Source organism: Triticum dicoccoides, chromosome 4A, assembly GCF_002162155.2.
Source record: "Triticum dicoccoides isolate Atlit2015 ecotype Zavitan chromosome 4A, WEW_v2.0, whole genome shotgun sequence".
Taxonomy (NCBI): Eukaryota; Viridiplantae; Streptophyta; class Magnoliopsida; order Poales; family Poaceae; genus Triticum; species Triticum dicoccoides.
In genome coordinates this window covers 744,714,587-744,786,675 of record NC_041386.1, presented here as the reverse complement: position 1 = coordinate 744,786,675, position 72,089 = coordinate 744,714,587, and the positions used below count along the sequence as shown (strand labels likewise).

The window sequence follows — 72,089 nt, the reverse complement described above, 5'->3', positions numbered from 1 at the left end:
TTGCAAGCAGTTGTAAAATCCTCTAGGCCAATGGTGTAAGATGTATCATAAATATCAAATATGACACTAGGAGAATTACGCATACAGTTATATTTAAACCTCCGCACAAAGGAATCAGTCAATTGATAGTACCGAGGACACTTATCTTGTAAGAAGTCCTCCAGCTCAGCATTACGCACATACGCGTCAAATTCCTCCTTGAAGCCTACTTCGACCATAAATCATGGGATGGCTGATAACCCACAAGTGTAGGGGATCGCAACAGCTCTCGAGGGTAGAGTATTCAACCCAAATTTATTGATTCAACACAAGGGGAGCCAAAGAATATTCTCAAGTATTAGCAACTGAGTTGTCAATTCAGCCACACCTGGATAACTTAATATCTGCAGCAAAGTATTTAGTAGCAAAGTAGTATGATAGTAGTGGTAACGGTAACAAAAGTAATAGAAGCAAAAGTAATGTTTTTGGTATTTTGTAGTGATTGCAACAATAGCAACGGGAAAGTAAATAAGTGAAAACCAGTATATGGAAAGCTAGTAGGCATTGGATCGGTGATGGATAATTATGCCGGATGCGGTTCATCATGTAATAGTCATAACATAGGGTGACACAGAACTAGCTCCAATTCATCAATGTAATGTAGGCATGTATTCCGAATATAGTCATACGTGCTCATGGAAAAGAACTTCCATGACATCTTTTGTCCTACCCTCCCATGGCAGCGGGGTCCTAATGGAAACTAAGGGATATTAAGGCCTCCTTTTAATAGAGAACCGGAACAAAGCATTAGCACATAGTGAATACATGAACTCCTCAAACTATGGTCATCTCCGAGAAGTATCCCGATTATTGTCACTTCGGGGTTGTCGGATCATAACACGTAATAGGTGAATATGGACTTGCAAGATAGGATCAAGAACACACATATATTCATGAAAACATAATAGGTTCAGATCTGAAATTATGGCACTCGGGCCCTAGTGACAAGCATTAAGCATAGCAAAGTCATAGCTACATCAATCTCAGAACATAATGGATACTAGGGATCAAACCCTAACAAAACTAACTCCATTACATGATAGATCTCATCCAACCTATCACCGTCCAGCAAGCCTACGACGGCATCACTCATTCACGGTGGTGAGCATCATGAAATTGGTGATGGAGGATGGTTGATGATGACGACGGCGACGAATCCCCCTCTCCGGAGCCTCGAACGGACTCCAGATGAGCCCTCCCGAGAGGTTTTAGGGCTTGGCGGCGGCCCCATATCGTAAAATGCGATGATTTCTTCTCTCTGATTTTTTTCTCTCCGAAAGCCAATATATAGAGTTGGAGTTGGCGTCGGAAGGTCTCCAGGGGGCCCAAGAGGTAGGGGGCGCGCCCAGGAGGGGGGACGCGCCCCCCACCCTCGTGGACAGGGTGTGGGCCCCCTGGTCTTCATCTTTGGCGAGGATTTTTTATTATTTTTTCTAAGATGTTCCGTGGAGTTTCATGTCATTCCGAGAACTTTTGTTTTCTGCACATAAAACAACATCATGGCAATTCTGCTGAAAACAGCGTCAGTCCGGGTTAGTTCCATTCAAATCATGCAAGTTAGAGTCCAAAACAAGGGCAAAAGTGTTTGGAAAGGTAGATACGACGGAGACGTATCAACTCCCCCAAGCTTAAACCCTTGCTTGTTCTCAAGCAATTCAGTTGACAAACTGAAAGAGAAAAAGAAAAACTTTTACGAACTCTGTTTGCTCTTGTTGTTGTAAATATGTCAAGCCAGCATTCAGGTTTTCAGCAAAGATTATAACTAACCACATTTGCAATAATTCTCAGGTCTCATGTTTACTCATATCAATGGCATAATCAACTAGCGTGTCATAATAATTAATCTCAGATGACAACACTTTCTCAAAACAATCATAATATGATATAACAAGATGGTATCTCGCTAGCCCTTTCTGAGACCGCAAAACATAAATGCAGAGCACCTTTGAAGATCAAGGACTGAGTAGACATTGTAATTCATGGTAAAAGAGATCCAGTCATAGTCATACCCAATATAAGTTAATAGTAATGCATGCAAATGACAGCTGCGCTCTCCAACTAGTGCTTTTTAATAAGAGGGTGATGACTCAACATAAAAGTAAATAGGTAGGCCCTTCGCAGAGGGAAGCAGGGATTTGTAGAGGTGCCATAGCTCGGTTTTGAAATAGAGATAGATAATATTTTGAGCGTCATACTTTCATTGTCAACGTAACAACTAAGGAGATGGCGATATCTTCCATGCCACACACATTATAGGCGGTTCCCAAACTGAATGGTAAAGTTTATACTCCCCCTCCACCAACAAGCATCAATCCACGGCTTGCTCAAAACAACGAGTGCCTCCAACATACATCAGGTCCCAGGGGGAGTTTTATTTGCAATTATTTTGATTTAGTTTGCATAAAGCATGGGACTGGGCATCCCGGTGACCAGCCATTTTCTCGTGAATGAGGAGCCGAGTCCACTCCTCTTGAGAGTAACCCGCCTAACATGGAAAATAAGGACAGCCATAGTTGATACATGAGCTATTCGAGCATACAAAACAGAATGTTTATTTGAAGGTTTAGAGTTTGGCACATACAAATTTACTTGGAACGGCAGGTAGATACCGCATATAGGAAGGTATAGTGGACTCATCTGGAATAACTTTGGGGTTTAAGGGATTGGATGCACAAGCAGTATTCCCGCTTAATACAAGTGAAGGCTAGCAAAAGACTGGGAAGCGACCAACTAGAGAGCGACAACAGTCATGAACATGCACTAAAATTAATAAACATTGGATGCAAGCATGAGTAGGATATAATCCACCATGAAGGCTATGCTGATTTTGTTTCAACTACATGTGTGAACATGTGCCAAGTTAAGTCACTTAAATCATTCAAAGGAGGATACCACCTCATCATAGCACATCACAACCATTTTAATAGCATGTTGGCACGCAAGGTAAACCATTATAACTCATAGCTAATCAAGCATGGCATAAGCAACTATGATCTCTAATTGTCATTGCAAACATGTTTATTCATAATAAGCTAAATCAAGAACGATGAACTCATCATATTTAGAAAAACAAGAGAGGTCGAGTTCATACCAGCTTTTCTTATCTCAATCAATTCATCATATATCATCATAATTGCCTTTCACTTGCACGACCTAACGATGTGGATAATAATAAGAGTGCACATGCATTGGACTAAGATGGAATCTGCGAGCATTCAATAAACAGGAGAAGACAAGGCAATACGGGCTCTTGGTTAAATAAAAAATGATGCATATAAGAGCCACTTCAACAATTTAATCATGGTCTTCTCCTCTCGACCCTCAAAGAAAAGAAAGGAAATAAAACTATTTACACGGGAAAGCTCCCAACAAGCAAAAGGAGAACATGAACTATTTTTGGGTTTTCTTTTTAATTATTACTACTACAGCAGGAAAAGTAAACTAACTAGAAGCTATACTAATTTCTTTGTTGTATTCTTAAAGTTTATCAAACACACAAGAAGAAAGCATTAAAAAGAAAATAAACTAGCATGCATATTACAGTGAAAGAGTATGAGCACCGACTTCTAGCAATGAGTGTGTGTGAACGTAAATGTAATGTCGGTGGGAAATACGTACTCCCCCAAGCTTAGGCTTTTGGCCTAAGTTGGTTCATTACCAGGGATAGCATGGCGGATATCCGTAGGTGTAGCTGGGGTCGTACCGTGATGCAGCGGCTATCGCCTCCTGAGCTGCAGCGTGGCGTCGAGCCGCCTCCGCTCTCCTCTCGTACTCATCTGCCTCCTCTCTAGTAATAACATATCTTCCTTTTGTCTGAGAATCAAAGAAGGCAGGAGCAGGAAGAGTAATACGGACAACATGCCGTTTGTTAAAGATTAGTCGATACTGGAGAGGTGATCCAGTCCTCTCAACAAACTGGTGGGAAACCGTAGAATCAAAATCTAAATAAGTAGGGGGTAACTCCATATCATCCTCACAAATGTCTATCTCGAGAAAATTAGCTAAGCGGGTTGCATAAATTCGTCCAAAGAAATCTCCGTTATATCTATTAAGATGCAACCTACGAGCTACAATGGCTCCCATATGATAAGATTGGTCTCCCAACAAAGCGCTCCTAAGAATGCTGAGATCAGGGACACACATGTGACAAGCTTCATCTTTAGCATTTATGCACCTACCGATGAAGAGAGCAGAATAATGTATAGCAGGAAAGTGAATGCTCCCTATAGTGGCTTGCGTTATATCTCTAGATTCCCCCACAGTTATACTAGCAAGAAAGTCTCTAAATTGAGATTTACGGGGATCAACAGTACTACCCCATTGTGGGAGTTTGCAAGCAAAAGTAAAATCCTCTAAGTCCATGGTATAAGATTTGTCATACAGATCAAACATGACAGAAGGAGAATTACGTGAAGATGAAAATTCAAACCTCCTCACAAATGAACTAGTAAGATCATGATACTGTGGGAATTTGTCTGCCTCGAAGTCCAAAAGACCGGTGTTACGCAAATATGCATTAAATTCTTCTTTGATTCCCGCTCGATCCATAAAATTTTCCGAACACCATTCATAGGGCCTCACGGGAGCGTCCCTTGGGGGCTCCTCATCGGCATCGCGCATTGCAAGCCTAGGGCCTTGCTTCCTTGAAGAACCACCTTGGAACATCTTCCTAAACATATTGTTTTCTCTGAAAAATTTCAGAAATTTTTAGTAACTTCAAACAAAAGTGAACCAACTTCAATAAAATTGATAGCAACTACTCCTAGAAGTGCCTAGAGCCTATATCAAGCATTAGAACTACTTGGAACCATATAAATTTGACATGCAAGCTCAAGAACATGGTCACCTATGCAGCACAAATTTGCAATGAATAAAGCACTAGAACAAAAACTAATTGGACCAATGGAGGAGTCACATACCAAGGAACAATCTCCCCAAGCAGTTTTGTGAGAGGTGCTTTGAGAAAGGAGATTGAAAATCACAGCAACGGGGGCTGGAACTCGTGTTTGAGCTGGTTATTCGTGTTTGTGGGAGGAAGAAGAAGAGGATGGGTGCAGGAATAAGTGGAGGAGGGCCACCATGGGCCCACGAGGCAGGGGGCGCGCCCAGGGGGTAGGGCGCGCCCTCCACCCACGTGGCCAGGTGGCAGCTCCCCCCGCGGTAATTTTTGCACCATAAATCCTCAAATATACCCGAAAAAATCATATTAAATTGGCATGGCATTCTGAGAACTTTTATTTTCTGGATATTTTTATATTGCATAGATAAATCAGGAAACAGACAGGAAAATACTATTTTTACTTTATTTCAACTAAATAACACAAAGTATAAAAAGGGTACAAAAGGTTGTGCTTCTAGTTTCATCCGTCTCATGCTCATCAAAAGGAATCCACTAACAAGGTTGATCAAGTCTTGTTAACAAACTCATTCCGAATAACATGGAACCGTAGAAATTTCGAATAACACTAAGTTACCTCAACGGGGATATGCACATCCCCTATAATAAGAATAGCATATTTCTTCTTAACAGTAGGAAGAGGAAATTCAAAACCTCCAAAAATAATTGATGGAACTTTTCCAATATAATTGATACTATAAACTTGAGGTTGTTTCCTCGGAAAGTGTACCGTATGCTCATTACCATTAACATGGAAAGTGACATTGCCTTTGTTGCAATAAATAACAGCCCCTGCAGTATTCAGAAAAGGTCTTCCAAGAATAATAGACATACTATCGTCCTCGGGAATATCAAGAATAACAAAGTCCGTTAAAATAGTAACGTTTGCAACCACAACAGGCACATCCTCACAAATACCGACCAGTATAGCAGTTGATTTATCAGCCATTTGCAAAGATATTTCAGTAGGTGTCAACTTATTCAAATCAAGTCTATGATATAAAGAGAGTGGCATAACACTAACACCGGCTCCAAGATCACATAAAGCAGTTTTAACATAATTTCTTTCAATGGAGCATGGTATAGTGGGTACTCCTGGATCTCCAAGTTTCTTTGGTACTCCACCCTTAAAAGTATAATTAGCAAGCATGGTGGAAATTTCAGCTTCAGGTATCATTCTCTTATTGATAATGATATCCTTCATATACTTAGCATAAGGGTTTGTTTTGAGCACATTAGTTAATCGCATACGCAAGAAGATAGGTCTAATCATTTCAGCAAAGCGCTCAAAATCCTCATCATCCTTTTTCTTGGATGGCTTGGGAGGAAAAGGCATGGGTTTTTGGACCCATGGTTCTCTTTCTTTACCATGTTTCCTAGCAACAATGTCTCTCTTATCATAACGTTGATTCTTTGATTGTGGGTTATCAAGATCAACAGCAGGTTCAGCTTCTACATCATTATCATTACTAGGTTGAGCATCATCGTGAACATCATCATTAACATTTTCACTAGGTTCATGTTCATTCCCAGATTGTGTTTCAGCATCAGAAATAGATATATCATTTGGATTCTCAGGTGGTTCAGCAATAGGTTCACTAGACGTTTGCAAAGTTCTATCATTTTTCTTTTTCTTCCTTTTAGAAGAACTAGGCACATCAGTATTATTTCTCTGAGAATCTTGCTCAATTCTCTTAGGGTGGCCTTCAGGATGCAAAGGTTCCTGAGTCATTCTACCAGTTCTAGTAGCCACTCTAATAGCATAATCATTTTTCTTACTATTCATTTCAGCGAGCAATTCTTTTTGAGCCTTAAGTACTTGTTCTACTTGAGTGGTAATCATAGAAGCATGTTTGCTAACAAGTTTAAGTTCACATCTAACATCAGCCACATAATCACCCAAGTGTTTAATCATATAAGCATTTTGTTTTAATTGTCTACCAAAATAAGCATTGAAGTCTTCTTGCTTAAACATAAATTTATCAAACTCATCCAAGCACTGACTAGCAATTTTAGTAGGAGGGACTTCAGTTTTATCATATCTATAGAGGGAATTTACCTTTACTACCTGTGTCGGGTCATCGGGATCAGGAGGTTCTTCAATAGGTAATGGATCAAGATCATATGTTTCTTCAACAGGAGGTAAATTAGGACCATGTATTTCTTCAATAGGAGGTAAATTATTAACATCTTCAGCTTTAATACCTTTTTCTTTCATGGATTTCCTTGCCTCTTGCATATCTTCAGGACTGAGAAATAGAACACCTCTCTTCTTTGGAGTTGGTTTAGGAATAGGCTCAGTAATTGGCTCAGGAGCTGGCTCAGGAGGTGACCAATTATTTTCATTTGTCAACATATTATTCAATAGAATTTCAGCTTCATCCGGCGTTCTTTCCCTGAAAAGAGAACCAGCACAACTATCCAGGTAATCTCTGGAAGCATCGGTTAGTCCATTATAAAAGATATCAAGTATTTCATTTTTCTTAAGAGGATGATCAGGCAAAGCATTAAGTAACTTGAGAAGCCTACCCCCAAGCTTGTGGGAGACTCTCTTCTTTAATTTGCAGAAAGTTGTATATTTCCTTTAAAGCAGCTTGTTTCTTATGAGCAAGGAAATATCTAGCAGAGAAGTAATAAATCATATCCTGGGGACTACGCACACAACCAGGATCAAGAGAATTAAACCATATCTTAGCATCACCCATTAATGAGAAAGGGAATATTTTATGGATATAAAAGTAGCGAGATCTCTCATCATTAGTGAACAGGGTGGGTATATCATTTAATTTAGTAAGATGTTCCACAACAGTTTCAGATTCATAACCATGAAAAGGATCAGATTCAACCAAAGTAATTATATCAGGATCAACAGAGAATTCATAATCCTTATCGGGAACACAAATAGGTGAAGTAGCAAAAGCAGGGTCAGGTTTCATTCTGTCTCTAAGAGATCCTTTACTCCATTTAACTAACAGCCTCTTAAGTTCATATCTATCCTGGCAGGCAAAAATAGCTGCAGAGGATTCCATATCAAAAAGATAACCCTCAGGAATAGCAGGCATATCTTCATCATCACTTTCATCAACATAATCAGTTTCAATAGTTTCTCTCTCTCTAGACCTAGAAATTTGTTCATCAAGAAATTCACCAAGGGGCATAGTAGTATCAAGCATAGAAGTAGTTTCATCATAAGTATCATGCATAGCAGAAGTGGCATCATCAATAACATGCGACATATCAGAGCGAATAGCAGAAGCAGGCTTAGGTGTCGCAAGCTTACCCATAACAGAAGGTGAATCAAGTGCGGAGCTAGATGGCAGTTCCTTACCTCCCCTCGTGGTTGAGGGATAAATTTTTGTCTTAGCGTCTTTCAAGTTCTTCATAGTGTCCAGCAAATATAAATCCCAAGTAACTCAAAGAATAGAGCTATGCTCCCCGGCAACGGCGCCAGAAATCGTTCTTGATAACACACAAGTGTAGGGGATCGCAACAGCTTTCGAGGGTAGAGTATTCAACCCAAATTTATTGATTCGACACAAGGGGAGCCAAAGAATATTCTCAAGTATTAGCAACTGAGTTGTCAATTCAGCCACACCTGGATAACTTAATATCTGCAGCAAAGTATTTAGTAGCAAAGTAGTATGATAGTAGTGGTAACGGTAACAAAAGTAATGGAAGCAAAAGTAATATTTTTGGTATTTTGTAGTGATTGTAACAATAGCAACGGGAAAGTAAATAAGTGAAAACCAGTATATGGAAAGCTCGTAGGCATTGGATCGGTGATGGATAATTATGCCGGATGCGGTTCATCATGTAATAGTCATAACATAGGGTGACACAGAACTAGCTCCAATTCATCAATGTAATGTAGGCATGTATTCCGAATATAGTCATACTTTCTTATGGAAAAGAACTTGCATGACATCTTTTGTCCTACCCTCCCGTGGCAGCGGGGTCCTAATGGAAAATAAGGGATATTAAGGCCTCCTTTTAATAGAGAACAGGAACAAAGCATTAGCACATAGTGAATACATGAACTCCTCAAACTATGGTCATCACCGAGAAGTATCCCGATTATTGTCACTTCGGGGTTGTCGGATCATAACACATAATAGGTGACTATAGACTTGCAAGATAGGATCAAGAACACACATATATTCATGAAAACATAATAGGTTCAGATCTGGAATCATGGCACTCGGGCCATAGTGACAAGCATTAAGCATAGCAAAGTCATAGCAACATCAATCTCAGAACATAATGGATACTAGGGATCAAACCCTAACAAAACTAACTCGATTACATGATAGATCTCTTCCAACCCATCACCGTCCAGCAAGCCTACAATGGAATTACTCACGCACGGCGGTGAGCATCATGAAATTGTTGATGGAGGATGGTTGATGATGACGACGATGACGAATCCCCCTCTCCGGAGCCCCGAACGGACTTCAGATCAGCCCTCCCGAGAGGTTTTAGGGCTTGGCGGCGGCTCCGTATCGTAAAACACGATGATTTCTTCTATCTGATTTTTTCTCTCTGAAAGCCAATATATAGAGTTGGAGTTGTCGTCGGAAGGTCTCCAGGGGGCCCACGAGGTAGGGGGGCGCACCCAGGAGGGGGGCGCCCCCCCCCACCTCGTGGATAGGGTGTGGGCCCCCTGGTCTTCATCTTTGGCGAGGATTTTTAATTATTTTTTCTAAGATGTTCCGTGGAGTTTCAGGTCATTCCGAGAACTTTTGTTTTCTTTACATAAAACAACTAATGGCAATTCTGCTGAAAACAGCGTTAGTCCGGGTTGGTTCCATTCAAATCATGCAAGTTAGAGTCCAAAACAAGGGCAAAAGTGTTTGGAAAAGTAGATACGACGGAGACGTATCAATCGACACTCACAAGCTCGTACATCCGCGTCCCTCGGTAATTCAACATCTTGCTCACGTATAGCAATTCTGGGTCCTTTCTTTACTGAGAAACCACCTTGGTACATTCTCCTAGACATAATTCTTTTTCTGAAAAATTTCTGGAATTTTAGTAACTTCAAAATAAAAGTGAACAAAACTAAACAAGATTGATAGCAACTACTCCTACAAAGTGCCTAGAGCCTATATCATGCATTAGAATTACTTGGGACCTCATAAATTTAACATGCAAGCTCAAGAACATGGTCACCTATGCAGCAAAATTTTTCAATGAATAAAGCACTAGAACCAAAACTAATTGGACCAATGGAGGAGTCACATACCAAGCAACAATCTCCCAAAGCAGTTTTGTAAATGGAGCTTTGAGCAAGGAGATCTAAAATTGCAGCAAAATGAGCTAGAACTCGTGCTTGAGCTGGATGGGGATTTTTTGGGTAGAAGATGAAGTGTGTGGGTGCTGGCATAAGTGGAGGGGGGCCACCAGGGGCCCACGAGACATGGGGGCGCGCGCATGGGGGTGGGCGCGCCCTCCACTCTCGTGGCCTGGTGCTTGCCCCTCCTGCAGTGTTTTCAGTGCCTAAAATCCTCAAATATTCCATAAAACATCATACTAAATTTGCAGGGCATTTGGAGCACTTCCATTTTCGGGATATTTTTTAATGCACGGATAATTCAGAAAACAGATAGATAATACTATTTTTGCTTTATTAATTCTAAATAACATAAAGTAAAAAGTGGGTACAGAAGGTTGTGCCTTCTAGTTTCATCCATTTCGTGATCATCAAAATGAATCCACTAACAAGGTTGATCAACTCTTGTTAACAAACTCATTCCGAATAACACGGAACCGGAGAAATTTCGAATAACACTAAGTTACCTCAACGGGGTTATGAAAATCCCCAACTATAAGAGTATCATATTTTTTCTTGACAGTAGGAAGAGGAAATTCAAAACCTCCAATAATAATAGTTAGAAATTTTCCAATAGAATTGATGCTATGAACTTGAGATTGTTTCCTCGGAAAGTGTACCGTATGCTCATTACCATTAACATGAAAAGTGACACTGCCTTTGTTGCAATCAATAACCGCCCTGCGGTATTTAGAAAAGGTCTACCAAGGATAATCGACATACTATCGTCCTCGGGAATATCAAGAATAACAAAGTCCGTTAAGATAGTGACATTTGCAACCACAACAGGCACATCCTCACAAATACCGACAGGTATAGCAGTTGATTTATCGGCCATTTGCAAAGATATTTCAGTAGGTGTCAACTTATTTAATTCAAGTCTACGATATAAAGAGAGAGGCATAACACTAACACCGGCTCCAAGATCACATAAAGCAGTTCTAACATAATTTCTTTTAATGGAGCATGGTATAGTTGGTACACCCGGATCTCCAAGTTTCTTTGGTATTCCACCCTTAAAAGTGTAATTAGCAAGCATGGTGGAAATTTCAGCTTTAGGTATCTTTCTTTTATTTGTAATGATATCCTTCATATACTTAGCATAAGGATTTACTTTAAGCATATCAGTTGAGCGCATATGTAAGTAGATAGGTCTAGTCATTTCAGCAAAGCGCTCAAAATCCTCATCATCCTTTGTCTTGGATGGTTTAGGAGGAAATGGCATGGGTTTCTGAACCCATGGTTCTATTTCTCTACCGTGCTTCCTAGCAACAAAATCTCTCTTATCATAACGTTGATTCTTTGATTGTGGGTTATCAAGATCAATAGTAGGTTCAATCTCTACTTCGTTGTTTTTACTAGGTTGAGCATCAACATGAACATTATCATTAACATTATCACTAGGTTCATGTTCATCACCTGATTGTGTTTCAGCATCAGAAATAGAAATATCATTGGGATTCTCAGGTGTGTCTATAGTAGGTTCACTAGAAGCATGCAAAGTCCTATCGTTTTTCTTTTTCTTCTTTTTGGAAGAACTAGGTGCCTCTAAATTATTTCTCCGAGAATCTTGCTCGATTCTCTTAGGGTGGCCTTCAGGATACAAAGGTTCCTGAGTCATTCTACCAGTTCTAGTAGCCACTCTAATAGCAAAGTCATTTTTATTATTTAATTCATCAAGCAAATCATTTTGAGCTTTGAGTACTTGGTCAACTTGAGTAGCAACCATAGAAGTATATTTGCTAATGAGTTTGAGTTCACCTTTAACTCTAGCCATATTATCGCTCACACGTCCTATCTCGAAAGCATTATTCTTTAACTCTCTACCAACATAAGCATTAAAACTTTCTTGTCTAGCCATAAAGTCATCAAATTCATCTAAGCATGGGCTATGAAATTTAGTAGAGGGGATTTCAACTTTATCACATATATAGAGAGAATTTACCTTTACTACCTGTGTCGGGTTATCAAGACAATGTGGTTCTTCAACAGGCGGTATATTAAGACCATGTATTTCTTCAATAGGTGGTAAATTCTTAACATCTTCAGCTTTAATACCTTTTTCTTTCATTGATTTCTTTGCCTCTTGCATATCTTCAAGACTGAGGAATAAAACACATCTCTTCTTTGTAGTGGGTTTAAGAATAGGCTCAGGAGTTGGCTCAATTGATTCAGGAATTGCCTCGGGAATTGGCTCAGGAAGAGTCCAATTATTTTCATTAGTTAACATATTATTCAATAGTAATTCAGCTTCGTCGACTGTTCTTTCCCTGAAAACACAACCAGCACAACTATCCAAGTAATCCTTGGAAGCATCGGTTAGTCCATTATAAAATATATCAAGTATTTCATTTTTCTTAAGAGGATGATCAGGCAAAGCATTAAGTAATCAGAGAAGCCTCCCCCAAGCTTGTGGGAGACTCTCTTCTTTGATTTGCACAAAATTATATATTTCCCGCAAGGCAGCTTGTTTCTTATGAGCAGGGAAATATTTAGCAGAGAAGTAATAAATCATATCCTGGGGACTACGCACACAACCAGGAGCAAGAGAATTATACCAAGTCTTAGCATCACCCTTTAATGAGAACGGAAATACCTTAAGGATATAAAAATAGCGAGACTTCTCATCATTAGTAAACAGGGTAGCTATATCATTCAACTTGGTAAGATGTGCCACAACAGTTTCAGATTCAAGGCCATAAAAAGGATGAGATTCAACCAAAGTAATAATTTCAGGATCAACAGAGAATTCATAATCCTTATCAGTAACACAGATAGGTGAAGTAGCAAAAGCAGGGTCAGGTTTCATTCTAGCATTAAGAGACTGCTGCTTCCATTTAGCTAATAATTTCTTAAGATCATATCTATCATTGCAAGCAAAGATAGCTCTAGCAACTTCTTCATTCATAACATAACCCTCAGGAACAACAGGCAATTCATAATCATTGGGGGAATTTTCATCATCACTATCATCTATAATAGCATCTTCAATAATTTCATTCCCTCTAACTCTAGCAAGTTGTTCATCAAGAAATTCACCTAATGGCAAAGTAGTATCACGCACAGAAGTAGTTTCATCATAAGTATCATGCAAAGCAGAAGTGGCATCATCAATAACATGCGACATATCAGAATTCATAGCAGTAGCAGGTTTATGTGTCACAAGCTTACTCAAAACAGAAGGAGAATCTAGTGCAGAGCTAGATGGCAGTTCCTTACCTCCCCTCGTAGTTGAGGGATAGATCGTGGTTTTCGCGTCTTTCAAGTTCTTCATAGTGATCAACAGATATAAATCCCAACTGACTCAGAGAATAGAGCTATGCTCCCCGGCAACGGCGCCAGAAATTAGTCTTGATAACCCACAAGTGTAGGGGATCGCAATGGCTTTCGAGGGTAAAGTATTCAACCCAAATTTATTGATTCGACACAAGGGGAGCCAAAGAATATTCTTGAGTATTAGCAGTTGAGTTGTCAATTCAACCACACCTGGATAACTTCGTATCTGCAGCAAAGTATTTAGTAGCAAAAGTGGTATGATAATAAAGGTAACGATAGCAAAAGTAATGTTTTTGGGTTTTGTAGTAGTTGTAACAGTAGCAATGGAAAAGTAAATAAGCGAAGAACAATATGTGAAAAGCTCGTAGGCAATGGATCAGTGATGGATAATTATGCCGGATGCGATTCATCATGTAATAACTATAACATAGGGTGACACAGAACTAGCTCCAGTTCATCAATGTAATGTAGGCATGTATTCCGTAAATAGTCATACGTGCCTATGGAAAAGAACTTGCATGACATCTTTTGTCCTACCCTCCCGTGGCAGCGGGGTTCTGGCGGAAACTAAGGTATATTAAGGCCTCCCTTTAATAGAGAACTGGAACAAAGCATTAGCACATAGTGAATACATGAACTCCTGAAACTACGGTCATCACCGAGAAGTATCCCGATTATTGTCACTTCGGGGTTGTCGGATCATAACACATAATAGGTGACTATAGACTTGCAAGATAGGATCAAGAACACACATATATTCATGAAAACATAATAGGTTCAGATCTAAAATCATGGCACTCGGGCCCTAGTGACAAGCATTAAGCATAGCAAAGTCATAGCAACATCAATCTTAGAACATAGTGGATACTAGGGATCAAACCCTAACAAATCTAACTTGATTACATGGTAAATCTCATCCAACCCATCACCGTCCAGCAAGCCTACTATGGAATTACTCATGCACGGCGGTGAGCATCATGAAATTGGTGATGGAGGATGATTGATGATGACGACGACGACGAATCCCCCTCTCCGGAGCCCCGAACGGATTCCAGATCAGCCCTCCCGAGAGAGATTGGGGCTTGGCGACGGCTCCGTGTCGTAAAACACGATGAAACTTTCTCTCTGATTATTTTCTCCCCGAACGTGAATATATGGAGTTGGAGTTGAGGTCGGTGGAGGTCCAGGGGGCCCACGACACAGGGGGCGTGCCCAGGGGGAGGGGGCGCGCCCCCACCCTCGTGGACAGGGTGGGGGCCCCTGGTCTTGATTCTTTCCCCAGTATTTTTTATATTTTCCGAAAAGTGCCTCCGTGGATTTTCAGGACATTCCGAGAACTTTTCTTTTCTACACATAAAACAACATCATGGCAGTTCTGCTGAAAACAACGTCAGTCAGGGTTAGTTTCATTCAAATCATGCAAGTTAGAGTCCAAAACAAGGGCAAAAGTGTTTGGAAAAGTAGATACGTTGGAGACGTATCACCGGTCGTGCCAGTGTTGGAGTGGAGACGCACGGTAGTTGACAGGCCTACTGAGCGCCGCAGCAAGGCCAGCAAGCCCCTGGCTGCGAGACATCCTTGGCGCTCGCCCCTCATGCCGTTGCGGATACAATGATGGGGTTTCACGCGCCACCGACACAGGCTCGGGTTATGCTGCGGCGTCGTCGCCATTTTATTTCTCGCACCTCCTCCCGGTGAAGCTTACGTCTGACAACTACTTGTCGTGGTGGGCTCAGGTGCTACCTCTTCTCCGGAGTCGCTACTTGGAGGGATATGTTGATGGCTCTCATTCGGCTCATCATGTGTGGGTGGCTCAGGGCCAGGCGATCCTCTCTGCCATCCAGTCGTCGCTCACCCCGAGCGTGTCGTCGCTAGTCATCTTCGCTGCGACGTCCCGGGAGGCTTGGTCCGCGCTTCACAACAGTTTTGCCTCTCAATCTCAAGCGCGTGCTCACTCTATACGCACTGAGTTGGGGGAGACGAAGCTTGACGGGATAACCATCACGGAGTACTTCAACAAGATGTCCGGCCTCGCTGACACTTTGGCCTCGATCGGATCAGCCGCTTGGAGATGAGGACTTCACCACCCATGTGCTCAATGGCCTCGATGATGACTATGATAATCTCATTGAGAATGTCCATGGTCGCGAGGCACCTCTTCTGCCATGAGAACTTTATGCGCGCCTTCTTGGTAGCGAACAGCGCATCAAAGCAAGTCGTGCGTCCCCGAGTTTTGCCTCCGCTAATGCCGCGACCCGCGGCAAACCACAGAAGTCGTCGCTGCCTCCCAAGCCGGTGGCTTCATCTCAGCAGACTTCGCGAAGCACTACGCCATCCATCAATGGCGGGTCTCGGCCAGTGGCTTGCTGCCCTTGCTGCGGTGCTCAGCAGGCCTGCCAACTGTGTGGCATTGAGCGTCACATAGCCTCCCGCTGTCATCGTCGCTACAAGCAAGACTTCCTTGGCCTAGGCAACAACGGCAAAGGGAATGAAAAGCAGGTGGCTGCTGCAGTGACAAGTCATGAGCACGGACGCACTCCATCCTACTCTATTGATCCTACATGGTACATGGACACGGGAGCTACGAACCACCTCACCAGCGAGATGGGCAAGCTCTCCACTCAGGAGCCATATCGCGGTCATGATCAGGTGCGCACCGCCAATGGAGCAGGTATGCACATCTCCCATGTTGGTCAGGCCTCACTTCTTGCACACAACTTTTGCAAATTGCATCTTTCTAATGTGCTTCGAGTTCCCACTGTGTTCCTCAACTTACTCGTGATAATAATGTCCTTGCTGAGTTTCACCCTTTTCGTTTCTTTATCAAGGATCGGGACACGAGGGCCATTCTGCTTAGTGGCCGTCTACGCCATGGTTTATATGCACTTGATGCGCCACCCACATCTCCTATGCAGTCTTCTCCTCAGATGTTCAGCGGTGTTCGTGTGTCACCTACATATTAGCATGTGTGCCTTGGTCACCCTGCTGCTCCGATAGTTCGTCATGTGCTACATCGTCATGAACTACCAGTTGTGTCCAATAAAACTGCTGAAATAATTTGTGATGCCTGTCAGCGGGGCAAGAGTCACCAACTTCCGTTTTCAGAGTCTAGTCGTGTTGTGAAACATCCTCTTGAGCTTGTGTTTTCTGATGCATAGGGTCATGCCCAAACGTCCATTAGTGGCCATAATTATTATGTCAGTTTCAAAAATGTTTATAGCCGGTTTACTTGGCTTTATCTTCTTAAGCGAAAATCTGATGTGTTCGATGTCTTTATTCAGTTTCAAGCACATGTTGAGCATCTCCTTAAGCAGAAAATTATCCCTGTTCAATCCGACTTGGGGGGGAGGGGGTGAATATCACAACCTCAACACATTTTTTAACAAGCTTGGGATTTCACACCGTGTGTCTTGTCCTCATAAACATCAGCAGAATGGAACCGCTGAACGTAAGCATCGTCATCTTGTAGAAACTGGCCTTACTTTGCTAGCTCATGCCTCCGTGCCGTTTCGGTTTTGGAGTGATGCTTTCTACACCGCGTATTTTTAATAAACATGCTACCCTCACGACTTATGAATATGAAAAGTCCTCTTGAACTCTTTCTCAATGAAATCCCAGATTACACTTTTCTAAAAGTGTTTGGGTGTGCATGTTGGCCCCATTTGCGTCCATACAACAAACATAAGTTAGAGTTTCGGTCTAAAAAGTTTGTCTTTCTTGGGTATAGTTCCCTTCACAACAGGTACAAATGCCTACACGTTCCCACCAATCGCTTCTACATCTCTCGTGACATTGTTTTTGATGAGAATGTGTTCCCTTTTCATGCACTTCTGACCAACTCTGAAACTCCTATTGTTGGGGAACGTAGTAATTTCAAAAAGTTTCCTACGCACACGCAAGATCATGGTGATGCATAGCAACGAGAAGGGAGAGTATTGTCCATGTAGCCTCGTAGACCGAAAGGGAAGTGTTAGCACAACGAGGTTGATGTAGTCGTACGTCTTCACGGCCCGACCGATCAAGCACCGAAACTATGGCACCTCCGAGTTCCTGCTCACGTTCAGCTCGATGACGTTCCCCGGACTCCGATCCAGCAAAGTGTCGGGGAAGAGTTCCATCAGCACGACGGCGTGGTGACGATCTTGATGTTCTACAATCGCATGGCTTCACCTAAGCACCGCTACAATATTATCGAGGAGAACTATGGTGGAGGGGGGCACCGCACACGGCTAAGAGATCTCAAGGATCAATTGTTGTGTCTATGGGGTGCCCCCCTCCTCCGTATATAAAGGAGTGGAGGAGGGGGCCGGCCAAGGGGGGTGGCGCGCCCAAGGGGGGGAGTCCAACTCCCACCGGGAGTAGGACTCCCCCTTTTCCTATTAAGAGTAGGAGAGCGAAGGAAGAGGAAGGAGGGAGGAAGGAAAGGGGGGGCGGCCCCCCTCCCAATTCGGATTGGGCTTGGGGGGGCGCGCCCCCTCCCTTGCTCCTTTCCCCTCCTTTCCACTAAGGCCCATATACCTCCCGGGGGGTTCCGATAACCTCCCGGTGATCCGGTATTGTCCCAATCTCACCCGGAACCTTTCCGGTGTCCAAATATAGTCGTTCAATATATCGATCTTTATGTCTCGACCATTTCGAGACTCCTCGTCAAGTCCGTGATCACATCCGGGACTCCGAACAACCTTTGGTACATCAAAACTCATAAACTCATAATAAAACTGTCAACGAAACCTTAAGCGTGTGGACCCTACGGGTTCGAGAACTATGTAGACATGACCGAGACACATTTCCGGTCAATAACCAATAGCGAAACCTGGATGCTCATATTGGCTCCCACATATTCTATGAAGATCTTTATCGATCAGACCGCATAACAACATACGTTGTTCCCTTTGTCATCGGTATGTTACTTGCCCGAGATTCGATCGTCGGTATCTCAATACCTAGTTCAACCTCGTTACCAACAAGTCTCTTTAATCGTTACGTAATGCATCATCTGGTAACTAACTCATTAGCTACATTGCTTGCAAGGCTTATAGTGATGTGCATTACCGAGAGGGCCCAGAGATACCTCTCCGACAATCGGAGTGACAAATCCTAATCTCGAAATACGTCAACTCAACAAGTACCTTCGGAGACACCTGTAGAGCACCTTTATAATCACCCATTTATGTTGTGACGTTTGGTAGCACACAAAGTGTTCCTCTGGTAAGCAGGAGTTACATAATCTCATAGTCATAGGAACATGTATAAGTCATGAAGAAAGCAATAGCAACATACTAAATGATCAACTTCTAAGCTAATGGAATGGCTCAAGTCAATCACATCATTCTCCTAATGATGTGATCCGGTTAATCAAATGACAACTCATATCTATGGTTAGGAAACTTAACCATCTTTGATTTACGAGCTAGTCAAGTAGAGGCATACTAGTGACACTATGTTTTGTCTATGTATTCACACATGTATTATGTTTCCAGTTAATACAATTCTAGCATGAATAATAAACATTTATCATGATATAAGGAAATAAATAATAACTTTATTATTGCCTCTAGGGCATATTTCCTTCAGTCTCCCACTTGCACTAGAGTCAATAATCTAGTTCACATCACCATGTGATTTAATACCAATAGTTCACATCACCATGTGATTAACACCCATAGTTCACATCGTCATGTGACCAACACCCAAAGGGTTTACTAGAGTCAATAATCTATTTCACATCGCTATGTGATTAACACCCAAAGAGTACTAAGGTGTGATCATGTTTTGCTTGTGAGAGAACTTTAGTCAACGGGTCTGCCACATTCAGATCCAGATGTATTTTGCAAATTCCTATGTCAACAATGCTCTGTACGGAGCTACTCTAGCTAATTGCTCCCACTTTCAATATGTATCCAGATTGAGACTTAGAGTCATCTGGATCAGTGTCAAAACTTACATCGACATAACCCTTTACGACGAACCTCTTATCACCTCCATAATCAAGAAACATATCCTTATTCCACTAAGGATAATTTTGACCAATGTCCAGTGATCTACTCCTAGATCACTATTGTACTCCCTTGCCAAACCAGGGCAGAGTATACAATAGGTCTGGTCCATAGCATGGCATACTTTTATAGAACCGATGACTGAGGCATAGGGAATGACTTTCATTCTCTTTCTATTTTCTGTCGTGGTCGGAATTTGAGTCTTACTCAATTTCACACCTTTGCAACACAGGAAAGAACTCTTTCTTTGACTATTCCATTTTGAACTACTTCAAAATCTTGTCAAGGTATGTACTCATTGAAAATCTTATCAAGCGTCTTGATCTATCTCAATAGATCTTGATGCTCAATATGTAAGTAGCTTTACTGAGGTCTTTCTTTTAAAGAACTCCTTTCAAACACTTCTTTATGCTTTCCAGCAAAAATTCTACATCATTTCTGATCAACAATATGTCACACACATATACTTATCATAAAGGCTATAGTGCTCCCACTCACTTTATTGTAAATACAGGCTTCACTGCAAGTCCGTATAAAACTATATGCTTTGATCAACTTATCAAAGCGTATATTCCAACTCCGAGATGCCTGCACCAGTCCATAGATGGATCGCTGGAGCTTGCACATTTTGTTAGCACCTTTAGGATTGACAAAACCTTCTAGTTGCATCATATACAACTCTTCTTTAAGAAAACCATTAAGGAATGCAGTTTTGACATCCATTTGCCAGATTTCATAAAATGTGGCAATTGCTAACATGATTCGGACAGACTTAAGCATCGCTATAGTTGGGAAAATCTCATTGTAGTCAACAACTTGAACTTATCGAAAACCTTTTTGCGACAAATCGGGCTTTGTAGATAGTAACAATACTATCAACGTCCGTCTTCCTCTTGAAGATCCATTTATTTTCTTTAGCTTTGCCGATCATCGGGCAAGTCCACCAAAGTCCACACTTTGTTCTCATACATGGATCCTTTCTCAGATTTCATGGCCTTCAAGCCATTTCGTGGAATCTGGGCTCATCATCGCTTCCTCATAGTTCCTAAGTTCATCATGGTCTAGTAACATGACTTCCAGAACAGGATTACCGTACCACTCTGGTGCGGACCGTACTCTCGAAGACCTACGAGGTTCTGTAGTAACTTGATCTGAAGTTTCATGATCATCATCATTAGCTTCCTCACTAATTGGTGTAGGAATCATTGGAATTGATTTCAGTGATGAACTATTTTCCAATTCAGGAGAAGGTACTATTACCTTATCAAGTTCTACTTTTCTCCCACTCACTTCTTTCGAGAGAAAACTCCTTCTCTAGAAAGGATCCATCTTAGCAACAAATATCTTGCTTTCGGATCTGTGATAGAAGGTGTACCCAATAGTTTCTTTTAGGTATTCTATGAAGACGCACTTCTCGGATTTGGGTTCGAGCTTATCAGGTTGAAACTTTTTCACATAAGCATCGCAGTCCCAAACTTTAAGAAACGACAACTTTGGTTTCTTGCCAAACCACAGTTCATAAGGCGTCGTCTCAAATGGATTTTGATGGTGCCCTATTTTAAAGTGAATGCAACTGTCTCTAATGCATAACCCCAAAATGATAGTGGTAAGTCGGTAAGATACACCATAGATCGCACCATATCCAATAAAGTGCGGTTATGACGTTCGGACACACCATTACGCTGTGGTGTTCCATGTGGCGTGAGCTGTGAAACTATTCCACATTGTTTTATATGAAGGCCAAACTCGTAACTCAAATATTCTCCTCCACGATCAGATTGTAGAAACTTTATTTTCTTGTTACGATGATTCTCCACTTCACCCTAAAATTCTTTGAACTTTTTCAAAGGTTTCAGACTTGTGTTTCATTAAGTAGATATACCCATATCTGCTCAAATCATCTGTGAAGGTCAGAAAATAACGATACTTGCCACGAGCATCAACACTCATTGGATCGCATACATCGGTATGTATTATTTCCAATAAGTCAGTTGCTCGTTTCATTGTTCCGGAGAACGGAGTTTTAGTCATCTTGCCCATAAGGCACAGTTCGCAAGCATCAAATGATTCATAATCAAGTGATTCCAAAAGTCCATTTATAGAGTTTCTTCATGCGCTTTACACCGATATGACCCAAACGGCAATGCCACAAATATGTTGCACTATCATTATCAACTTTGCATCTTTTGGCATCAATATTATGAATATGTGTATCACTACGATCGAGATCCAACAAACTATTTTCATTGGGTGTATGACCATTGAAGGTTTTATTCATGTAAACAGAACAACAATTATTCTCTGACCTTAAATGAATAATCGTTTTGCAATAAACATGATCAAATCATATTCATGCTCAACGCAAACGCCAAATAACATTTATTTAGGTTTAACACTAATCCCGAAAGTATAGGGAGTGTGCGATGATGATCATATCAATCTTGGAATCACTTCCAACACACATCGTCACTACACCCTCAACTAGTCTCTGTTTATTCTGTAACTCCTGTTTTGAGTTACTAATTTTTAGCAACCAAACAAGTATCAAATACTCAGGGGCTACTATAAACACTAGTAAGGTACACATCAATAACATGTATATCAAATATACCCTTGTTCACTTTGCCATCCTTCTTATCCACCAAATATTCAGGGCATTTCCGCTTCCAGTGACCATTTCCTTTGCAGTGTAAGCACTTAGTTTCAGGCTTTGGTCCAGCTTTGGGCTTCTTCGCGGGAGTGACAACTTGCTTGTCATTCTACTTGAAGTTCCCTTTCTTTCCCTTTGCCCTTTTCTCGAAACTAGTGGTCTTGTCAATCATCAACACTTGATGCTCTTTCTTGATTTCTACTTTCTTCCATTTCAATATCACGAAGAGCTCGGGAATCGTTTTCGTCATCCCTTGCATACTATAGTTCATCACGAAGTTCCAGTAACTTGGTGATGGTGACTAGAGAACTCTGTCAATCACTGTCTTATCTAGAAGATTAACTCCCACTTGATTCAAGCGATTGTAGTACCCAGACAATCTGAGCACATGCTCACTAGTTGAGCAATTCTCCTCCATCTTTTAGCTATAGAACTTGTTGGAGACTTCATATCTCTCAACTCGGGTATTTGCTTGAAATATTAACTTCAACTCCTGGAACATCTCATATGGTCCACGACGTGCAAAAACGTCTTTGAAGTCCCGATTCTAAGCCGTTAAGCATGGTGCACTAAACTATCAAGTAGTCATCATATTGAGCTAGCCAAACGTTCATAATGTATGCATCTATTCCTGCAATAGGTCTGTCACCTAGCGGTGCATCAAGGATATAATTCTTCTGTGTAGCAATGAGGATAATCCTCAGATCACGGATCCAATCCGCATCATTGCTACTAACATCTTTCAACATAGTTTTCTCTAGGAACATATCAAAATTAACATATGAAAACAACAACGCGAGCTATTGATCTACAACATAATTTGCAAAATACTACCAGGACTAAGTTCATGATAAATTTAAGTTCAATTAATCGTATTACTTAAGAACTCCCACTTAGATAGACATCCCTCTAGTCATCTAAGTGATCACGTGATCCAAATCAACTAAACCATAACCGATCATCACGTGAGATGGAGCAGTTTTCAATGGTGAACATCACTATGTTGATCATATCTACTATATGATTCACGCTCGACCTTTCGGTCTCCAGTGTTCCGAGGCCATATCTGCATATGCTAGGCTCATCAAGTTTAACCCGAGTATTCCACGTGTGCAAAACTGACTTGCACCCGTTGTAGATGGACGTAGAGCTTATCACACCCGATCATCACGTGGTGTCTGGGCACGACGAACTTTGGCAACGGTGCATACTCAGGGAGAACACTTTTATCTTGAACTTTAGTGAGAGATCATCTTATAATGCTACCATCAATCAAAACAAAATAAGATGTATGAAAGATAAACATCATATGCAATCAAAAAAATGTGACATGATATGGCCATCATCATCTTGTGCCTTTGATCTCCATCTCCAAAGCATCGTCATGATCTCCATCGTCACCGGCATGACAACATGATCTCCATCATCTTGATCTATATCAATGTGTCGTCACATGGTTGTCTCGCCAACTATTGCTCTTGCAAATATTGCTATCACATAGTGATAAAGTAAAGCAATTATTTGGCGCTTACATCTTATGCAATAAAGAGACAACCATAAGGCTTCTGCCAGTTGCCGATAACTTCAACAAAACATGATCATCTCATACAACAACTTATATCTCATCACGTCTTGACCATATCACATCACAACATGCCCTGCAAAAACAAGTTAGGCATCCTCTACTTTGTTGTTGCAAGTTTTATGTGGCTGCTACGGGCTGAGCAAGAACCGTTCTTACCTATTCATCAAAACCACAACGATAGTTCGTCAAGTTAGTGTTGTCTTAACCTTCTCAAGGACCGGGCGTAGCCACACTCGGTTCAACTAAAGTTGGAGAAACTGACAGCCGCCAGCCACCTGTGTGCAAAGCACGTCGGTAGAACCAGTCTCGCGTAAGCGTACACGTAATGTCGGTCCGAGCCGCTTCATCCAACAATACCGCCGAACCAAAGTATGACATGCTGGTAAGCAGTATGACTTGTATCTCCCACAACTCAGTTGTGTTCTACTCGTGCATATAGCATCAACGCATAAAACCTAGGCTCGGATGCCACTGTTGGGGAACGTAGTAATTTCAAAAATTTCCTACGCACACGCAAGATCATGGTGATGCATAGCAACGAGAAGGGAGAGTATTGTCCACGTACCCTCATAGACCGAAAGAGGAAGCGTTAGCACAACGCAGTTGATGTAGTCGTACGTCTTCACGGCCCGACCGATCAAGCACCAAAACTACGGCACCTCCGAGTTCTTGCTCATGTTCAGCTCGATGACGTTACCCGGACTCCGATCCAGCAAAGTGTCGGGGAAGAGTTCCGTCAGCACGACGGCGTGGTGACGATCTTGATGTTCTATCGTCGCAGGGCTTCGCCTAAGCACCGCTACAATATTATCGAGGAAAACTATGGTGGAGGGGGGCACCGCACACGGCTAAGAATCTCAAGGATCAATTGTTGTGTCTATGGGGTGCCCCCTCCTCCGTATATAAAGGAGTGGAGGAGGGGGCCGCCCAAGGGGGGTGGCGCGCCCAAGGGGGGGAGTCCAACTCCCACCGGGAGTAGGACTCCCCCTTTTCCTATTAGGAGTAGGAGAGGGAAGGAAGAGGAAGGAGGGAGGAAGGAAAGGGGGGGGTCGGCCCCCTTCCCAATTCGGATTGGGCTTGGGGGGGGCCCTCCCTTGCTCCTTCCCCTCCTTTCCACTAAGGCCCAATAAGGCCCATATACCTCCCGGGGGGTTCCGATAACCTACCGGTGATCCGATATTGTCCCAATCTCACCCGGAACCTTGCCGGTGTCCAAATATAGTCGTCCAATATATCGATCTTTATGTCTTGACCAATTCGAGACTCCTCATCAAGTCCGTGATCACATACGGGACTCCGAACAACCTTAGGTACATCAAAAGTTATAAACTCATAATAAAATTGTCAACAAAACCTTAAGCGTGCGGACCCTACGGGTTCGAGAACTATGTAGACATTACTGAGACACAATTCCGGTCAATAACCAATAGCGGAACCTGGATGCTCATATTGGCTCCCACATTTTCTATGAAGATCTTTATCGGTCAGACCGCATAACAACATACGTGGTTCCCTTTGTCATCGGTATGTTACTTGCCCGATATTCGATCCTCGGTATCTCAATACCTAGTTCAATCTCGTTACCAACAAGTCTCTTTACTCGTTACGTAATGCATCATCTCGTAACTAACTCATTAGCTACATTGTTTGCAAGGCTTATAGTGATGTGCATTACCGAGAGGGCCCAGAGATACCTCTCCGACAATCGGAGTGACAAAACCTAATCTCGAAATATGTCAACTCAACAAGTACCTTCGGAGACACCTGTAGAGCACCTTTATAATCACCCAGTTACGTTGTGACGTTTGGTAGCACACAAAGTGTTCATTTGTAAGCGGGAGTTACATAATCTCATAGTCATAGGAACATGTATAAGTCATGAAGAAAGCAATAGCAACATACTAAACGATCAAGTGCTAAGCTAACGGAATGGTTCAAGTAAATCACATCATTCTCCTAATGATGTGATCCCGTTAATAAAATGACAACTCATGTCTATGGTTAGGAAACTTAACCATCTTTGATTTATGAGCTAGTCAAGTAGAGGCATACTAGTGACACTATGTTTTGTCTATGTATTCACACATGTATTATGTTTCCGGTTAATACAATTCTAGCATGAATAATAAACATTTATCATGATATAAGGAAATAAATAATAACTTTATTATTGCATCTAGGGCATATTTCCTTCACCTATGCCACCTGTCCACTCTACCATACCTTCGCCTGACCAATTTGTGGATGTTGCAAATGCTCCTGTGTTGCTTACTAATCATGCTGCAGGTATTGGATGTGGTGCTCGACTCGAACTACTTGATGAACATGTGTCGGATGATGCTCCGGCTCGGGACGTGGCTCTGGAGTGGGACAAGGATCCACTGCATGGGGCATGCATAACGGGCGAAGCCTCCCCGCGGTCGTCGCCCTCACCCGCCTCGGTGGAAGTCACCTCGCGGGCGACGCCCTCGCCCGCCTCGGTGGAAGCCGCACCGCGGGCGTCGCTCTCGCTTGGACTGGTGGCTGGGCCGTCTGCTGTCTCGTCCGGCCCAGCAGCTGCCTCGCCTGCACCGGATGGGCCGGCCTCACTAGGCCCGACGCCATCGGTCTCCCTAGCGTCAGACAGCCTCACCTCTAATGCCGCCACCTGTGCTGAACTTAGCCTCCTCAGCACAGCCGGCTGCTGATGTTCTCCGTCCTCGCACACGCAGCCATAACGGTGTTTTCCAGCCAAAGCAACGCACTGACGGTACTGTCGCATGACTCGCTGCTTGCATGGCTCACACTGCTGCGGATCCCACTGCTGAGCCTCGTCATTTTCAGGCTGCACTAGCCATTCCTCATTGGCGTGCAGCGATGGAACAGGAGTTTCGGGCTCTGCTTCAAAATGACACTTGGTGCCTTGTTCCCCCACAGTCTGGTGTTAACATTATTGATTCTAAGTGGGTTTTTAAAGTCAAGAGACATGCTGATGGTTCTATTGAGCGCTACAAGGCACGACTTGTTGCCAAGGGTTTCAAACAGAGGTATGGTCTTGATTATGAAGACACGTTCAGTTCGGCTATCATGCCCACCACCATTCGCTTGCTGTTGTCTTTGGCTGTTACTCGAGGATGGTTCCTTCGCCAGCTTGATGTGCAGATTGCTTTCTTGCATGGAGTCTTGGAGGAGGAGGTTTATATGCGTCAGCCGCCAGGGTTTGTGGATCCGGCACGTCCTCACCATCTATGTCGTCTTGTTAAGGCGGCTCTATGGTCTCAAGCAGGCTCCCCGTGCATGGCATGCACGCCTCGGCTCTGTTCTCCGGGCACTTGGGTTTATTCCCTCCACTGCTGACACGTCCCTGTTTCTTCTTCAGCGTCCTGAGGTTACGATGTATTTGTTGGTTTATGTTGATGATATCATCCTCATCAGTTCCTCAGATGCTGCTGCAGATTGTCTTCTGGCTGCCTTGAGTGGTGATTTTGCTGTCAAGGATCTCGGTGCTCTGCACTTCTTCCTTGGTCTGGAGGTTTCACGGTCTTCTGCTGGGTTAACTCTTACTCAAAAGAAGTACTCTCTAGACTTGTTGCGTCGTGCTGGAATGCTGAAGTGTAAACCTGCCAGCACTCCGATGTCGGCCACTGATCGGTTGTCTGCTCTTGATGGAGATCCTCTTTCATCTGATGATGCTACTGCGTATCGCAGTTTTGTTGGTGGTCTCCAGTATCTTACTATCACCAGACCAGACGTCTCTTATGCAGTCAACCGTGTCTGTCAGTTTTTCCATGCACCCAGGACATCTCATTGGTCAGCCGTGAAGCGTATCCTTCGTTATGTCTGCCTCACTTCTTCTCATGGTTTGCTTCTACAGCCTGCGCCATCTTGTGAGATATTAGCTTTTTCCGATGCGGACTGGGCTGGTAGTCCTGATGATCGGCGATCCACGGGGGGATATGCAGTGTTTCTTGGTTCTAACTTGATTGCCTGGAATGCTCGCAAGCAGGCTATGGTGTCTCGCAGCAGTACGGAAGCTGAGTACAAAGCAGTTGCTGATGCGATGGCAGAGATCATTTAGGTTCAGTCTTTGTTAAGAGAGTTGATAGTCTCTTTAGCTCATCCTCCAGTGCTTTGGCGTGATAACATTGGTGCTACATATCTGTCCTAATCCGGTGTTTCATGCTCGAACGAAACATATTAAGGTTGACTATCACTTCGTTCGAGAGCGTGTTGCACAGAAGCTACTTAGCATCAAGTTCATCTCGTCAAAGGATCAACTTGCTGATATCTTCACGAAGCCTCTTCCACAATCACAGTTTGTAGGCTGTAGGCACAATCTTAACTTAGTTTGTACTTCAGGCCACAGTTAAGATTGAGGGAGGGTGTTAGACTGTATATGTATACATAGACTTGTTTATACGTAGACTTGTGTATACACCTTTTATTTGTACCCTTTGGTACTTATATATAATGAGATAGCCGCACCCCATTAGGGTGTCTAAGCAGTTGCCCAATATCCACGTTTTACAGTCGGCAGCGGCAGCGGGCGACAAAAACCGATCTAAGCATAGATTGGAAAACCAAAAAGAAACCTCCGAGTAAGGTCTCGGGAAAAAGACTCTCTAGGGCAGCCGGTCAACACGACCGGCAGATGAAGCCTAGGTACGTACGGCACGGTCCCCGGCGGCGGTCATAGAGGCTGACCGCCCCTCGGGGCGGTGCGTGGGTGCGGAAGCGACGGCGGCTAGGGTTTATGATCGATTAGGCTAATACCATGTTAGAAGAGAGAGAGGGGGGATTGTTGCGGAATATGATGGATGTATTATTGAGTCTCGAGGGCGAGTATATATTGAGTAAAAGACTTGGAGGGCAAGAAACTCTTTGAAGATAAGGTAGGAGACGGATTACAAATTCTAGACTACCAAATACAAATACATGTATCCCAAATATATCTCTAACACTCTTCATACAGTAGGTCCGAAAGAGATCCTGCACGGACAGCTCTTCGAACTGAGCGTTGCACAGGAGGCTTATGAAGGCGCGCTAGAAATGAGCTGCGCCAGTCCTCTGGCCGGTGTTCACTAGACTTGCAATCTTTTCAGTGTTTCATCTGGTAAACTCTTCTCTTCAACCTAAGTCGCAGCATAATGAATAATCAGGGTTATGGCTCCACACAAAGATCACAAATAACACACAATCATTCCGACAGAAAGGCCCTACAAAATTGAGTGGCTATTTGTTCAAGATGCTTCTGAAATCTACTCAACATACGTAACCAGACCGTGCGAAATGGTTCATTAATTCATAGTACCTTGGGAACGTTAGGGAATCTCCTCCTCGCTAATACTCTTCTCCGTAGCTTTCTTCACTTTACCCTGTAGTGTCTGTGGGGACTCCAGTTTAGGACAAGTGCAGCAGGGAGCAAACAACGGCGATAGCTTTAGCTTGGGGGGTTCCCTTTCCATTCTGTAACCACTGCAGAATCCACGCGAAGAACGCTCTTTCCGTCAGTAGCATGGTCCCTAAGCAGAATTGGCACAGAAGCAGTGCTGAGGTTGCACTAGTGTCTATCAAAGTCTCCTCCTTGGTTCCCGAGCTTCAGTACCGGACCGTTGAGCTCGTCGCGCACCCAGGCGTGGAGGGCCCACGCCGAATCAAGAAGGCCCCATGCACGGCGGGCACCTTGGAGAACGAGACCGCTGATGGCCGCGCGGTTGGAGGACCCTAGTAGGAGCCTCCTGAGGTTGGTGGCGACGTCGGCCCTGTCCTTGGACCCAACTGGCGCTTCGGGGACGGCCCAGGCGCGCGTCCTCGCATGAGAGCAGGTCAATGACATCGGTGGCACAGGCGAGAGGGGTCGTGCAGCAGTCGAAGAAGGCGGCGAGGGCCACTGGCGCAGATGCCGTGGCGACGGTGGCCTAGTCGCTGGTGAGCGCGCCGGTGTCGAGTTACCCAGCGGCGAGGGCGTGGGCCTTTTTTTTTTTTTGCGAGGAGGACGAGTGCGGGAGAGAAGCAGCAGCAGGGGTCGATGAGGATGGTGCACCTTCTACTTCTTGTCAAATTTTCCCAGAAACATACTTCTACTACAAGATAGTCTAGGCTGTTCTGTTAAGTGTGTTGTTACTAAGCTCTGCGTACTCTAAATTCAACAACCAACCTATCCTCATGAAATCTGCCCAGAAAGTTGGTTCTGCCCAAAGTCTAATTTATAAAGTTTTGTCCGATTGCCAAGGCTACTTGGGATGGGACCTGATAGTGAATTATTTCTAAGAGACAAGTCATCTAAGTTGACCAAATAGCCTAATTCTCGGGGAATGTGGCCGGAAAGTTTGTTATTGTCAAGGTACAAGTTAGCGAGTTGTGTGAGATTGCCTAGGTCTTCTGGGATGGAATCTGTCAATGTGTTGTAGCTAAGATACAAGTAGTCTAAGTTGACTAAATAACCTAGTTCTCGTGGAATGTGTCGAGAAAGTTGGTTATTCTCAAGGTGCAAATATGTGAGTTTGGTCAAATTTCCTATGCTATTTAGGATGGAACCTGTTAGTGTGTGGTTGCTAAGATCCAACCGCTCTAACTTCTCAAGGTAACCTAGTTCTCGAGGAATGTGTCCAGAAACTGGGTTGCTGTTAAATGGACATTTTTTCATGCAGGATGATCAATTTTTAAATACACCATGAACATGTTTCAAATCAATGCTGACCTTTTTTAATATACAGTCGAACTTTTATATATACTCAAGCATTTTATAATACTCCATGAATATTTATAAAATACGTGATTAATATTTATGAATTACTTGATGATACTTTTTTAAGCATGCGATGACATTATTTAAAGATGCGTTCAGAAATTTTCAGGTACACATTGATATTTTAAATATATGAAGAACATTTTACCAACAATGTTATATATTTTGAAAATCATGGAGAACTGTTTTAAATTACACATACATTTTTTATATTCACGGAAATTTTTGGCCATACTAGAACATTGTTTTAAAGTACAAGAATATATTTCTTTTTTGGTATGAACATTTTTATATACGCGAATACTTTTTGAAATACATGAATATTTTATTTGAAAAAAGTGATATTTGTGCAATTTACTCAAAATAAATATATAAACTAGACAAAAATGTAAGAAAAGGAGAAGATTAGGCGTTGTGGGCCTAGTGCAGTGCCACACACTGTAAGCGATTGTCCCCCATCAGAACTCCCATGGCGACTTCCCACCGCCGCTGCTGCCGTACTCATAGGCAACGAGGCCGCCATTGGCTGCTGCGCAGACCCGCTCGCCTGCGCCCACAGTTGCCGCGCTCTCCTACGAGATCGCTCGTTGTGCCTTGCCACAGCCACCAAGTACGAGGCCCATGTCGCCCCGACCTCAGGAGGCTCCTAACTGGGTCCTCCATTCTTGCCACCGGAGGCGGAGGAGGCGCCTCCGCACCGGCCACGCTCGCCAGGATGCTTGCCGTGCAGGGGCATTTTTCGTGCGGCGGCGCGAGCCCACCACGCAAATCTGTATTATTATTTTCAACCTTTCAAGATGATAAATTCTCCGGCTGATTTTTTGTAGCGTGCACCAGGAGTGCCCAGGATCCAAAACGCTGGGTTTCTACAAGATAATATTTGTTTGAAGACACTCATAAGCTGCATGCAGCATACATGGCGCAAATTATAGTGACGATCCGACAAATATCTCTTTGTCTAAGTATGTTAATCCCGTGTCAATGCACGGGCATTCGGCTAGTAGTTTTTAAGTACATGAACATTTCTTTCATTGTGAACATTTTTTTCTAAATTTCAAATAGCATGATTTTTTCTTATAAAAAGTACTTGAACATTTTATCTGCTTATTTATAATAAAATATAAAACTTTTTGATAAATACATATTTTTTAATACATGATGTTTCAAAATCTATGATGAACGTATTAATACAAGTTGGACATTTTACAAATACACTGTTATTATTTTTAGAATACATGATGGATTTTTAAAATACATGAAGTTTATTTTTAAAATACAAGATGAACGTTTTTTAATTACTATTAGATATTTTCAAAATTCATGTTAAACATTTAATTTTACAAGATGAATATTTATTTATTACAGCTGAAGATTTGTGAATACATGATGAACATTTTTATAAAACACAATGAGTTGTTTTTCATGCAAGATGAAAAATTTATAAATATGACGTGAACATTTTTTAATACACAGTCAATCTGTTACATATACCAGATAACCTTTTAAAAATACACCTTTTGAATATTTTAAAAATACATGATTAACATATGAATTACAGGATTAACACATGAATTACATGATTAACCTTTTTAAGCACATGATGGCATTTTTAAAGACAAGTTATCTTTTTGAATGAATGTTGAAACTTTAATATTATAAAATGAATAATTATTTACTAAACATGTGCATTTGTCAATATATGATGAAAATTTTGATAAATACACAATATTTCACGCAAAATGAGCAATATTTCATGCACGAGGAACAGTTTTTAAACACACCATGAACATTTTTTAAATAAATGCTGAACATTTTTTAAATACACATTTAACCTTTAATATATACACATGAGCATTTTATAACACACATTGAATATTTGTAAAACACATGATTAAATATATATGAATTACTTGATGAACCTTTTTGAGCACAGGATAACATTTTTTTAATAGACACATTAACTTTTTTTACCACATACATTTAAAAAATGTGATAAACATTTTTACAAAAAAATTTATATTTTTTGAAAATTAAGGGGAACTGTTTTTGAATAACACATAATTTTTTATATTCGCGAACAGTTTTGGGGCATACTAGAACATTGTTTTTAAAATAGAAGAATATATTATTTTGGTTTGATACCCTTTTTGTGATACATTTTTTTTTCAGATAGACATGAACAGTTTTATATACGTGAATACTTTTTGAAATACATGGATATTTTATTTTTAAAACACCTTATTTTTAAAACATCTTATTTGTATATAGAACAAAGATGTTCTCCCTCTATTCCATAATGTAAGACATTTTTTACAAGTAAAGAGCGTAAATTTGGCTTTAAAATTTGTCTACAAAGGAGTGATTCTATCTTTACAATGCACTTTAAAAAAATTTCAAGGGTACGCAAATTGCGTACCTTAGCTTTATAAAAGGAGTGAAATAAGACATCAACAACGTCTACCACTCGTTGCGAACAACGAAGGCGACCAACTCCACACCCAGCTCGTACAAGAACAACCAAACACAACAACACCGCTACGACACAAAAAAAGCCTACCCAACACCGAGCCCCTCGCTGCGTCTCGGCCGACACTGAAGACCTCCGAAGAACAGCAACTCCAGCTTCCTTGGAATAGACAGCGACGACCCTACATGGCGCCGGAGGAGAGAGATCCGGGCAGCGGTGAACATCGGAGAAGCGCATCATGGGACCTCGAGTCTCCCAGCACAATGCTCCCAACAGAGTAACAACCTCAAAGACGTTGCCATCGAGCCGATCCTAAGAATCAAGGCTTTCGCCCCGGAGACAGTTGCCGATACGAGGTCGCGAGGAAGATGGCTTTGCACTCGGCGAAGCCTCCAGGAAGGTGAACGACACCCGCAGGTGCCATCAACGCCGGTCCGGCCACAACTGAACAGGATTTTCATCCGTAGCGCTGCACATCCCCACGTCTCCAAGATCCCGGCCAGTCCCGAACAGATGCCTCTCACCGCCGTCAGTGCAGAAACTTGCCATCGAAGCCCCCCTCACTGCCGAGGGAGCACACCTAAAGCTATCACCTTCAACCTCGACTAGGAGCCGCAGCAACCACCGAGCGGTGCAAAGCCGGTTCTGTTGGGTTTCGTAGTAATTTCAAAAAATTTCCTACGCGCACACAGGATCATGTGATGCATAGCAACGAGAGGAGAGTGTTGTCTACGTACCCAACGCAGACCGACTGCGGAAGCAATGACACGACGTAGAGGAAGTAGTCGTACGTCTTCACGATCCAACCGATCAAGCACCGAAACTACGGCACCTCCGAGTTCGAGCACACGTTCAGCTCGATGACGATCCCCGGACTCCGATCCAGCAAAGTGTCGGGGAAGAGTTTCGTCAGCACGACGGCGTGGTGACGATCTTGATGAACTACAGCAGCAGGGCTTCGCCTAAACTCCGCTACAGTATTATCGAGGAATATGGTGGCAGGGGGCACCGCACACGGCTAAGGAATCGATCACGTGGATCAACTTGTGTCAACTTGTGTGTTTAGATGTGCCCCTGCCTCCGTATATAAAGGAGGAGAGGAGGGGAGGCTGGCCGGCCAAAGAGGGAGGCGCAGGAGAGTCCTACTCCCTCTGGGAGTAGGATTCCTCCCCCCAATCCTAGTCCAACTAGGATTCCTCGGAGGGGAAGGGAGAGAGGGGGGCCGGCCACCTTCTCCTAGTCCTAATAGGACTAGGGGAGGGGAAAGAGGCGCAGCCACCTTGGGCTGCCCCGTTCTCCTTTCCACTAAGGCCCATGATGGCCCATATGGCTCCCGGGGGGTTCCGGTAACCTCCCGGTAACCCGGTAAAATCCCGATTTCACCCGGAACACTTCCGATGTCCAAACATAGGCTTCCAATATATCAATCTTTACGTCTCGACCATTTCGAGACTCCTCGTCATGTCCGTGATCACATCCGGGACTCCGAACAACCTTCGGTACATCAAAATGCATAAACTCATAATATAACTGTCATCGTAACCTTAAGCGTGCGGACCCTACGGGTTCGAGAACAATGTAGACATGACCGAGACATGTCTCTGGTCAATAACCAATAGCGGGACCTGGATGCCCATATTGGCTCCTACATATTCTACGAAGATCTTTATCGGTCAGACCGCATAACAACATACGTTGTTCCCTTTGTCATCGGTATGTTACTTGCCCGAGATTCGATCGTCGGTATCCAATACCTAGTTCAATCTCGTTAACGGCAAGTCTCTTTACTCGTTCCGTAATACATCATCTCACAACTAACATATTAGTTGTAATGCTTGCAAGGCTTATGTGATGTGTATTACCGAGAGGGCCCAGAAATACCTCTCCGACAATCGGAGTGACAAATCCTAATCTCGAAATACGCCAACCCAACATCGACCATTGGAGACACCTGTAGTACTCCTTTATAATCACCCATTTACGTTGTGACGTTTGGTAGTACCCAAAGTGTTCCTCCGGTAAACGGGAGTTGCATAATCTCATAGTCGTAGGAACATGTATAAGTCATGAAGAAAGCAATAGCAACATACTAAACGATCAGGTGCTAAGCTAATGGAATGGGTCATGTCAATCAGATCATTCTACTAATGATGTGACCTCGTTAATCAAATAACAACTCATTGTTCATGGTTAGGAAACATAACCATCTTTGATTAACGAGCTAGTCAAGTAGAGGCATACTAGTGACACTCTGTTTGTCTATGTATTCACACATGTATTATGTTTCCGGAAAATATAATTCTAGCATGAATAATAAACATTTATCATGATTATAAGGAAATAAATAATAACTTTATTATTGCCTCTAGGGCATATTTCCTTCAGTCTCCCACTTGCACTAGAGTCAATAATCTAGATTACACTGTAATGAATCTAACACCCATGGAGCTTTGGTGCTGATCATGTTTTGCTCGTGGAAGAGGCTTAGTCAACGGGTCTGCAATATTCAGATCCGTATGTATCTTGCAAATCTCTATGTCTCCCACCTGGACTAGATCCTGGATGGAGTTGAAGCGTCTCTTGATGTGTTTGGTCCTTTTGTGAAATCTGGATTCCTTTGCCAAGGCAATTGCACCAGTATTGTCACAAAAGATTTTCATTGGACCCGATGCACTAGGTATGACACCTAGATCGGATATGAACTCCTTCATCCAGACTCCTTCATTTGCTGCTTCCGAAGCAGCTATGTATTCCGCTTCACATGTAGATCCCGCTACGACGCTTTGTTTAGAACTGCACCAACTGACAGCTCCACCGTTTAATGTAAACACGTATCCGGTTTGCGATTTAGAATCGTCCGGATCAGTGTTAAAGCTTGCATCAACGTAACCTTTTACGATGAGCTCTTTGTCACTTCCATATACGAGAAACATATCCTTAGTCCTTTTCAGGTATTTCAGGATGTTCTTGACCGCTGTCCAGTGATCCATTCCTGGATTACTTTGGTACCTCCCTGCTAAACTTATAGCAAGGCACACATCAGGTCTGGTACACAGCATTGCATACATGATAGAGCCTATGGCTGATGCATAGGGAACATCTTTCATATTCTCTCTATCTTCTGCAGTGGTCGGGCATTGAGTCTTACTCAATTTCACACCTTGTAACACAGGCAAGAACCCTTTCTTTGCTTGATCCATTTTGAATTTCTTCAAAATTTTGTCAAGGTATGTGCTTTGTGAAAGTCCAATTAAGCGTCTTGATCTGTCTCTATAGATCTTAATGCCTAATATGTAAGCAGCTTAACCGAGGTCTTTCATTGAAAAACTTTTATTCAAGTATCCCTTTATGCTATCTAGAAATTCTATATCATTTCCAATCAGTAATATGTCATCCACATATAATATCAGAAATGCTACAGAGCTCCCACTCACTTTCTTGTAAATACAGGCTTCTCCAAAAGTCTGTATAAAACCAAATGCTTTGATCACACTATCAAAACGTTTATTCCAACTCCGAGAGGCTTGCACCAGTCCATAAATGGATCGCTGGAGCTTGCACACTTTGTTAGCTCCCTTTGGATCGACAAAACCTTCTGGTTGCATCATATACAACTCTTCTTCCAGGAATCCATTCAGGAATGCAGTTTTGACATCCATTTGCCAAATTTCATAATCATAAAATGCGGCAATTGCTAACATGATTCGGACGGACTTAAGCATCGCTACGGGTGAGAAGGTCTCATCGTAGTCAATTCCTTGAACTTGCCGAAAACCTTTTGCGACAAGTCGAGCTTTGTAGACAGTAACATTACCATCAGCGTCAGTCTTCTTCTTAAAGATCCATTTATTCTCAATCGCTTGCCGATCATCGGGCAAGTCAACCAAATTCCATACTTTGTTCTCATACATGGATCCCATCTCAGATTTCATGGCTTCTAGCCACTTTGCGGAATCTGGGCTCACCATCGCTTCTTCATAGTTCGTAGGTTCATCATGATCTAGTAGCATGACCTCCAGAACAGGATTACCGTACCACTCTGGTGCGGATCTTACTCTGGTTGATCTACGAAGTTCAGTAGTATCTTGATCTGAAGTTTCATGATCATTATCATTGGCTTCCTCACTAACTGGTGTAGGTGTCACTGAAACAGTTTTCTGTGATGAACTACTTTCCAGTAAGGGAGCAGGTACAGTTACCTCGTCAAGTTCTACTTTCCTCCCACTCACTTCTTTCGAGAGAAACTCCTTCTCTAGAAATGATCCATTCTTAGCAACAAATGTTTTGCCTTCGGATCTGTGATAGAAGGTGTACCCAACAGTTTCCTTTGGGTATCCTATGAATACACATTTCTCCGATTTGGGTTCGAGCTTATCAGGTTGAAGCTTTTTCACATAAGCATCGCAGCCCCAAACTTTAAGAAACGACAACTTTGGTTTCTTGCCAAACCATAGTTCATAAGGCGTCGTCTCAACGGATTTTGATGGTGCCCTATTTAACGTGAATGCGGCCGTCTCTAAAGCATATCCCCAAAATGATAGCGGTAAATCTGTAAGAGACATCATAGATCGCACCATATCTATTAAAGTACGATTACGACGTTCGGACACACCATTACGCTGTGGTGTTCCGGGGGGCGTGAGTTGCGAAACTATTCCACAGTTTTTCAAATGTACACCAAACTCGTAACTCAAATATTCTCCTCCACGATCAGATCGTAGAAACTTTATTTTCTTGTTACGATGATTTTCAACTTCACTCTGAAATTCTTTGAACTTTTCAAATGTTTCAGACTTATGCTTCATTAAGTAGATATATCCATATCTGCTCAAATCATCTGTGAAGGTGAGAAAATAACGATATCCGCCACGAGCCTCAATATTCATCGGACCACATACATCGGTATGTATGATTTCCAACAAATCTGTTGCTCTCTCCATAGTACCGGAGAACGGTGTTTTTGTCATCTTGCCCATGAGGCACGGTTCGCAAGTACCAAGTGATTCATAATCAAGTGGTTCCAAAAGTCCATTAGTATGGAGTTTCTTCATGCGTTTTACACCGATATGACCTAAACGACAGTGCCACAAATAAGTTGCACTTTCATTATCAACTCTGTATCTTTTGGTTTCAACATTATGAATATGTGTATTACTACTATCGAGATTTAGTAAGAATAGACCACTCTTCAAGGGTGCATGACCATAAAAGATATTACTCATATAAATAGAACAACCATTATTCTCTGATTTAAATGAATAACCGTCTCGCATTAAACAAGATCCAGATATAATGTTCATGCTCAACGCTGGCACCAAATAACAATTATTTAGGTCTAATATTAATCCCGAAGGTAGATGTAGAGGTAGCGTGCCGACCGCGATCACATCGACTTTGGAACCGTTTCCCACGCGCATCGTTACCTCGTCCTTTGCCAGTGCCCGCTTATTCTGTAGTCCCTGTTTCGAGTTGCAAATATTAGCAACAGAACCAGTATCAAATACCCAGGTGCTACTGCGAGCATTGGTAAGGTACACATCAATAACATGTATATCACATATACCTTTGTTCACCTTGCCAACCTTCTTATCCGCCAAATACTTGGGGCAGTTCCGCTTCCAGTGACCAGTCTGCTTGCAGTAGAAGCACTCAGTTTCAGGCTTAGGTCTAGACTTGGGTTTCTTCTCTTGAGCAGCAACTTGCTTGCCGTTCTTTTTGAAGTTCCCCTTTTTCTTCCCTTTGCCCTTTTTCTTGAAACTAGTGGTCTTGTTAACCATCAACACTTGATGCTCCTTCTTGATTTCTACCTCCGCAGCTTTTAGCATTGCGAAGAGCTCGGGAATAGTCTTGTTCATCCCTTGCATATTATAGTTCATCACGAAGCTCTTGTAGCTTGGTGGCAGTGATTGGAGAATTCTGTCAATGACGCAATCATCTGGAAAATTAACTCCCAATTGAATCAAGTGATTATTATACCCAGACATTTTGAGTATATGCTCACTGACAGAACTGTTCTCTTCCATCTTGCAGCTATAGAACTTATTGGAGACTTCATATCTCTCAATCCGGGCATTTGCTTGAAATATTAACTTCAACTCCTGGAACATCTCATATGCTCCATGACGTTCAAAACGTCGTTGAAGTCCCGATTCTAAGCCGTAAAGCATGGCACACTGAACTATCGAGTAGTCATCAGCTTTGCTCTGCCAGACGTTCATAACATCTGGCGTTGCTCCAGCAGCAGGCCTTGCACCCAGCGGTGCTTCCAGGACGTAATTCTTCTGTGCAGCAATGAGGATAATCCTCAAGTTACGGACCCAGTCCGTGTAATTGCTACCATCATCTTTCAACTTTGCTTTCTCAAGGAACGCATTAAAATTTAACGGAACAACAGCACGAGCCATCTATCTACAATCAACATAAACAAGCAAGATACTATCAGGGACTAAGTTCATGATAAATTTTAAGTTCAATTAATCATATTATTAAAGAACTCCCACTTAGATAGACATCCCTCTAATCCTCTAAGTGATCACGCGATCCAAATCAACTAAACCATGTCCGATCATCACGTGAGATGGAGTAGTTTCATCGGTGAACATCATTATGTTGATCATATCTACTATATGATTCACGCTCGACCTTTCGGTCTCCGTGTTCCGAGGCCATATCTGCATATGCTAGGCTCGTCAAGTTTAACCTGAGTATTCTGCGTGCGCAACTGTTTTGCACCCGTTGTATTTGAACGTAGAGCCTATCACACCCGATCATCACGTGGTGTCTCAGCACGAAGAACTTTTGCAACGGTGCATACTCAGGGAGAACACTTCTTGATAATTTAGTGAGAGATCATCTTATAATGCTACCGTCAATCAAAGCAAGATAAGATGCATAAAAAGATAAACATCACATGCAATCAATATAAGTGATATGATATGGCCATCATCATCTTGTGCTTGTGATCTCCATCTCCGAAGCACCGTCATGATCACCATCGTCACCGGCGCGACACCTTGATCTCCATCGTAGCATCGTTGTCGTCTCGCCAATCTTATGCTTCCACGACTATCACTACCGTTTAGTAATAAAGTAAAGCATTACATCGCGATTGCATTGCATAGAATAAAGCGACAACCATATGGCTCCTGCCAGTTGCCGATAACTTGGTTACAAAACATGATCATCTCATACAATAAAATTCAGCATCATGCCTTGACCATATCACATCACAACATGCCCTGCAAAAACAAGTTAGACGTCCTCTACTTTGTTGTTGCATGTTTTACGTGGCTGCTACGGGCTTAAGTAAGAACCAATCTCACCTACGCATCAAAACCACAACGATAGTTTGTCAAATAGACTCCGTTTTAACCTTCGCAAGGACCGGGCGTAGCCATACTTGGTTCAACTAAAGTTGGAGAGGCAGTCGCCCGCAAGCCATCTCTGTGCAAAGCACGTCGAGGGAACCGGTCTCGCGTAAGCGTACGCGTAAGGTTGGTCCGGGTCGTCTCGTCCAACAATACCGCTGAACCAAAATATGACATGCTGGTAGGCAGTATGACTTGTATCGTCCACAACTCACTTGTGTTCTACTCGTGCATATAATATCAACATCATTAACCTAGGCTCGGATGCCACTGTTGGGTTTCGTAGTAATTTCAAAATTTTTCCTACGCGCACACAGGATCATGTGATGCATAGCAACGAGAGGAGAGTGTTGTCTACGTACCCAACGCAGACCGACTGCGGAAGCAATGACACGACGTAGAGGAAGTAGTCGTACGTCTTCACGATCCAACCGATCAAGCACCGAAACTACGGCACCTCCGAGTTCGAGCACACGTTCAGCTCGATGACGATCCCCGGACTCCGATCCAGCAAATTGTCGGGGAAGAGTTTCGTCAGCACGACGGCGTGGTGACGATCTTGATGAACTACAGCAGCAGGGCTTCGCCTAAACTCCGCTACAGTATTATCAAGGAATATGGTGGCAGGGGGCACCGCACACGGCTAAGGAATCGATCACGTGGATCAACTTGTGTCAACTTGTGTGTTTAGAGGTGCCCCTGCCTCCGTATATAAAGGAGGAGAGGAGGGGAGGCTGGCCGGCCAAAGAGGGAGGCGCAGGAGAGTCCTACTCCCTCTGGGAGTAGGATTCCTCCCCCCAATCCTAGTCCAACTAGGATTCCTCGGAGGGGAAGGGAGAGAGGGGGGCCGGCCACCTTCTCCTAGTCCTAATAGGACTAGGGGAGGGGAAAGAGGCGCAGCCACCTTTGGCTGCCCCTTTCTCCTTTCCACTAAGGCCCATGATGGCCCATATGGCTCCCGGGGGGTTCCGGTAACCTCCCGGTAACCCGGTAAAATCCCGATTTCACCCGGAACACTTCCGATGTCCAAACATAGGCTTCCAATATATCAATCTTTACGTCTCGACCATTTCGAGACTCCTCGTCATGTCCGTGATCACATCCGGGACTCCGAACAACCTTCGGTACATCAAAATGCATAAACTCATAATATAACTGTCATCGTAACCTTAAGCGTGCGGACCCTACGGGTTCGAGAACAATGTAGACATGACCGAGACATGTCTCTGGTCAATAACCAATAGCGGGACCTGGATGCCCATATTGGCTCCTACATATTCTACGAAGATCTTTATCGGTCAGACCGCATAACAACATATGTTGTTCCCTTTGTCATCGGTATGTTACTTGCCCGAGATTCGATCGTCGGTATCCAATACCTAGTTCAATCTCGTTAACGGCAAGTCTCTTTACTCGTTCCGTAATACATCATCTCACAACTAACATATTAGTTGTAATGCTTGCAAGGCTTATGTGATGTGTATTACCGAGAGGGCCCAGAGATACCTCTTCGACAATCGGAGTGACAAATCCTAATCTCGAAATACGCCAACCCAACATCGACCATTGGAGACACCTGTAGTACTCCTTTATAATCACCCATTTACGTTGTGACGTTTGGTAGTACCCAAAGTGTTCCTCCGGTAAACGGGAGTTGCATAATCTCATAGTCGTAGGAACATGTATAAGTCATGAAGAAAGCAATAGCAACATACTAAACGATCAGGTGCTAAGCTAATGGAATGGGTCATGTCAATCAGATCATTCTACTAATGATGTGACCTCGTTAATCAAATAACAACTCATTGTTCATGGTTAGGAAACATAACCATCTTTGATTAACGAGCTAGTCAAGTAGAGGCATACTAGTGACACTCTGTTTGTCTATGTATTCACACATGTATTATGTTTCCGGAAAATACAATTCTAGCATGAATAATAAACATTTATCATGATTATAAGGAAATAAATAATAACTTTATTATTGCCTCTAGGGCATATTTCCTTCAGGTTCCCCCACGATGGCCTTCACCCGCGCCAGGGGACTGCCACCAGAATTGATCCGACCCGCACCTCCGACCACACTCCGGCACCCACACCGTCGAGGCATCGCTGCATGCCTCACACAACAGCAACCGAAACGCCTGCTGCCCGCCAAGACCCTTCCTGGCCGGGCCTCGCAGCGCCGCCGCTGCCATGGCTTCCCTCACACCGCTGCCACCGGTAGTACCGGTGCACCACCTACACCGTCCATCCTGCTACGCTCCACGACACTCCCTGCCGTGAGCACCCCAAGGACGCTGGCCAACGCCAAAGACGCACCAGATCCGAGCCGAGATCCCCTGATCAGCGCTCCGGCCGTTGCCAGACAGCACCACCGACCCGGGCGCCACCAGCAGCCAGCACCACCATTGTGCCCAGCGGCCAAGGAGCCCCGGCGACGCCACGCCTGAAGGAAGCAGCGACCGAATCCCGACCAGCCAGATTCGGAACCTGGACGAGTCGAAAAGGACGGAGCCGAGGCCCCCGGCTGCCGCTGCCACAGGCAGCACCACCATACGGGGCCGCGCCACCATCACAGCCATCATGCTGAGCCGCCGCCGGGACTTCGCTGCACCACGCCGCCAAACACATCCGACCGAGATCGCCACGCAATGACTAGGAGGAGGGGGTCGCGTCGAGGAGAGACCCCGCCGCCACCGGCGCTGCCAGGGCTTTGCCCGGCAGCGGCCCTCGGCGGCGGCGAGGAGGAGGGAAGGGACGGGGGCGGGCGGCGGCGGATTTCTAGGGTTCCCCCCGAGTCGCCTCTAGGAGGGACGCGGGGTCGGGAGGAGAGGTCCAAAGTAATGCACTTTAAATTAAAATATAACATTTCTCTCGCCAGGACCAATAACATTCTATGCATGGTCTTCTTAATTTGTACATGCACTTAGCTTATTGGGGGTTGGGTAATTAAAGGGGAGAGATGATGGCGGGCATCTTTTCAATGCATTTTTTACTCTACTCCATAATTTGTCCTAAAATTTCTATATATATACTCCCTCCATTTCTAAATATTTGTCTTTTTAAATATTTCAAATGGACTACCATATACGGATGTATATAGACATATTTTATAGTGTAGATTCACTCATTTTGCACCGTATATAGTCACTTGTTGAAATCTTTAAATATTTAGGAACAGAGGAAGTAGTTTGTAGAAACGTCTTAGTCTATATCTATACCAATATAAAAAGATTCAAAGGGGCAGATCCAACTGATCTCGGCCATCAAACTAAGTCAATCCAACAACCTAGACTGCTGCAATGGCGAGCATTCAACGTGTTTAACGTGCAATCAATATCATATCAAATATTGCACTAATCACATAATTAACACACAAATAATAGCATACCTAATATCTACGTGCAATTGATATATTGCCTAAATATTAACGTGCATTGCAGGTGCGCATTTACTAGTAGTAGTAGAAGAAGAAAGATTAGGCGCTGCTGGGCCTAGCGCTGTACCGTCGGAACTCCCATGGCGACTTCCCCCGCCGCCGCCGCCGCCGTCGCACTCAGCCGCGGCCAGGCCGCCCTCGGCTGCTGCGCGGCCCTGCTCTCCAGCTAAGGACGAGACCCACGTGGCCGCCGACCTCAGGAGGCTCCTAACCGGGTCCTCCAATCTTGCTGCCGGAGCTGGAGGAGGCGCGTCCGCGCCGGCCGCGCTCACCAAATTGGAGTCTGTTGTGGATAAAGTGAAGGAAGCTATGGGGAGCCTAAAGTGAATTATGCGATGAGGGATGAGACTGCCTAAAGTTCCCAAGGTATGAATTAATGGACCATTTTTCACGGTTTTTTTTTTGTTACTGAAGCATCTTGAACAAATAGCGGGTCAATTCTCTGTATAAATGCTTATCCTTACTCTTGCTAGATATTATTCAAAGCTCTAGAAAAAGCAAATGCGATCGACAGGATAAGTTTTGATTTAATTGAGCTTTGCTCTCTGCGGTATGATCTGACTTATTGCAGAGACACCCAGTAAGATCTAACCATCTAAGCTCTCTTTGTTTTTGGTGATTCCAACTATTTGCCCTATGCTGAATTTCCAAAGCAATTAATGTGTATGCAGATCAATTGATTGCTCATGGCTGCATATTGACACGCTATGCATGCAGTGGTAGTAAGTAGTAACTACTCTGTTTCTTGGCAGCAGATCATATTGACACTTTGCATCATTCTTTCGCTCTGTCGGCCGAGGCGAGGTACCCTGTTCTCTCCCCCCTCTTCTGGTTTGTTCTTCAGATTAGCATCCATTAATGTGATAAATGACTGTGTAGGATCTACTCTCCTGAGCTCTCTGAAACTTTACATTTTGGATTGTATGCACAGCCAAAATTTCAAAAACTGTTACTGGTAGTATTGAACTTATATGCATTCGAGAATTCCTATGATAAAATAAATGACTTTGTTGCCAATGTCCAAACACAAAACATGGTGTGGTTTGCTACAGTATGGTCGCAAAGAAGAAATCTTCGAGCATTGATATAGAAAACAGGGGTTTCTTCTTTGCTTCACTAAGACAATCAAACACCTACAAAATTGGAGTTCCTGGTAAAAAAGGTTAACACAAACTCTACATAGGGGGATAATGCTGCATGCATTTGAAGGCAATCTACCTTCCTAAAACTCCAGCACTTTGGGCAAGAGACCTGCATACACTAACTGAACCATGTGACTGCTATTTAGTTAAATATAAGGTACAGAAATCTCAATCAAACATGTACTGTGGGATATATACATACCACAACCGAACACGAGGTAAGTTCAAAAAGATCAATAATGGAAGTAACATTACAATAGAAGTACAAATTACGAGAATCAGTGACGGATTCAACGGTGCCACATACATATGCATTACAAGAATCAATAATGGATGCAGTCTGTTTATTTAGCCCTTGAGAAGGCGATGCAGACTTGATGAAACAATCCCACTTAATTATACAATACGTACCAGATGATTTGTTGGTCAATCAAAAGATAATGTGACATATTCCAGTCTCTTCACTCGGTGATTATCTTTGGCCACTTGTTGGCATACTTTTCATCTAAGTACTTGGGGGTGTCCTTCAAATCTTGTACCAAGAACTTGGTTATTTCATCTGCTTGATTGCCAACACTGAGATGCACCTCTTGGAGGCTTTTGAGAGTCTCAATGCCGTAAATCCCTTCAAAGGCTTCAAACCGCATATCAATCCTCTCCAGTGCTGGCATTACCTCTTTTCCTGTAACTGCAAAGCTCAGCCTTGGCACCATAGTTGCAAAGAAGCGAAGAAGCTTTAGACTCTTGAATCCTCCAGGTGGAATAATGATCTCCCTGTCGGTAAGCTGTTTATTTTCCTCAAGAATGTCCACTATGTCCCTATCATCCTTGGCTGCACTGAGTGTAAAGGTGAGCGTAAACAATTTGGGCAGGTCCTGGATGAGCTTGAAAGTATCAGTCCGAAGAACCGTTACAGAGAGGGTAAGGTTATAGAGGTTATTGAGTTCTTTGATCCACTGTGGGGGCCTTTCCATCTTGCCAGACAACTCTAGGCCGATGATGTATCTTGGAGGAGCAGACATGGTGTCCAAGGAGTTAATAAAGTCAGAGCTCTCAGCATTGATTACAAGAGTCTGCAGACCGCAGCTGCAGAGGTACTCGATGGCGGAGCGTAACTGTGTGAAGGTCTGACTGCCATCTCGTTTATTGAGTTTGTAGATGGCAAGCTTCCTTAGGCCTGTCAGCTGATGAAGGCTTGCTACAGCTGATGAGTCCTCATCGATCTCAATCCCTGACAAGATACGAAGTGCTTTCATCGGCTCCTTATTTTCCAAATCAGGTAACTTCAATGCCTTCCGTGGGTTTTTACTCCCTCCAAGCATGCTACGGAGCCGTTTGAGGTGGCCAAAAGCTTTGGGCATCACCTGAACATTGGTCTCCCTTATGTCAAGAGTTTCCAAATACTGGAGCTTCTCAATCTTTGAGGGAATCTCAGAAACCTCTGTTCGTCGGAGGCTCAAATACTTCAGCACAAGCATTTTGCATATGCCATTTAGATGTTTATCTGTCAAACCCTTCCAACCCTCAAGATCTAGCACTTGTATTATTCCATTATTAAATGAATGGAAAGGGAGTCGTCGGGTCTGGCTTCCGAACACTGTCAGTGACCGCACTTGAGACAAGTTCATGCCCTTTGTTGAACTCTCATGCTTGGAACCACTGCTTTGCATGGAGAGTCGACGAACTTTGTTGCTAGGAGTTGGCATTAGCCAATGGCCACCAACAACAGTAATAAAATTCTCCTCGCTTGACTTGGACACAATATATTCCAAAATCATGTCATGAACTTTAAAGGACTTGACCTTCCCATTGCTGCTGTGGTCCACAGGACGTATAATCTTCCTTCTTACAAGATGATTGAAGTATGTTTCGGCGACTTCCTCGGCACTCAGCCCTTGCTTCTCAGTGACGAAACATTCAGATATCCATCGCCTGGTCAGACGCTTCCTACTAATTTTCGAGCCCTTGGGGAATATGCTCAAGTACAATGAGCAGGTCTTGAGATCTGCTGGCAAATCATTGTAGCAATAATCAAGTATCCTTGTGACCCCCTCCAATGTAAGGGGAGCCACCTGCTCCAGAAATAATGACTTGCAAACTTTACTCCAGTGATCATTGTTTTTTGTTGGGTTGCAGGTCACAAGACCAGCCATGGTGACTATGGCCAAAGGCAGCCCCCCACAATATTTCCATATCTCCTCATGGCCCCCTGGGTTCTCCTTTCCTTTGCTACTTTCTGGATCAGAAACATGATCATTAAGCAGACCTTTGGCATCGGCATCACTAGGAACATCAGCTGAATGTTCATGATCAGTTCCATCTCCTTTGGATGACTCAGTACCAACAGCTTGAGATCTTGTATCCTTTCTTTCGCTTTCTTTGCTGCTTTGTGCATCAGAAACATGACCATTAAGCAGATCTCTGCCACCGGCATTACCATCTTCTTCGGAGGACTCAGTACCAACAGCTTGAGATCTTGTATCCTTTCTTTCGCTTTCTTCGTTGCTTTGGGATTCAGAAGCACTCTGATGAAATAGACTTTTGGATTCGGCTTCACTTAGAACATTAACTGTATGCAGATAATCAGTACCATCTCTTCCTGAGCACGCCGCACCAACAGCTTGAAATCTTGTAGTTACTATTACTCTACCATCTGTTGCATTAACATTTGGCAACCAGTTTCTAATGGTCTCCCATGTTTCTACAGACCATATATCATCAATCAAAAGGAGATACCTGCGAAAAAACGAAACAAAATACAAGTGAGAAGAAACGTGCTAGCTAATTTAAGTTCATACAGGTGAGAACTTTTTTGTTACACCAATGTCGTGACCACCTAGATCTGTGTCCCATTTGATGTTTATTTCTGCTTTATTGATACAATACACAGTTCTTCACATATTTACTTTGTCAAAACCGAAGATGATAATTTATCTAGATATTTTAATCTGTGCTGTACCTCGTTGCTGTAACAGTCTAGACATCCATGTATTAAAATGCTAAAGATAGGGAAAAACATGCCAAGCCTTTTTGGTGAGGTCAATTATTACATAAGAGAACAGGATAAAAGAGTGTGGCGGTGGGCCATTACATTGTGGCTCAGGCTTTAAGATGTTCCCCCCTTATGCCGTGCTTTTGCTTAACTCCTCTTGCTGTAACCAATTGCGTGTTTTTGTGACATTAATGAAAATATTCAGGTGGGCTAAACGGATACTGGACCTTTTCTAAAACAAAAATCCTCTCAAGCCCAAGAGTAATGCTATATGTATTCAAATTTCAACACAAACTAACAAGTTTGACCTGTATATACGCAGTGGTACTAAATTTGCTATTGGTAACAAGTTGAAGTTCAGTTATGAAAGTCGCACAAATATTCCTCCTGCAACCTTAACTCTTAATCTTTTGCGTTTAGTTAGCAAGGCTACACGTTACATAACTTTGTATTTTTTTTAAACTCCCATTTTTCAGTTACCATTGTACATACTTAAGAATGAAAATTGTCGTGCTAAACAACATGCTTTTATCAGAGTTTTACTACAAGTCTTGGTTCTATTATATTTTGTAAATTTCTACCTACATTTACATTTTGTATCAGTTATAGGTTTTTCATGTCTTTAGGTGTGTGGATGGTTATATAGGAATCGAGGACAGGGTAGATTGAGTAGTCTGAGCTTTATCCAAGTGTTTTAAGATTCATTGAAATTTGGGAAAGGTCATATATACTTGATGCATATATAGACAGTCTGCAATGGTTACTACCAGTAATTTAGAAAAAGCAAAGCAATGTTTGGAGGTACCTCCTTCCAAGCAGACGCCTTTTCAGTTCTTCAATAAGTTGGTCACGGTTCATTGTTTCTATCTTACTCTGTATGCTGCCATCATTGCTTTGAGGCCTGTGACCAAAGAGCAGTGGCACAACTTGCTTCACTGAGTTTTTAATGTCTGCCACTAGGTTTTTCTTCTCCAGCCTCCCTGTGTTGCTACCCTCCTGCTCCTCCTCCTTTGGCTTGATCTCACTGTCTGTTGGCTTGATTTGCCCAAGAATATCTCTGAGGACTTCATCTTCGTCGAAGTTCTGAGACACTGTGACTGACGCCCGACAGACAAATTCATTCCTGAAATCTCGGTAAAATGCCATGGCAATGGTGGTCTTTCCCACGCTGCCGAATCCGACCAAGGATGCTACAGCTTGATGAGAGCCTTTATCATGTTTGGCTTTGGTTAGCCAATCCCCGAGATTCTTCATGTCCACCTTAACTCCGACGGGATTCTCCGTGCGGATGAGTTGACGGCTCGCCATTAAATGCTCAGCAATGCCATGCGTAACAGCATGGGGGGCTCCAACTGCAGAGCTTGGGCTTGGGTTGTCCACTCCATATCTGCTGCGCCGCTCAGCAATGTGTTGTGCCCGGACCTTGAGCTCAGCAATCTTGGAAGCAATGTGGCGACGAGGCCGTATCGTGCACAGCTCATAGACTATCGTCACGATGAAGGAGCATTTTGCATCGTTGAGAGAGTCCTGTGGGAGGCGTTGAGCTAAGTCACCGACGCAGTCTTCCATGTCGTATGCCATGTCACGGATCTGCTTCATCCAGCTCCTGAGCCGGCGATCGTGGTTGTCCAGGGCAGAACCAAGGTCGCCAAGAAAGGCCTGCATGGTGGCGAGCTCATCATTGATGTATTGGATGTCGCCGCGGACGCCACGGATCAGAGAGTACTCTTGGGCAAGGAGGCTGCCCAACTTGCCTAGGAGAGACTTCATGGTGGCTTCCGAAGCACCCACTACAAACTCCATCTTCTCCTTCTGTGTGCTCTTCACTATACAATCTGTCCCCTCCTGTTGTTGCAAGTGCAGAGACAGTTGACCTCCACTGCCTGCTCTTGTTAAACAGAAAAAAAGAGCACCATGAATACTGGCTAGAAAATAATTGAATAAAAAAGGCTCCACATGTGTAATTAGATACTGGAGCAATTAGTTCTTCTGAACATTATTTTTTTTTTCAATTCGAATCAAAGAACCTATACGAACAAAAGTTTTACCTATACTCCACCCAATATCACGGCTTACAGAGTTGGTTAACCACAATATATTTAAACATTAAATAAAGGATGCTAGCCAGCTTTTCTCCACGGAACTCCCTCGATTTCATGCGTTCGTGGCCGTCTGATCCTGCTCGTTTTGACTCTGGGCCGTCTGATCTTCATGTCCTGGTAAAATTAGTTTTCACCCGTTCGTCGTTTTTCCTAGCATATGACTGGTGGGCTTGTCTCTCGCACCAATTGGCTGTGTGAGACGTTTGTCAGGTGCGAGAGGTTTTCGACCAATCCTCATCTCGCGCGTGATGTGATTCCAGGAAAGCCCATGGGTCATGGAACCCTAGACTTCTTTCCTCAATCCCACAGCCGCCTCCTTCTCCCGTGCTTCACGCCTCCATCCCACTCCGCCTCCACCATCCATCCTCCTCCTCGCGCCATGAGGCTCCTCTTCCGCAGCATCATGCGTATCGCTGCCGTATCGCTGCCGTATCATGCGTGTTGCCGTATCGGTGACGTGCAGGACGGCGATACACAGATTTTTCACGTATCGGTGCTTCGTAGCTAGCAGGTTGGGCAGTGACCTTCTTCTCCCCAATTCATCATATCTGTTTTTTCTACCCTGTTTCACTACATTTAAGTCCCGTTTGTGTGCATTGAACTGTAGGTTGTTTTATCTATTATATCGGGTACACATGTCTTCTCATGAATCTGTCGTCATTTGCCTGAAGAATAGTTAGTGTACACTTTTGCTAAAACTATGGAGATCAGCACTGGAAATTTACTGCTATAAATCATGCATACTAAATGTTTGTTTTTATTATGAAGCACCCACACCTCCTTGTTGAATTGCTTGATATGTTTTTGCAGCATGAGTTTTTCAAATTAGTTGCCATGAATTTTTTTGAGATTATTTGCACACCCCTGACTCTCAAACAACATATAGCAAGGAGATCAATGAGAAGGAGGAGAAGAAGGTTTTCTGTCATGGACGGAAAGGAGAAGTCTGAATGCACCAACGAGCAGCGACCTGTGAGCTGCCATCTATGGATTGGGATTGGCTAAGGGGGGAGTTGTCTTGCGCTGCAAGGGCATCTCGCAGATCGATTTCCTTGGTTTGATGTATCTCGGATTCTTATTAGTATTCGGTTTCACACATATTTGATTGGATATTTTCTTTGAGCCAAGCACCATGCCTTTTGATCACTGGTGAATTTGCACCGTACTGTCTAAACATAGTTTGTTGGTTCCGAACTTTTGCGGCACATAACCAAATTTTAGCTTTCAGGAGTTTTGATATTGGCCAGTTCCACTGAACATAAAAAGGGCACATGTAAGGACACAGAAGCTGAAGTAAATTGACATAATCCTGTAGGATATAATGTGAGAATAGTACACTGATTCAGTGAGGCAAGTAAATTGACATAATCCCGCAGGATATAATGTGGGAATAGTACATCGATCCCTGTGATGATGAAAGTTAGTTTACATATTCTTGGTTATAAAATTATTTTCTTAATGTTTTAACTTATAACCGGACAGAAATTGTTATTTCACCTGAATATTTGACCATGCTTCTAAGTTATGGGAAATAGAGGAGTAAGAGGAAATGGGGCGTTGTTAGGTGGGCCTTGGCACGGTTCACTTGGATTTTGGCATTGAAGCACCACTCTGTATGGCTAGCCTTCCATGGCAAAATCGAGGGTCCCAAGCTGCAGGTGAGCTCTTCTTTGCATCTGCAGGTGAGCTCTTCTTTTCAATTACAAGTGTCCTTTGCTTGATGGTTGATTATCTTTTGCTTGCGGCAGCTTGCTTGAGACAGGCCTACAAGCTCGGAGTAAAAACCACTGCGTGCACTGTGTTGTGCCTTAGCCTCCTGGAGTTTCAGCGTCAACATCATGTTTCTCTAACCGGCTTGTTTAGCCATGAACAGTGATGCCACCCTTCTCTGATTTCGTCATCTATATCTTTGTTTTAGGCATTATGTCTTTCTTGGCTGCACAATTGTTCAAACTCTTGCCTAGAAAGTGTCTCTTTTTTTTACATATAAAATGGATTCAACATCCAACTTTAGTCAAGAACAAACCCTTAGTAAGGAAGAGGAAGTGTAACCTCGGTCAAGTGTTCTACATGAGTAAGCATAGTCTTAGCTAGATTATTATTCTACATGTGTTAATATTTAAGAAATAATACAGATTCCGGTATAGTATTAGATGTATCCACTAGCAATGCAGTTTCATCTTAAGTGGCCAATGAGGCCTTTGTATTCTCTGATTTGCAGACTATATACAAAAGTTTCAGCAAAGTGAGACTCCAAAGTCTGCAACCACAGTAGAAATAAGGTTGTGGAGCAAGAGTTCTATTGTGTATCTTTTGCATTTATCTTGTCAGGTTTACATGCTAAATAGCATGCGTGTAAGTATAGCAGCACACACATACACTGCAGTTTGCAATTTCATATTGAGGGATTCATTAGGGCACTTTATTTCCAATATAAACTGATAATAGTTAAGAGCTTAGTAAGGTAGCAATAATCTGGGTTATAGCAGATATTACATGTGACCTACATGTGACATGCTTTTATGAGTAGAATGCAGAGTTTAGAAATGAACTAAAATATGAGAGAAGGAAGTGGTAGGCTTAGTTTCAGTTCGAAAAACAGGTGTACTGCAGCAGCATCTATTCAAATAATCCCTTGTATTTTCTAGCCGGGTTCATGCTTTATACACCTTTTATATGTGCATAAAGTACACCCACATAAACTGGAGTTCGTAGTCTCAGCAGTAAACATGGGTGCAACTAACTAGTAGCACGTCCCTATTATAAATCAGTAGAAAAATAAGAGTTTGTCTAAAGAATAGTATCTCTATTATAGGATGAGAATGACTGATTAGTTTATGCATATGTGTAAAAGCACCCTGTTATTATGCAAAACTGTGGTAGCTATAAACCCAAAATAATCCATCTTATTATTTAGTATACAAAGCTCCAAAAAGAATGGTAGATGCTATGCATAAATATAAATGGTCCTAGATTGAAAATCTCAATTTTTAATCTCCTAAATACAGTACGGACTTGTCCTGAAACATAGACCGTGTGTGGTGTTCTGTACTTCAGAAATGCAGGGTATGCTTAGTTTCAATGTTTGCTGATTCAGTCACCCACCATTAAAAGACAACCATGCTGACATTTTGGTCAAGTGATCCATGAGAATACACGAATGATAATCATCCCTTTCAACGTATTATACTCTTACTACCCCCCAACAGTAAAGAATGAATAGTTGGCTGCTCCCATTTATCTCATTTTGTAGGCTTACTTTGGGCAAAATTTAGTCTTGAAGGAATCTCTATTAGCAAAGGGCAAATGTCCAAAATGTCGTTTCTTGACTATATTAGGCATTTGCATCGTGCTTTTCTTTTTTGTTCATACTGCATTAGTCCTTTTTCAGTTATAGTCCATTGAGCTAAATGTTATGTTTTCCTTCCTATTATGCAGTTATATTTCTGATTCGAACACATCCATTTGTCTTGATTTCATTAATTTCTTATAAATTCTTTCTAATGAAGAAGATGTTGGCTTCATTTATAAATTTGTTACCTTGATTTATTTATTTTCTTATAAATTATTTCTGATAAAGAAGCGCTTACTTCTATTTTCCCGCCTTTTCTAGAGGACACAGAGGCGGGTGCTCTCCCAAGACACTAAGGAGGACTTCCTTGCGTGCGCATGCTTTCCCTGGAACCCAAATCAAACCCAACAGAAAAACACACACATGGATTTTGTTCTTGTCCCTGATGTTGTGTTGTGATTGGTGCAGCCGCTGGAGGAGAAAGAACAAAGGATCCGGGAGAAGAAGCAACTGGAGGAGCCAGAGAACACGACCATTGTCCTGTATATCGACCACATCCCCCAAGACTTCTACGAGGAGCTGATGCAAAGGGTCTGGTCTAATATAATCTTTGTTTGTTTGGATGATTTTGCAGGTTTCTTTCAGCAGCTTGGGGTTGTTAAGAAGAGGGTCAGGATTGCCCGGAACCATAAGGTATCCTATACTGTATTACAAGATTTTTGGTGATTTGTGTGTGTTTTCTGCAAACTGCTGTTTGGTGATATTTATGTAGACAGGAAAGTTTAAGCATTATGGATCCATCGAGTTCGGGAACCCTAAGGTAAGTACGTGCATTGGGATATATAAGGGCACACAGTATGTTTGTTGTCTGTTTAGTGCTTATAAATGCCTAGCATGTTCCTGTTATATCAGGAGGCGAAGATTGTAACTGATGAGATGAATAACTACCTGTTGTCTGACCACGCTCTGCAGATTGCGCCTGTCGCGCCGGAGAAACTTCATGCCAAATTTTAATCATTGCAACTACACTTCATCTGCATCAGCGGTGTCGAATCCAGCCACTGCGCCACCCACGGCCGAGCGCCGGGCACAAGTCCAGGTGCTGCGCACCCTTGGGATCATTGGCACCAACCAGAAGATCACCGCCGCAGAGATGAAGGCCTATGACGACGTGTTCGCAGCGCCGATCCCACTTGTCGTGCTCTCTGCCATCGCGGCATTGGTTGATCGTGAACTCCCCGTCGACCCGGCACCCGCGCACGCCACTGCGACGCCCGCTGGGGGCGTGATCGCGGTCTAGCCTTGTGCTCAGCCCCTCGTCGACCTCGTGCTCATGGATCACGACCTCAAGATTGCGATATGGAACGTGCGAGGCCTCAACGCACCCGCTCGACACACCACTGTCCGCTCGCTGATCATATCTAGTGGCGCCACCATTGTCTGTCTTCAAGAAACGAAAATGGCTTTGATTTGCTCGTCGGTTGTCCTTGAGGCCTCTCGGTTCTGAGTTTGACGAGTACGCATACCTGCCGGCGATAGGAACTTGCGGAGGCATATTGCTGGCATGAAAAAGCATGGAGGTGACAATCACCAACTCCGAGCTCACTGCCAACACGCTGTCCGCCAAGGTGGCCACCCCCGCCAAGGTGGCCACCCCCTCGAGCCAGCACGAGCCATGGTGGATCACAGTTGTCTATGGACCCCAATCCGACGCCGACAAAGATTGCCTTTCTCCAGGAGCTTCGCGATCTGCGCGTTGTTTGCCCGGGCCCGTGGATGCTCTGTGGCGACTTCAATCTCATATACCGGGACGAGGACAAGAACAATGGGAACGTGGACAGGCGCATGATGGGCTGGTTTCGTTGTCTCCTCAACGACCTGGTGCTCAAGGAGGTGTACCTCAGCGGCCGCCGATACACATGGTCCAACAAGCGATCAGCCCCAACGCTGGTGCACCTGGACAAAGTATTGTGCACGGTGGACTGGGAGGAGCGGCACAGCGAGTGCCACCTTCGTTGCCTGGCCTCCGTCGTGTCGGACCACAGCCCCCTCCTCCTGGACTGCTCCCCAATCCCGCCCGGTCACCGCCGCTTACACTTCGAGGATTATTGGGTTCGGTTGCCGGGATTCCAGGAGGTAGTTGCAGCGGCTTGGCACTCCGTCGGCTCTACTGACCCATTCGAGTGACTCAGGCTACGCATGCAAGCCACTGCATGTAAGCTGACCAGTTGGAACGCTCGCACTGTTGGCAACGTGCGCTACAAGATGGCCCTCTCCCGCGAGCTGCTGCACCGCTTCGATGCCGCGCAGGAGAGCCGGCCTCTCTCGGCGCACGAGGATTGGCTTCGTCGTCAAATCAAAACCTCCTACATGGGGCTGGCATCGCTTGAGCGCATCATCGCACGGTAGCGAGCGCGTATTGCCTCCCTCCAGGACGGGGATACAAATACCTCCTTCTTCCACCACCAGTGCTCCTATCGTCGCCAGAAGAACAGGATCCATAGCCTGGCCGGGGACGAACAGGTCCTAACCGGCCATGACAACATGGCCGCGGCCACTTTCGCGCACTTCGGTCACCACTACCCATCGCGAGTGCACGCTCAACCTCGCGCAGCTCATTGAGCCCGCTGACGACCTTCTTGAGCTCGATGCGCCCTTCACCAACGAGGAAATTTGGAATGCCGTCAAGCGGCTGCCGGCGCGCAAGGCCCCGGGGCCGGACGACTTCACCGCCGAGTTCCTCCGCGCCTGCTGGCCCATCGTCAAGGATGACTTCGCCGCCGTCTTTCAGCAGCTCTACGACTTGCACGGCCGCGGATTCTCACGCCTCAACGAAGCCCTCCTATCGCTGCTGCCAAAGCACGCCGATGCGCTCGGCCTGCGAGACTACAGGCCGATCAACCTTATTCACTTGGTGGCCAAGATCTTCGCCAAGGTGTTGTCGCTCTGCCTCGCGCCAAAGCTTGACTCGCTCGTCAACAACAACCAGAACACCTTCATCTCCGGCCGCAGTCTGCACGACAATTTCGTCCTTGTTCGGCAGTCCGCACGCCTGCTGCACCAGCTCGGGGCGCCGCGCATCCTCGTCAAGCTTGACCTTGCTTGCGTGTTCGACTCACTTTCATGGCCATTTCTCTTCGAGGTGCTGCGACAGTATGGCTTCGGAGACAGATTCTTGGAGTGGCTCGCGATCTTGCTGTCTTCCGCTAGCACGAAGGTGCTGCTCAACGAAAGCCCTGGCCCACCAATTTGGCATTGCCAGGGCCTACGCCAAGGCGACCCCGTCTCACCTCAGCTGTTCGTCCTCGCCGTGGACACTCTTGGGCGCCTTTTCAAGCGAGCTGCGGACATGGGAGTCCTGCGTAGATTGCATCCTACAAGGTCCATCCCGCCAGTCTCGCTGTATGCGGATGACGTTGTCCTATTCTTCCATCCCCACTTTGAGGACATTGAAGCTGTCAAGGCCATCCTGCAACTGTTCAGCCGGGCCTCTGGACTGCATGTAAACTACGCCAAGAGCGCAGCCACACTCATTCGCTGTGAGGCCGACGAGGCTGCTCCCGCCATCCAGCTCCTGGGCTGCCCAATCGTCGAGTTCCCCCTTACCTACCTGGGCATCCCCCTTACCATCCGACGACCTACTGCCGCCCAGCTGTTGCCCCTCGTCGACAAGGTAGCCAGGAGCCTTCCCTCTTAGAAGGCATGGCTGATGAACCGAGTCGGCCGCCTCGCCCTAGTGAAATCGGTCCTAGGCGCGATTCTGCTCCACCAGCTGCTTGTGCTTGCCCCTCCAAAGAAGACTCTCAAGCTGCTCGAAAAAATCCAACGTGGCTTCCTCTGGGCTGGCCGCGCCGAATCCAATGGAGGACACTGCCATGTCAACTGGCGCCGTGTCGCCCGCCCACTATCCTTGGGTGGGCTGGGAGTCCACGACTTGGAGCGCACGGGCCTATCGCTTCGTGTCCGGTGGCTCTGGTTCAGCCGCACCGTTGATCGTCGCGCTTGGAGTGGCTTGGACCTGCAGTTTTCCGCTGAGGAGTGTGCCTTCTTCTTCGCCAGCACCTACACCGTCCTTGGCAACGGTCAGATCACAAAGTTCTGGTAGGATAGATGGATCGAAGGACGCTCTGTCCGTGAAATCGCGCCGCTTCTGCACTCATGCATTCCCAAAAGGAGAAGGAAAACTACAACGGTAGCCGATGGCTTGCCGGGACACCTCTGGCCGCGGGACATCCATGGAGTTGTGGGCATTCACGAAATTGGCAAGTACATCTTACTCTGGCGCCTGATTGAGAGCACAACGCTCTTAGACGCACCAGACCAGCTCGTGTGGAAGTGGACTGCGTCGGGCATCTACACCGCCAAATCTGCCTACATCGCTTCCTTCCATGGTTCGACGACCTGCGGCAACTGGAAGCTCGCATGGAAGAGTTGGGCACCCCCCAGAGTGAAATTCTTCCTCTGGCTCGTCAGCTTGGATTGATGCTGGACGGCGGACCGCCTCGCCCGGCATGGACTGCAGCACCACAACAGTTGCCCCCTTTGCAGCCAGGAGCCTGAAACATTGCGCCATCTCCTCCTTGGATGCCCCTTCTCGCGGCACGTCTGGTTTCAGATCCTCTCCTGGCTGCGCATGACATGCAGGCCCCCGGACAATGAGGCTACCCTCTTTGATTGGTGGCATGATGCCCGACAAGTCACGCCCAAGGCGATGCGCAAAGGGCTGGCAACCGCGACACTTCTTACATCCTGGATGATCTGGAAGCACCGCAACGACTGCATCTTCAATGACGCGCGCCCATCCATCCGAACGCTAGTTCACGGCATCAAGGAGGAGGCTAAACTTTGGGCTGTGGCAGGCGCTGCTGGACTTCGAGCCTGCGATGTGCATTAGCTCATGTCCCCAGACTGTAATTCGCCTCCTAGGAGGGCTGTAACATAAAACACTCTCTCTTTTCAATACAATGAAACGCAAAGCTTTTGCGTTTTCCCGAAAAAAAATACACTAAATATTCTATTTATTTTCGCCTTTTGATAATGGAGACATAACCTTCAACTACAGTTATGGAGATCAAACAAGTTCGCTGCTTCACTGAGCCGAGCTACCGAGAAAGGAGAAGAAGAAAGAGAAAGACGAGTTGTTATGTATTATGGCCTCTTGATATTCTCCTCTAATCGTGCCTTAACCCAGCTAAGCCTTCGTGAGCCCAATATGGTGGATTCTTAGATGTGCTTTGTTGAGCTACTTAAGAGAGCCAAAAGAGGAAGCGGGAAAACCTGTTACAGAAAGCTATCTTTTGGTACAACATCAACGAAGAATTCAACATGTCATATTGGTTTCCACTATGTGCTGATGTGTTGTCTTATTTTGAGAATGTGTATGATGGTTTCAAAGAGAATTCCTCCTTAATTTTTTGTTAAAAGGGTTTGAATTAGTAACCTGAGTGGTTGCTAGAACCTAATTTTACAAAGACATGCAAATATTCTTAAAGCACTCGCGGTTTTAAATGGACTCTTAAGTTATTTGGTGCAAGTGCTTTTGTTCGTAAACAACAAGGCTATGTTTTTTTTATATAAATTGGGTTAGAATTATTACCATACGTGCTTGTGCAAAACTAAACCTACTAATAATGGATTTCTTTTCAAAGCACACATGGTGTTAGTGGGTCTTTGCGCCATTTGGCGCAGCGAGTCATCTAGTTTCAACAATAGCTAAAGCTTGCTTATAATGCTGCGGAAATTGTGGACATTATGCACTTAAAGGCATTTCCCAGCTTTTTTTTCATATACCGGAGCTACGAGGGGAACCAGGCGAGGAAGGGCCCTCAGGCTAGGCCATGGTCCCTAGCCCAGCGAGCATCCAACGGCCATAGCGCAGCGGTGCGGACCTCGGCCACGGAGAGGAGCCCTTAGCTAGGTTGTTGGGACTACACTATGTTTTTTAGTTCACTTTTCTTTTTTGGTGAGCCATGGCAACATGACGTTAGGTATGCTCTTCTGTGTTGAACACTTGAACTTCATCATCAAATATTCAAGTGCGGCCTTTTTTGTTCTTAACTTCTAATCATTGAGATGCATAGATTTGATGTAACCAGAGTTCGGCGTATAATTTTGTGTGTTCCATGGGTAGATTTGGTGCAGTCACATGCATCGTGACACCATGAGATCTATACATCTCGATGATTTTGCCACACACTTCCAATTATGTACTGCTTTAAGTATTTGTTTTCTTACTTCTGTTTTCTTCTCTACTCTATTTATTTAGAAAACGACTAATCCGTTTCCGGTATTTTGATTATGTGCTTCCAAACAACCAGATATTGGACATCTAACATTCCTGATCATACCATATACCAGATTTTTGTTAGTTCCTTTATGCATACGTTATATGGCGAGTTAAAAGTTCCTATAGTGTTTCTAAAATGCAATGTTCCCTTTGAATACATGCTAATCCATCAATCAGTTTAGTTGACGAAGCAAAAAAATTCCATTCATCCTTTGCGGTTTGCAATATGGCAGCTATGATTCACATTCAAGGTAATAAGTTGCATTGCATGTTTTTATGTACGTCGATCATATATGCTTGACTAGTAGAGTAGTAGTTATTCACAAAAAACAAAAGAAGTCGAAGCAGTTATCATATATTTTAAAATAACAATACCACTTATGTTATGTTTAATTTTCATAACCAAATAGTGCATCATACCAAATGTTTAATATGAAACTTTGTAATGAAGAGTAATTTTATAAAGTACATATATTTGATGAGTTCATACAGACTTATATTAAATAAATATAAGAGGTTGTGCTTCATCATAATGGTTCCAAATAGTATTAAAGTCAATATGTGCAAGAGGGTGTAACATTATTTAGGAAAATATTATGATGTCACCCTTGCATTTGCGTGATGAATTATCATGGATTGATTTGTTTTATTTTAGGGATAACAAAAACTTTGGTAGTAATAATATGTTTCTATACTAAAAATGAAAAAAAATAGATGTGCTAGAACATTTCACATAAAAGCAAAACATCTACTCCCTCTGATCCTAAATATAAGTCTTTTTAGAGATTCCACTATGGACTACATACAGAGCACATCCAGTGATCTACACCCTAAGATATGTCTATATGCATCCGTATGTAGTTTGTAGTGGAATCTCTCAAAAGACATATATTTAGGAACGGAGGGAGTAATCATTGAGGACCATAATGATGCTCATCAAAGCCATAGTTGGTCATTCTTGGTATATTTTCCATTTGGGGAAATTGTTTTAACGATTTAAAACATATTTCATTTTCACTCTTTAATTTTTTAATCAAAATAAATATTTTAAATAATAGGTTTTTCTTTTATAGTGAAAAACATATCTTTCTAGAAAATTCCATGTTATAGCAGACGAATTTCTCCAATATGTAGATTAATTTTTTTAAGAATGATTTTAATTTTCCTAAAAAAATTCAATATGAAATGAATATAATAATAATAAATATTTTTTAGATAGTTTACTTGCATGGTTGACTTTATATGTCAAAAATTTAATGAATTGTGTGTTTGTTCAACCTTTTGAGCCAAGTCAGCTGTAAAGAAGCTACTAAGGGCATGTACAATCTAGAGTTGGCAATAAAAAAATGGTGTACAATGAGTTATATCTTAGACTAATCTCGAGTTACCAAATATCCTAAAATATGTGCTGAGAGATATCATGCTAAGAGCTTAGAGCATCTCTAGCAGACCCCGCGAAAGCCGCGAACCCGTAAAATTCCGGCGAGTATGCGGGCTCGGCCCAATTTTCCGGCCAGAACAGAGCCCGTATACTCGCTCGGCTTGTAAAAAAATTTGATGCGGCCCGCAAACCGCACGCCCCGACCACTGTATCTACGGGTTCGCAGTGCGTTTGCGGGTCCAAACCCTATCCCCCGCCGCCGCCAAGCTACGCAATTCCCCACCCCCTCTCCACATTTCTCGCCGCCGGCGACCCCCTTCCGCCTCCAGCCGCCATGTGGGGCTGCATGTGGAGCTCCGGACGCGGCTCCGGCAGCGACCCCGAGCGCGAGCGGCGCGTCCGGTCGGACGGCGCGAGGAAGCGCGGGGTGAGAAAGTGGACCAACCGCGGCCTCTCTCCGCCGCCGAGCTTCCGCGTCCGCGAGACGGACGAGTACGACCGTCGACACGGCCGTACCCCGTCCTCTGCTACGTCCTTCTCCTCCGCGGCAAGGTATTCCTACACCGGGAGCTCCTCCTCTTCCGGTGCGGGCCTCCTCCCCGTGAAGAGTGAGTTGTCGGAGGAGCCGGAGGAGCCGAAGGACTTTGAGTTCGTCCCTGTCAAGGAGGAGCCCGAGGAGCTCGGCCGCCGCGGAGTCGTCGAGCTGGAGGACTTCGTCGCCGATGTCGACGCGGTTGCGGCCGCCATTGCCGAGCGGAGCGTCCAAGAGGAGGCGGAACGCCGGCGCCACCACGAGGAGCTCGAAGAGCTCGAGTTCCGGCAAGTGGTCGCGGCCAAGGAGAAGCACAACGAGTGGCGGCGCATCCACGAGGGGCAGAGGGCGAAGTACATCAACCTCGGCAGCTCCGGCGAGGAGGATTGAGCTCCTCCACGGCGTCGTCCAAGGCCTCGAGCTCGCTGCCGTGAGATCCCCACCCCTCTAGTACTAATACTGATGTAGTATGTAGTATGAACTAGTGTTTGTAGTGTTTGATCATGTAAATATATGTAGTAAGTGATGAACTACTCGCGTCCACGAGGTGCAATTTTCCCGTGAAACTGTTGTTTTTTTCTTCAAATTATGTAGTTTCATCTACGGTTTTTGCTCGGCCGCGCTCGTTCTCGACCCGCAAACAAGATCTTCGTCAAACTACAAACGCGTTTTGTGGGTCGAGATTTTGCGGGGTCTGCTAGAGTTGCTCTTGTGCCTTAATTTAGAAAAGCAAGCCTTTTATTCTGTTTTCTCTCTTCTCCACGTCAACATTCATCATATGTGACACTGCTAATATAGAATAGTTGTACATGCCCTAGGCCAACGAAAAGGATGTACTTTTGACCGCAGTATTCCAAAAAGCAGCATACTCTCCTCGATGCAAAATTTGCAGCAACCTATCGGGACAAAGTACTGACCATGCCAACGAGTGGCATACCGCCTTTTCCCAGTTTCTTCCCTTGAGTGGATGAATCGAGAAAAGGAAAAAAAGAGGCGCTGCCACCCCGACCTCACCCAACTCCTAGGGTTAAGGCCGCCACAATGTAGTTTGATACATTCCTATGTTATACCTCCCGTAATGTAGTTTGAGTATATTGTACTTTGATAGACTCTACTACGATTTTCCTGGGTGTTTCCCCATTCTTTAGTCTCCTTAATTGTAACGTTTTCTTTTCCAGTTTGACAACTTAAATTGAACATATGTATATAAATTTTCTTTGGGCAAGATGGCCCGAGACTGTCCGTTTAAAAGCTCTGGACTTGTGCTTAAAAATATTGTATGGAAAATAAAAGTTTACCATGATTTTTTATATAACAAAACGCATTGTTGTATCACGTACACCTTTACTTCCATAGCTGTATTTGGATTGAAAAGGCCATGCCAATTAAAATGAAGTAGACACTAAAATGAAGGTTATGATGAAAAATAAGAATTTAGGTAAGATTTTGATATTGTTACTATTTAATAAAATCATTAGCTTACTATACTATATATGAAAGAAGAAAAGACTGCTAGCAAGCAATAACCTTTTGTTCTTTGTTCCTAATATTATGGGAGGGGTGCTTCGGCTCAGGGGTCCAAATGCTCTCTATATCTTGTTCGTCCATGTGTGTGTGGGGATCTGTGCTATAGGGTTTTAATGGCATATACCGTTGGTGGGAACATCTGCAATACTAAGCGCCTGGCAATGCGTCTAAAATTCAAGAAATGAGTCTAAAATTCAAGTGATGATAAGCGAGTAGTATAGCACCGACGCAGCCTCCTCCGGTGGGTGGCCTCTTGGAGGAATCAAGCGAGTATGAGCAATGGTTGATGGAATCTCGACGTAGTGGGAGACGGCTGTGGGAATTGGGGATCGCTGGATCGAGAGATGGACATGAGTTTTCGACGACGAGAATTCATGATTTCATCTTTTTGAGGAGACATATATGATGTAGGGGGAGTGGCGAGAAAGCGCGTGTGAGCATATGAGCTATGGCCGGTTTAGGGAATAAAAGATTTAGGGATGGGCCATGGGAGTTGGATGTTGACACCACATGTCATAGGACTTATTTTCATTTATTACTTTTTTGTGGGCATCTATTGAATTACCCATGGGCGCAATTTCATACCCATGCCCTACCCATATATTTTGCGGGTATGGATACCCATATATTTTCATTTATTACTTTTTTTGTTTTTTTGTTTTTTTTTGTTGCTTTATTTATTTTATTTTGTTTCTACTTACAACAAAATACTTATTGTTGCTATTTTTATTTTGTTTTCTGCATTATTAATTTTTTTTGTTTTTTGCTTTATTTTTAATTCTTTTTCTTTTAGGCTAGCAAAATTATAAACTTTCTGTTAGTGCCATTAGTTTTCAGTTAAAATTTGAATTCTTTGAAATTTGTGTGAATCACAAGTTTGTGATTAACTTTACTAAAAAATGAACATAGATGCGCCTATAGAGTGTTCTCGGTGAGAACATAGTTGACAAGGAGCGAAACGGGATTAATGGTATTACGAGGGCCGAACCATAAGACATTAAAGCATTTCAAATGAACTCTGGAAAAGTTGAAAGTTGGCATGGTATCATAAATTCACCCACATAGCATGTGCATGTACAAAACGGACAATGGTATCATACTCGTCTGTTACAAAGTTGGCATGGTATCATCATAATAGTTGCGGGAGAAAGTCTTCACTTTTTCTTCGCTTGTGTCATTTGCTTATTGCGCCGTAACCATGGATAATCTTCATCGTTTATCAGGATGCTGGGGTCAGCCTTGACTTTGAAGGGAGGAATTTCATGAAACTTTTTATAATCTTCAGACATGTCTGTCTTGCCCTCCACTCCCACGATGTCCATTTTTCCTGAAAGAACTATGTGGCGCTTTGGCTCATCGTATGATGTATTCGCTTCCTTATCTTTTCTTTTTCTCGGTCTGGTAGACATGTCCTTCACATAGATAACCTGTGCCACATCATTGGCTAGGACGAACGGTTCGTCAGTGTACCCAAGATTTTTCAGATACACTGTTGTCATTCCGTACTGTGGGTCTACCTGTACCCCGCCTCCTGACAGATTGACCCATTTGCACTTAAACAAAGGGACCTTAAAATCATGTCCGTAGTCAAGTTCCCATATGTCCACTATATAACCATAATATGTGTCCTTTCCTCTCTCGGTTGTTGCATCAAAGCGGACACCATTGTTTTGGTTGGTGCTCTTTTGATCTTGGTCAATCGTGTAAAATGTATTCCCAATTATCTCGTATCCTTTCCAAATCAATACAGTCAAAGATGGTCCCCTGGACAACAAGTACAGCTCATCACAAACAGTGTTGTCACCTCTGTGACGTGTTTCCAACTAACTGCTGAAAGTCCTGATGTGTTCACATGTAATCCAGTCGTCGCACTGCTCCGGGTGTTTGGAGCGCAGACTGTTCTTGTGTTCATCGACATACGGGGTCACCAAGGTAGAGTTCTGTAGAACTGTGTAGTGTGCTTGAGACCAAGAATATCCGTCCCTGCATATTATTGAGTCCCTTCCAAGCGTGCCTTTTCCAGTCAGTCTACCCTCATACCGCGATTTAGGGAGACCTATCTCCTTAAGGCCAGGAATGAAGTCAACACAAAACCCGATGACATCCTCTGTTTGATGGCCCATGGAGATGCTTCCTTCTGGCCTAGCGCGGTTACGGACATATTTCTTTAGGCCTCCCATGAACCTCTCAAAGGGGTACATATTGTGTAGAAATACGGGGCCCAGAATGACAATCTCGTGAACTAGATGAACTAGGACGTGTGTCATGATATTGAAGAAGGATGGTGGGAACACCAACTCAAAACTGACAAGACATTGCACCACATCACTCCTTAGCCTTGGTATGATTTCTGGATCAATCACCTTCTGAGAGATTGCATTAAGGAATGCACATAGCTTCACAATGGCTAATCGGACGTTTTCTGGTAGAAGCCCCCTCAATGCAACCGAAAGCAGTTGCGTCATAATCACGTGGCAGTCATGAGACTTTAGGTTCTGAAACTTTTTCTCTGCCATATTTATTATTCCTTTTATATTCGACGAGAAGCCAGTCGGGACCTTCATACTAAGAAGGCATTCAAAGAAGATTTCCTTCTCTTCTTTGGTAAGAGCATAGCTGGCAGGACCTTCATACTGCTTTGGAGGCATGCCGTCTTTTTCGTGCAAATGTTGCAGGCCCTCCCGTGCCTCAGATGTATCTCTTGTCTTCCCATACACGCCCAAGAAGCCTAGCAGGTTCACGCAAAGGTTCTTCGTCACGTGCATCACGTCGATCGAAGAGCGGACCTCTAGGTCTTTCCAGTAGGATAGGTCCCAAAATATAGATTTCTTCTTCCACATGGGTGTGTGTCCCCCAACGTCACTCGCAACAGCTAGTCTGCCAGGACCCTTTCTAAAGATTACGTGTAAATCATTGACCATAGCAAGTACGTGATCACTGGTACGCATGGCGGGATTCTTCCAGTGATCTGCCTCGCCTTTGAAATGCTTGCCTTTCTTTCGACATTGATGGTTGGTCGGAAGAAATCGACGATGGTCCAGGTACACATTCTTCCTGCAACTTCCCAGGTATATACTATCGGTGTCAAGTAAACAGTGCGTGCATGCGTGGTATCCCTTGTTTGTCTGTCCTGAAAGGTTACTGAGAGCGGGCCAATTGTTGATGGTCACGAACAGCAACGCCAATAGGTCAAATTCCTCCTGTTTGTGCTCATCCCACGTACGTACACCGTTTCCATTCCACAGCTGTAAAAGTTCTTCAACTAATGGCCTTAGGTACACATCAATGTCGTTGCTGGGTTGCTTAGGGCCTTGGATGAGAACTAGCATCATAATGAACTTCCGCTTCATGCACATCCAAGGAGGAAGGTTATACATACATAGAGTCACAGGCCAGGTGCTGTGATTGCTGCTCTGCTCCCCGAAAGGATTAATGCCATTCGTGCTTAAAGCAAACCATACATTCCTTGGGTCACTTGCAAACTCATCCCAGTACTTTCTCTCGATTTTTCTCCACTGCGACCCGTCAGCGGGTGCTCTCAACTTCCCGTCTTTCTTACGGTCCTCACTGTGCCATCGCATCAACTTGGCATGCTCTCCGTTTCTGAACAGACGTTTCAACCCTGGTATTATAGGAGCATACCACATCACCTACGCAGGAACCCTCTTCCTGGGGGGCTCGCCATCAACATCACCAGGGTCATCTCGTCTGATCTTATACCGTAATGCACCGCATACCGGTCATGCGTTCAGATCCTTGTACGCACCGCGGTAGAGGATATAGTCATTAGGCATGCATGTATCTTCTGCACCTCCAATCCTAGAGGGCATACGACCTTCTTTGCTACGTATGTACTGTCGGGCAATTTGTTATCCTTTGGAAGCTTCTTCTTCAATATTTTTAGTAGCTTCTCAAATCCTTTGTCAGGCACAGCATTCTCTGCCTTCCACTGCAGCAATTCCAGTATGGTACCGAGCTTTGTGTTGCCATCTTCGCAATTGGGGTACAACCCTTTTTTGTGGTCCTCTAACATGCGATCGAACTTCACCTTCTCCTTTTGACTTTCGCATTGCGTCCTTGCATGGACAATGACCCGACGGAGATCATCATCATCGGGCACATCGTCTGGTTCCTCTTGATCTTCAGCAGCTTCGCCCGTTGCAGCATCATCGTGCACATCGTCTGGTTCCTCTTGATCTTCAGTAGCATCACCGTATTCAGGGGGCACATAGTTGTCATCGTACTCTTCTTCTTCGCCGTCTTCCATCGTAATCCCTATGTCTTCGTACCTCGTCCAAACATTATAGTGTGGCATGAAACCCTTGTAAAGCAGGTGGGTGTGAAGGATTTTCCGGTCAGAGTAAGACTTCGTATTCCCACATATAGGGCATGGACAACACATAAAACCATTCTGCTTGTTTGCCTCAGCCACTTCGAGAAAATCATGCACACCCTTAATGTACTCGGAGGTGTGTCTTGAACCGTACATCCATTGTCGGTTCATCTGCGTGCATTATATATAATTAAGTGTGTCAAAAATCATTACAGAACATCATGAATAGATAATTAAGTGATCAAATTAATAGAAGTTCATCATCACATTAAAACCAAAGTACATACATAGTTCTCATCTAACAACATAAATCTCTGCAGAGCATTTAAATTAATTAAACCATACATTGAAACTATGTAAAACATTTCAATGCAAAAATAAATGCGATCATAATTGCAACCAATGTAACAACTGATCCAACGGTATAATGATACCAAGCCTCGGTATGAATGGCATATTTTCTAATCTTTATAATCTTCAAGCGCATTGCATCCATCTTGATCTTGTGATCATCGACGACATCCGCAACATGCAACTCAAATATCATCTTGTCCTCCTTAATTTTTCTTATTTTTTCCTTCAACAAATTGTTTTCTTCTTCAACTAAATTTAACCTCTCGACAATAGGGTCGGTTGGAATTTCCGGTTTTACAACCTCCTAGATAAATAAAATCTATGTCACGTTGGTCGGTATAATTGTCATAAACAATAAATGAATCAATAGTTATGAAAAGATAATATATACCACATCCGAATCATAGACAGGACGAGGGCCGACGGGGGCGGATACCAAAACCATCTCACCATATAAGATGCAATAATAAAAGTAAGAAAATTAAACAAGTATCTATATAAACATACAAGTAAGAATTTTTTTTCCTTTCAGAAAGAAGATAAGAACAAGAGGCTCACCACGGTGGTACCGGCGACGAGATCGGCGCGGGCGATCGACGGCGGTGAAGACGGGGACGGGACGTGACGGACCGCTAAACCTAGACAAATATTGAGGAAAATGGAGCTTGGAGGTCGAGCTTGGAGAGGAGAAAGCTTAAGTAGTGTGGCTCGGGCATTCCATCGAACACCTCGTGTGCATAGGAGGTGAGCTAGAGCACCACAAAGCTCTCCCCTCGGCGGCCAGGAAAAACAGAGCAGTGGGAGTGCTCTGCTCACGGGCGAGGGGTATATATAGGCAACTCATTGGTCCCGGTTCGTCCCACGAACCGGGACTAAAGGGCAGCCTTTGGTCCCGATTCATGCCACCAACAGGGACCAATGGTGGTGGGCCAGGAGCAAGGCCCATTGGTCCCGGTTCGTCCCACCAACCGGGACCAAAAGGTCCAGACGAACCGGGACCAATGGCCCACGTGGCCCGGCCGGCCCCCGGGGCTCACGAACCAGGTCTAATGCCCCCATGGGTCCTGGTTCTGGATTGAACCGGGACTAATGGGCTGACCCGGCCTGGACCATTGCCCCCTTTTCTACTAGTGAAAATAAAAACCCTAAATGAAAAAGAATTGAATGGTAAACACAAAAAGAAAAGGAAAACACAAAATGAAACATGGCCCCTCCAAAACCCTAAATCCCAGCGCTTGGCAGCGTCTGACGCATGGCAACCTTTAGTCCCGGTTGGTGTTACCAACCGGGACTAAATGTCCTCTTGCCTGAGCGCTCCACAGCGGCCACGTGGAGCCCCTTAAGTCCCGATTTGTAACATAATTGAGACTAAAAAGGATGGCCTTTAGTCCTGATTGTTTAATCCCGGTTGCCCAACTGGGACTAAAGGCCCTTACGAACCGGGACTAATGTCCCGTTTTCTATTAGTGTGAATTATCAAGCCATTGTGTGGTTTTAGGCTTAGTTTTCCTTTCTAAGCCTCTTACCCCTCTTTTCGCATGCGAGGTAAGAGTGTAGAATAGATCTGATCCGTTGATTAAAATTTGACTTTCCGATCTCTAGAGCACCCTGCCTGCTTGACGTATAAAAAAGAAAAAAGAATTGTCCCAAGGAATCTGATGGGAATTAGGTGCCATGTGAAAAGCACATGTGCACTCATGCAAAGGTGCATCTTTATCTCGACTTGAAAAACATTCACTTTAGGTTCTAAGCTGTCGAATCTCGAAACAAGGACCGACGGAAAGTAGGCGGCATGTGAAGGCTTGTGCGCTCACACGAAGATGCATCTCGAAGTTGTTGAAAAACATTCGCTTTAGGTTATAAAGTTGTTGAAAAACATTCACTTCAGGACGGGCAGGAAATAGGTGCCATGCATGTGGAAGCATGTGCGCACAAGCAAAGATGCAACTGCATTTGGACTTGAAAAACATTCGCTTTTGGTTCTAAATTGTTGAATCTCGGAGGCATCCCATGGAGCTAACCCGGCACGGTGGCTTCGCAAACATTTCCTGCCGCCGACTAGTGGGTTGGTGGCAGCACATGAACCTGATAAGGACGGTACATACTACTGAGATGTTAATTCTACGACAGGGAGTGGTCATTTAGAGGTCCATCTCCACGCTCCAACCACAAAGACGCCACGCAGGCTCCCAACCGCTCGCGCGCGCACACACACAGACACCGAGAGCGAGAGAGAAGCCATGGAGGGGGCTCCCGTGACCGCAGCCACCGGGGTCTTGGGGCCCGTAGTAGCGAAGCTGGGTGCTCTGCTGGGCAGCGGGTACAAGCTTCGGCACCGGACTCGCAAGGACGTCAACTTCATCAAATCCAAGCTCAAGTTGGTGCACTGCATCCTTTGGGCGGTATGGGAGAGGGAGGATCTCGATGCTGAATCCAAGGTCTTGAAGAAGGAAGCGCTGGACCTCGCCAACGGTATGCACGATGCTGTCGACGACTTCATCCTCACCATGGAGTGCAGCCGCGGAAGCAAGCACCTGATGATACAGAGCAAGATCAAAGCAAGCCCCTTCCAGGGTTTCAGGGCAGGAGTAGATGATGTGTCGGCCCGGTGCTGCAGCAAGTGGAAGTGGAAGAAAAACAAGTGTGCTCAACCCATCTCGAGCTTATTTTCAAGAAAGGACACCAAATCCAGCGCCCCCGGCAAAACGCCTTCTCCTCGAGCTCCATTCGTCCGCAAGGATGCGGCGGAGCTGGTGGGAATGGCCAGATGGGGGGATCACCTCATCAAATACCTGGTAGGAGGAGGAGGAGAAGAAGAAAAAGAGACCACAACGGTGCCGCCGCAGCTAAAAATGGCATCCATTGTTGGAATGGCCGGCGTGGGGAAAACAACCCTTGCCCACCTTGTGTACGAGGATGAGAAGATTAAAAGTACGGTTTTGCTAAAACTCATTCGAATGAGAAATAGATTGGTCTCATTCACTTTTCCAACCGTTGGATCCAGCTTCACCGCGATTCGTGTTTGTCATCGTGGAGAGCTTCGTAGCGACGTGTGCGCGCCCATCTGGTGTTCGGCTCACGACCCGTCCCCCTTTTTTTGTCTTTGCAGTCCGGCCCTGACTGTTTTTGACGCAAAAGCCCAGGCCTGCCTAGAATAGGATCTGCTAGTTTTTTATGAGCAAATCTGTTGCTGACGGAGTGACTTCAATTTTTTCTTTTTTTGGGCAAGCAAGAAATCCTGGCTGCTGCACATTGCTCCAATATTTCTATCAGCGGCCTTCAGTACTGTAGTGTCATGCCCTTTCTTTGTTGTTTCTTTTGTTATGGGAATGCAGACCTTAACTTTTTTATTGATTTTTTTTATTTTCTTCTACAGCACATTTTTGTGTAATACCTTTTGCTTGTTCTAATTCATCCCAAGGTCATATTTTCGTGTTTTCCCCCTATATGTAGGATGGTGTGCCCAATATGCCATTCGCATTGTGGGAGCGATAACGAGCAAAGTTTTCACATTGTTATCCGTGATGACTCTGAAGCTTCAGCGGTAATCTTTTTTCTTCTTTTCTTAATTTTTTTTGCCGTCATTTTATTAACATGAAAGCATTTTTTTCTTTTTTTTTTCTTTTTTCCTGTTTTTCCTTTTTCTTTTTTTGTTTTGTCAACAGAACATTCCATGCACTGCAAGGAATAAGTTTAAGCAGGTGTCTGGGTTGAACTTTAAGGTGGTCGGCGACGGTGTTTTTTTTCTTAGTTTTTTGTTAGTACAACCCTCCCCCTAAGCGTAACTGCATCTTAGCACACCCAAGCGTAACCGGGCGTCGGGGGGAGGTTTTGTCGGCGTCGATGAAAATTGGTTTCCATTTTTTTGTTAGGGTTTTTTGTTCGGTTTTGCTAAAACTCATTCAGCTAAGAAATTGTTTGGTCTCATTCACTTTGTCTGCCGTCAGATCTAATCATGCTCTGATTCGTTTTTGTCGATGTGGTGAGCTTCGTAGCGACACGGCGCAGACCGTGAGTTGTTGGGCTGGCGGCCCACTATCTCAACTAGCGCTTGTAAAAAAAAAAGAGGTGAACTTGTCGTAGGTTTGCAAGGGTCGCTAGCTGTGGGTTACCTTGTCGCTCGTATGGGCCCTTTTCGGCCTTTCTTTTTTTGCCGGGCCAAGCAGTGTTTTTACGAGCCTTTTCGTTGACTATTGGGATGGTTTCTCACTTGTGGCAATTTCCTCACTAATGTTTGCAATAAGTTTTCTTTTTAGACAATAGTGTTTTTGTAATAAATAAACTAATGTTGCATAATTGGCTTTTTGTTGCGTCCATGTTGTTTTTTCTCAACGCAATGTTTTGTTTGACCATGTATTATATTTCCTCAATGC

At 44.0% G+C, this 72,089-nt stretch overlaps 2 protein-coding genes and 1 long non-coding RNA gene across 3 annotated transcripts; 2 read left to right on the top strand and 1 right to left on the bottom strand.

Moving 5' to 3' along the window:
- Nucleotides 1–44,247: 44,247 nt before the first annotated feature.
- On the top strand, nucleotides 44,248–51,272 carry LOC119288384. The gene is made up of 3 exons (XR_005141163.1): nucleotides 44,248–44,355; nucleotides 44,447–44,579; nucleotides 50,898–51,272. It is a non-coding gene; the product is annotated as an uncharacterized LOC119288384 (long non-coding RNA).
- On the bottom strand, nucleotides 45,142–49,713 carry LOC119288382 (disease resistance protein Pik-2-like). Its single transcript, XM_037568014.1, has 3 exons — nucleotides 48,715–49,713; nucleotides 47,355–47,653; nucleotides 45,142–47,240 (listed from the first exon to the last, which is right to left on the bottom strand). Exons 1-3 carry the CDS (start codon nucleotides 49,710–49,712, stop codon nucleotides 45,379–45,381), a joined length of 3,159 nt encoding a protein of 1,052 aa, XP_037423911.1. The 5' UTR covers nucleotide 49,713; the 3' UTR covers nucleotides 45,142–45,378.
- Nucleotides 51,273–69,884: 18,612 nt separating the features above from the next.
- On the top strand, nucleotides 69,885–70,925 carry LOC119288383 (disease resistance protein PIK5-NP-like). The gene has a single exon (XM_037568015.1). The coding sequence runs from the start codon at nucleotides 69,957–69,959 to the stop codon at nucleotides 70,872–70,874; it is 918 nt and encodes a 305-aa protein (XP_037423912.1). The 5' UTR covers nucleotides 69,885–69,956; the 3' UTR covers nucleotides 70,875–70,925.
- Nucleotides 70,926–72,089: the final 1,164 nt, after the last annotated feature.

Excerpts from the sequence above, each read along its gene's own strand:
- LOC119288382 (XM_037568014.1), bottom strand. The coding sequence starts at position 49,712 with ATGGAGTTTGTAGTGGGTGCTTCGGAAGCCACCATGAAGTCTCTCCTA. Across the intron at positions 47,654-48,714 it reads AGGCGTCTGCTTGGAAGGAG|GTATCTCCTTTTGATTGATG; the intron begins GTACCTCCAAAC and ends GTTTTTTCGCAG. Across the intron at positions 47,241-47,354 it reads TGAGTCCTCCGAAGAAGATG|GAGATGGAACTGATCATGAA; the intron begins GTAATGCCGGTG and ends AGTCATCCAAAG.
- LOC119288383 (XM_037568015.1), top strand. The coding sequence starts at position 69,957 with ATGGAGGGGGCTCCCGTGACCGCAGCCACCGGGGTCTTGGGGCCCGTA.